The 61,002-nt window shown below is 55.7% G+C and overlaps 6 protein-coding genes across 7 annotated transcripts; 4 read left to right on the top strand and 2 right to left on the bottom strand.

Moving 5' to 3' along the window:
* The first annotated feature begins 681 nt into the window (after positions 1 to 681).
* Positions 682 to 2,924, top strand: LOC117437785 (protein shisa-7). The gene is made up of 3 exons (XM_034072418.1): positions 682 to 908; positions 1,596 to 1,661; positions 2,341 to 2,924. The coding sequence occupies exons 1-3, from the start codon at positions 710 to 712 to the stop codon at positions 2,472 to 2,474; spliced, it is 399 nt and encodes a 132-aa protein (XP_033928309.1). The 5' UTR covers positions 682 to 709; the 3' UTR covers positions 2,475 to 2,924.
* A 3,172-nt stretch (positions 2,925 to 6,096) lies between these two features.
* On the top strand, positions 6,097 to 14,413 carry UBE2S (ubiquitin conjugating enzyme E2 S). Of its 2 annotated transcripts, XM_034072405.1 has the most exons (5): positions 6,097 to 6,262; positions 7,299 to 7,322; positions 8,063 to 8,210; positions 10,641 to 10,831; positions 12,973 to 14,413. In XM_034072405.1, exons 1-5 carry the CDS (start codon positions 6,260 to 6,262, stop codon positions 13,282 to 13,284), a joined length of 678 nt encoding a protein of 225 aa, XP_033928296.1. In that variant the 5' UTR covers positions 6,097 to 6,259; the 3' UTR covers positions 13,285 to 14,413. The 2 variants fall into 2 exon arrangements, with proteins under 2 accessions (XP_033928296.1, XP_033928297.1); XM_034072406.1 differs by lacking the exons at positions 6,097 to 6,262; positions 7,299 to 7,322; positions 8,063 to 8,210 and adding an exon at positions 8,561 to 8,647.
* A 4,976-nt stretch (positions 14,414 to 19,389) lies between these two features.
* Positions 19,390 to 23,039, top strand: LOC117437781 (visinin-like). Its single transcript, XM_034072414.1, has 3 exons — positions 19,390 to 19,788; positions 21,747 to 21,858; positions 22,938 to 23,039. The coding sequence occupies exons 1-3, from the start codon at positions 19,408 to 19,410 to the stop codon at positions 23,021 to 23,023; spliced, it is 579 nt and encodes a 192-aa protein (XP_033928305.1). The 5' UTR covers positions 19,390 to 19,407; the 3' UTR covers positions 23,024 to 23,039.
* Positions 23,040 to 23,592: 553 nt separating this feature from the next.
* RPL28 (ribosomal protein L28) lies at positions 23,593 to 29,053 on the bottom strand. The gene is made up of 6 exons (XM_034072416.1): positions 28,976 to 29,053; positions 28,077 to 28,160; positions 27,273 to 27,396; positions 25,622 to 25,740; positions 23,716 to 23,831; positions 23,593 to 23,610 (listed from the first exon to the last, which is right to left on the bottom strand). Exons 2-5 carry the CDS (start codon positions 28,155 to 28,157, stop codon positions 23,742 to 23,744), a joined length of 414 nt encoding a protein of 137 aa, XP_033928307.1. The 5' UTR covers positions 28,158 to 28,160; positions 28,976 to 29,053; the 3' UTR covers positions 23,593 to 23,610; positions 23,716 to 23,741.
* An 18-nt stretch (positions 29,054 to 29,071) lies between these two features.
* Positions 29,072 to 35,290, top strand: IZUMO1 (izumo sperm-oocyte fusion 1). The gene is made up of 8 exons (XM_034072390.1): positions 29,072 to 29,152; positions 31,105 to 31,179; positions 32,343 to 32,429; positions 32,974 to 32,994; positions 33,419 to 33,499; positions 34,037 to 34,194; positions 34,815 to 34,958; positions 35,213 to 35,290. The coding sequence occupies exons 3-8, from the start codon at positions 32,408 to 32,410 to the stop codon at positions 35,288 to 35,290; spliced, it is 504 nt and encodes a 167-aa protein (XP_033928281.1). The 5' UTR covers positions 29,072 to 29,152; positions 31,105 to 31,179; positions 32,343 to 32,407.
* A 2,586-nt stretch (positions 35,291 to 37,876) lies between these two features.
* RASIP1 (Ras interacting protein 1) lies at positions 37,877 to 56,410 on the bottom strand. Its single transcript, XM_034072342.1, is given in 14 exon segments — positions 37,877 to 38,151; positions 39,110 to 39,257; positions 40,681 to 40,847; positions 43,723 to 43,969; positions 45,258 to 45,367; positions 46,024 to 46,148; positions 47,059 to 47,096; positions 48,742 to 49,401; positions 51,111 to 51,195; positions 51,197 to 51,449; positions 53,053 to 53,289; positions 53,605 to 53,969; positions 54,573 to 54,719; positions 56,228 to 56,410. Coding segments are annotated over 13 exon segments (2,847 nt in total). The 5' UTR covers positions 54,710 to 54,719; positions 56,228 to 56,410.
* Between the last annotated feature and the right edge of the window lie 4,592 nt (positions 56,411 to 61,002).

The following is a 61,002-nucleotide window of genomic DNA, read 5'->3' on the forward strand; positions in this document are numbered from 1 at the left end:
TTCTGCTGCGCGCAGCGGGGGCGGCGCCTGGAACAGCGCCGCTGCTCACGTGACCCCGCGCCTCCCTCCTCCCCCCGCCCCCCCCCCCCCGCGCGGAACAGCCGCCGCCTCCTCCTCCCTCCGCTCCCCGCCTCCCATTGGGGACAACGGGGGGGGGGGGGGGGGGGGGGGGGGGGGGGGGGGGGGGGGAGGGGAGACCCCGTATGTGGTGTGCGGGGTCCTCAGCCTCGTTCTGGCGGCGGCGGCGGCCAAGGCGGTGGTGGGGAGGGGGAGGGGAGGGGGGGGGGGGCAGGAGGGGGGGGGAAGGTGAGGATGGGGGGGGGGGAGGGGATGGGATGGGAATGGGAATGGGAATGGGATCAATGGGATCAATGGGATGGGAATGGGATCAATGGGATCAATGGGATGGGAATGGGATCAATGGGATGGGATGGGATCAATGGGATCAATGGGATGGGAATGGGATCAATGGGATGGGATGGGATGGGAATGGGATCAATGGGATCAATGGGATGGGAATGGGATCAATGGGATGGGAATGGGATCAATGGGATGGGATGGGAATGGGATCAATGGGATCAATGGGATGGGAATGGGATCAATGGGATCAATGGGATGGGATGGGAATGGGATCAATGGGATCAATGGGATCAATGGGATGGGGATGGGATCAATGGGATGGGATGGGGATGGGATATGATGGGATATTATGGGATGGATCCATCCCCATCACTGTTCCCATCCCAGGGCTCTCATGGACGTGCTCAGGCACCAGGCAGGGGGTGTCCGTCCCGAGCGCCGCAGCAGCAGTGGGGTCCTCGCCCCCCCCCCCACCGACAATGGACCCGTCCGCCCCCCCAAGAGCCTCTATGGCACCGTCCAGGGCAGCTGGGGGGGGGGCTTAGGGGGTAAATGGGGGGGTATTGGGGTCAATGGGGGATACCATTGGGTTCAATGGGGGGGGCATTGGGGTCAATGGGGGGGTACCATTGGTGTCAATGGGGGGGGCATTGGGGTCAATGGCGGGATACCATTGGTGTCAATGGGGGATACCATTGGGTTCAATGGGGGGGGCATTGGGGTCAATGGGGGGGTACCATTGGTGTCAATGGGGGGGGCATTGGGGTCAATGGGGGGATACCATTGGTGTCAATGGGGGATACCATTGGGTTCAATGGGGGGGGCATTGGGGTCAATGGGGTTGTACCTTTGGTGTCAATGGGGGATACCATTGGTGTTAATGGGGGGGTACCATTCGTGTCAATGGGGGTTACCATTGGGTTCAATGGGGAGGTACCATTGGGGTCGATGGGGGGGTTCCATTGGGTTCAATGGGGGATACCATTGGGTTCAATGGGGGGGTCCCATTGGGGTCAACGAGGGGGTCCTATTGGGGTCAATATTGGGGGTCCTATTGGGGTCAATGGGGGGGGTACCATTGATATCAATTGGGGGTATCCCATTGGGGTCAATAAGGGGGTCCTATTGGGGTCAATAGGGGGATCCCATTGGGGTCAATGGGGTGTCCGTTGGTGTCAACAGGGGGGGATCCCATTGGGGTCCATGTTAATGACCCCCCCCCCCCCCATTAACAGACCCAGGCCCCCACAACTACGTCCACCTGGGGATGGGGACCCCCGAGCACCGGGCGGCCACACTGGGTGAGCTATGGGGCTATGGGGGGTCTGTGGGGTGGTTATAGGGGGTTATGGGGCATTATAGGGGGGCTATGGGGGGTTATAGGGGAGTTATAGGGGGTTATGGGGGGCTATGGGGTGGTTATGTGGTGTTTATAGGGGGCTATGGGGCATTATAGGGGGGCTATGGGGGGGTTATAGGGGTGTTATGGGGCGCTATGGTGGGGCTATGTGGTGGTTATAGGGGGCTATGGGGGGCTATAGGGGTGTTATGGGGGGTTATGGGGGTGTATGGGGGCTATGTGGTTGCAATAAATGGGGTCTATGGGGCTCTATGGGGGGGTTTGGGGGGGTTCTATGGGGGGGGTCATTGGGTCTCTATGGGGTCTCTATGGGGTCTCTATGCGTCTCTATGGGTCTCTATGGGTTTATATGGGTCCCTATGGGTCTCTATGGTTCTCTATGGGGTCTCTATGGGGTCTCTATGGGTCTCTATGGTCTCTATGGGTCCCCATTGATCTCTATGGTCCCCATTGCTCTCTATGGGTCCCCATTGATCTCTATGGTGCCCATTGATCTCTATGGTCCCCATTGATCTCTATGGGTCCCCATTGATCTCTATGGTGCCCATTGATCTCTATGGTCCCCATTGATCTCTATGGGTCTCTATGGGGTCTCCATTGCTCTCTATGGCTGTTCCCAGACTGGCGCTCCCCCCGCCCGGGCTCCTTGGGCTGTTCCCGCTCTTTCCACAACCTCTCGCACCCCCCCCCGCCCTACGATGGCCCCGCCCCCCCCCGAGCTGGGGAGGTGCACGTCCCTGCGGCGCCTGGGTGAGCCCCGCCCCTCATTTGCATACCCACCTCATTTGCATATACACCCTCATTTGCATACCAACCCTCGTTTGCATAACACTCCTCATTTGCATGCCCTCCCTCGTTTGCATACCCATCCTCATTTGCATGTATACCATCATTTGCATGTCCACAATCATTTGCATAGCCATCCTCATTTGCATACACGTTCTCCTTTGCATACTGCCCATAATTTGCATACCCATCCTCATTTGCATACCCACCTCATTTGCATGTCCACCCTCATTTGCATGTCTACCCTCATTTGCGTGCAACTCCTCATTTGCATACCTGCCCTTATTTGTATACGTTGACCTTATTTGTACATGTGACCTTATTTGTACATGTGACCTTAGTTACCTGCCTGACCTTATTTGCATATGTGGCCTTACTTATGTATGTGCCCTCATTTGCATACATGCCCTGATTTGCATACGTGTTCTGATTTGCATACGTGTCCTTATGTACACAGGTGTCTCATGGACATACATGTCCCTATACACACACACATGTCCTATACACACACATGACCCTATACACATACAGGTCCCTATACACACACATGTCCCTATACACATACATGACCCTATACACATACATGTCCCTATACACATACATGACCCTATACACATACAGGTCCCTATACACATACATGACCCTATACACACACGTCCCTATACACATAAATGTCCCTATACACACACATGTCCCTATACACATATATGACCCTATACACATACATGTCCCTATACGCACACATGTCCCTATACACACACATGTCCCTATACACATACATGTCCCTATACACATACATGACCCTATACACACACATATGTGCCTATACACATACATGACCCTATACACACACATGTCCCTATACACATACATGACCCTATACACATACAGGTCCCTGTACACATACATGACCCTATACACATACATGTCCTATACACACATGTCCCTATACACATACGTGTCCCTATACACATACGTGTCCCTATACACATACATGTCCCTATATACATACACATCCCATATACATACATGTCCATATACACGTGTCCCATTCAGTCACGTGTCCCTATACATACATGTCCTATACACATACATGTCCCATGTCCATACACGTGTCAGTCACGTGACCCTATACCCCCCCCCCCCCCTCACGTGACCTTCTCCCCGCAGCCGACCGTGACCCGGACGACCCCTGGGGCAGCTACTGGGCCCCGTCCTGGGCCCCGCCCCCTGGCCCCGCCCTCCCGCTGGCCCCGCCCACCCCCCGCCTTGGCCCCGCCCCCCGGCGCGTGCTCTCCCAGGAGCTGCTGCTGGGCGGGGGTGGGGGGTGGGGCGGGACCATGCCCCGCGCGCGGGGGGGCGTGGCCAGGGAGCGGGCCCCGCCCCCTTCCCCCAGGCCACGCCCCTCCCTCCGCGGCGCCGCCTCCCACAGCAGCCTGGGGCCGGGGGGGGGGCGTGGCCAGGCCCGGAGGCTCCTCCCCCCCCTCGCCGCCGGCCCCGCCCCCCGGCCCGGCCCCGCCCCCTCCCCCCCTTGGCCACGCCCCCCGGCGTCTCGTGCGTCAGAGCACGGCCGAGCTCCAGCTCCTCCCCGGGGTGCCCCCCCCCGCCCCCCACGGGCAGCGCATGCGCACTGGGAGCAGGACCGAGGTCACCGTGTGAGGGGGGGGGGAGGGGAAACACCGACCCCTCCCCTCCCCCCCCCCCCATTGGGAACCGCATTGGGATCGTCCCATTGAACCCCCCCCATTGGGATCCACTTTGGGATCATCCAATGGGAACCCCCCCCCATTGGGATCCACTTTGGGATCATCCCATTGAACCCCCCTCATTGGGATCTGATGGGACGCCCCCCCCCATTGGGATCCACTTTGGGATCGTCCAATGGGACCCCCCCCCCCCATTGGAATCCAGTTTGGGATCGTCCCATTGAACCCCCCCTCCCCCATTGGGATCTGATTTGGGATCGTCCCATTGAACCCCCCCCCCCATTGGGATCCACTTTGGGATCATCCCATGGACACCCCCCCATTGGGATCTGATTTGGGATCGTCCAATGGGAACCCCCCCCCCATTAGGATCCACTTTGGGATCATCCAATGGGACCCCCCCCCCCCCATTGGGATCTGATATGGGATCGTCCCATGGGAAACCCCCCATTGGGATCTGAGTTGGGATCGTCCCATTGAACCCCCCACCCATTGGGGTCTGATTTGGAGTCATCCCATATGAACCCCCCCCCATTGGGATCCACTTTGGGATCGTCCAATGGGAGCCACCCCCCCCCCATTGGGATCTGATTTGGGATCATCCCATAAGAACCACCCCCATTGGGACCTGATGGGACCCCCCCCCTATGGGATTCACTTTGGGATCGTCCCATGGACCCTCCCCCCCCATTGGGATCCACTTTGGGATCATCCCATAGGAACCTCCCCCCATTGGGATCTGATTTGGGATCGTCCAATGGGAAACCCCCATCAGGCAGTGACGTCACAGCCCTCGGCAGCCAATGACAGGCCCCGACCGGCAGCAGCTGATGACGTCACGGTGACGTCACAACCTCGGGCTGAATGACGTCACCGCCTCCCCCTCCCCCACCCCCCCCCGTGCAGCCAATGATGATGTCACAGCCCCCCCCGCGCGGCAGCCAATGGCGTCGCTCGATGACGTCACACCCGGCGGCTGATGACGTCACAGCCGCCCGATGACGTCAGCACTGTGCACTCCCCGATGACGTCACCGCGATCTCACTGCCAGGGCCCCGCCCCCCCCGTCCGGATGACGTCACGGGGCGGGGCCTCTTTTGATGATGTCACATCTCTCTCCCCTCCCCCAACCCGGGGAGAGAGACTTCCTGTTTTAACCCCTCCCCCTTTATGACGTCACACCCCGACGATGACGTCACCCCTGTGCTCTGATGACGTAACCCCCCCGTTCCGTGACGTCACAGCCCCTCCCCCCCCCCCAGATCGAAGCCATACAATGGGGGAGGGGCGGTCCCCGTGACCCCCCCCGTGACCCCTGCGCGAGGCGGGGGGAGGGGCCACGTGCCTTAGAGCCCCGCCCCCCTCGAAGCCCCTCCCCCCTCCCCATCCCTCCCCTCCCCCCCCCCAGAGGGGGGAGGGGCGATGGGGGAGGGGAATAAAGTGACGTTTCTTGCCCACGTGACTCATTCGGGCGTGTCCAATGGGGGCGGGGCGATGGGGGGAGGGGGGGTCGCCTCCTGACGGCACCACCCGAATCTCGCGCTCTGATTGGCTGCTCGAGCCGCCCGTCATAGCCTAACCCCGCCTCCCAGCTCGCACCGGAAGTCCCTCCCCCCTCACGCACGTCCCCCTCTTCCCATTGGCCAACCCTTCCTTTTAAACCTTCAAGCCCCGCCCCTTCCGCCGACCGTTACAGCGCTCCCCCCTCCCCTTCCTCCCTCTCCGTCCAATCCCCGCTCAGCTCCCGCCCTCTTCCCCGCTCCCCATTGGCTCTCCCCTCAGCCCTCCGCCTCCCATTGGCTGCCGCCGGGGGGGCGTGGCCATGCGCCGCCGGAGGTGATAAAAGGGGGCGGAGCCTCCGCGCGGGGCTCAGAGCGGCGGGCGGGCGGCGGCAGCGCAGGTCCCTCCGCGCTCCCCGTTCAGGGCTCAGGGTCTTGGGGGTCCCGGGGGGGGGGGGGAAGGAACCGGAGCCCCCCCCGGGCCTCGGGGGTCACCCCCTGATCCCAACCGACCCCCCCGGGGGGAGAACCGAGTCCGGACGGCAGAGATGGTGAGAGAGGCCTTGGGGGGCGGGATGAGGGGGGTTGGGGGGGGTTGTGAGGTAAATTGGGGGGATTTGGGGTGATTTAGGAGGTTTTGAGGTGATTTGGGTTGTTTTGAGGTGATTTGGGGCGGTTATGAGGTAAATTGGGTGGATTTGGGGTGATTTAGTGGGTTTTGAGGTGTTTTGGGGCGGTTATGAGGTAATTTGGGGCAGTTATGAGGTAAATTGAGTTGATTTGGGGTGATTTAGGGGGTTTTGAGGTGATTTAGGCGGTTTTGAGGTAATTTCGGTTGTTTTGGGGCGGTTGTGAGGTAAATTGGGTTCATTTTGGGGTGATTTAGGGGTTTTGAGGTGATTTGGGGCGGTTATGAGGTAAATTTGATGGATTTTGGGTGATTTAGGGCGTTTTGAGGTGATTTAGGGTTGTTTGAGGTGATTTGGGGCAGTTATGAGGTAAATTGGGGCAGTTATGAGGTAAATTGATAGATTTTGGGTGATTTAGGGGGTTTTGAGGTAGTTTAGGGCAGTTATGAGGTAAATTCGGTTGATTTGGGGTAATTTAGGGGGTCTTGGGGTGATTTGTGTTGTTTTGAGGGCGTTTTAAGGGGTTTTGAGGTGATTTGGGGGGGTTCTGGGGGGATTTGGGCCTTTTTGGGGTGTTTTGGGTTGTTTTGAGGTGTTTTAGAGGGTTTTGAGGTTATTTGAGGGGGTTTTGGGGTGATTTTAGGGGTTTGGGTTCATTTGGGGATGATTTAAGGGGGTTTTGAGGTGGTTTTGGGGTGATTTGGGATGATTTAAGGGGGTAATAAGGAGAATTGGGGGAGTTTGGAGCGATTTGGGGGTTTTGGGGTGACTTGAGGGGGTTTTGGGGTGATTTGAGGGGGTTTTAGGGTGATTTCAGGTGTTTTTGGGGTGATTTGAGGCAGTTTTGGGGTGATTTCCGGTGGTTTTGGGATGATTTGAGGTGTTTTTGGGGTGATTTCCGGTGGTTTTGGGGTGTTTCTGGTATGATTTGTGTCTCACCCCTCATATCCCCCCCCAGGAGCCACGTGGTAGTGCCTGGCAGGTGAGTACTGGGGGGGTGTGGGTTGAACCATTCCAATGGGGGGGGAACCCTAACCCAGCCCCCCCTATGGCAGCAATGGGCTCCCCTGCTCATTGCCCATCATTGGGGGGGGATTTGTGATGCTGGGGGGGGTATTTGGGGTGCAGGAGGGGGTATTTGGGGTGCATGGGGGGTATTTGGGGTGCAGGAGGGGGTTTTTGGGGTGCAGGTGGGGTATTTGGGGTGCAGGAGGGGATATTTGGGGTGCATGGGGGGTATTTGGGGTGCAGGAGGGGGTTTTTGGGGTGCAGGTGGGGTATTTGTGGGGTATTTGGGGTGCAGGGGGGTATTTGTGGGGTATTTGGGGTGTTGGGTATTTGGGGTGTTGTGGGGGGTATTTGCGGTGTATTTGGGGTGCAGGGGGGTATTTGTGGGGTATTTATGGGTATTTATGGGGTATTTGGGGTGTATTTATGGGGTATCTGTGGGTATTTGGGGTGCTGTGGGTGTATTTGTGGGGCATTTGGGGGGTATTTGTGGGGTATTTGTGGTACAGGGGGGTATTTTGGGGGTATATATGGGGTATCTGTGGGTATTTGGGGTGCAGGGGGTATTTGGGTGTATTTATGGGGTATTTGGTGTGTATTTGTGGGGTATTTGGGGTGCAGGGGGGTATTTATGGGGTATTTATGGGTATTTGGGGTGTATTTGGGGTATTTATGGGGTATTTGGGGTGTCCCTGACCCCTCTGCCCCCCCCAGACATCCAACGCAGAGAACCTGCCCCCCCACATCCTGCGCCTGCTCTATCGGGAGCTGTCCCTGCTCAGCACTGACCCCCCCGATGGCATCAAACTGTGTCCCAATGAGGAGGATGTGACTGACGTGCAGGTCACCATCGAGGGGCCCGGTATGGACATCCCAGTACAGCCCAGTATGCCCCAGTACAGCCCAGTACACCCCAGTGAGCCCCAGTGTACCCCAATGTACCCTAATGAGCCCCAATGTGTCCCAATGAGGAGGATGTCACCGACGTGCAGGTCACCATCGAGGGGCCCGGTATGGACACACCAGTACAGCCCAGTATGCCCCAGTACAGCCCAGTATACCCCAACACACCCCAGTGAGCCCCAGTGTGCCCCAATGCACCCCAATGAGGAGGATGTCACTGACGTGCAGGTCACCATCGAGGGGCCCGGTATGGACACCCCAGTACACCCCAGTACACCCCAGTACAGCCCAGTGCATCCCAGTACACCCCAGTATGCCCCAATGTACCCTAATGAGCCCCAATGTATCCCAATGAGGAGGATGTCACTGACGTGCAGGTCACCATCGAGGGGCCCGGTATGGACACTCCAGTACAGCCCAGTACAACCCAGTGCATCCCAGTGCATCCCAGTGTACCCCAGTGAGCCCCAATGTACCCCCAATGCACACCAACGTGCAGGTCACCATCGAGGGGCCCGGTACGGACACCCCAGTACAGCCCAGTGCATCCCAGTATACCCCAGTGCATCCCAGTACACCCCAGTGAGCCCCAGTGTACCCCAGTGAGCCCCAATGTACCCCAATGAACACCGACATGCAGGTCACCATCGAGGGGCCCAGTACGGACACCCCAAAACCACCCCAGTGCACCCCAATACACCCCAGTGTACCCCAGTACCCACCAATGCACTCCAAAACACCCCCAATGCAACCCAATCCCATTGGATCCCCATAACTGCCATCCCATTGAATCCGCATCCCATTGGATCCCCATCCCATAGGATCCCTATGACCCATCCCATTGGATCCCATCCTATTGGATCCCCATCCCATTGGATCCCCATCCCATTGGATCCCTATAACCCCCATCCCATTGGATCCCATCCCATTGGACCCCTATAACCCCATCCCATTGGATCTCCATCCCATTGGATCCCTATGACCCATCCGATTGGGTCCCCATGATCCCCATCCTATTGAATCCCTATGAGCCCATCCCATTGGATCCCCATCCCATTGGATCCCTATGTCCCCATCCTATTGAATCCCTATGATCCCATCCCATTAGATCCCCGTATTCCCCACCCTATTGAATCCCTATGACCCCATACCATTGAATCCCCATGATCCCCATCCTATTGGATCCCATCCCATTGGATCCCTATGACCCATCCCATTGGATCCCCATAATCCCCATCCTATTGAATCCCTATGACCCCATCCCATTGGATCCCTATGACCCATACATTGGGCCCCATCCCATTGGATCCCTATAACCCATCTCATTGGATCCCCATCCTATTGAATCATTATGACCCATCCCATTGGATCCCTATGAGCCATCCCATTAGATCTTCATCCTATTGAATCCCGATAACTCCATCCCATTGGATCCTCATGACCCATCCCATTGGATCCCCATCACATAGGATCCCTATAACCCATCCCATTGGATCCCATCCTATTGAATCCCCATCCCATTGGATCCCCATCCCATTGGATCCCATCCCATTGGACCCCTATAACCCCATCCCATTGGATCTCCATCCCATTGGATCCCTATGACCCATCCCATTGGGTCCCCATGATCCCCATCCTATTGAATCCCTATGAGCCCATCCCATTGGATCCCCATCCCATTGGTTCCCATCCCATTGGATCTTCATGACCCCATCCCATAGAATCCCCATAACCCCCTTTGCATTGGATCCCCATCCCATTGGATCCCTATAACCCCATCCCATTGGATCCGCATCCCATTGAATCCCTATGACCCATCCCATAGGATTCCTATGACCCCATCCCCTTGGACCCCATCCTATTGAATCCCTGTGACCCATCCCATTGGATCCCCATTCCATTGGATCCCTATGTCCCCATCCTATTGAATCCCTATGATCCCATCCCATTAGATCCCCGTATTCCCCACCCTATTGAATCCCTATGACCCCATACCATTGAATCCCCATGATCCCCATCCTATTGGATCCCATCCCATTGGATCCCTATGACCCATCCCATTGGATCCCCATAATCCCCATCCTATTGAATCCCTATGACCCCATCCCATTGGATCCCTATGACCCATACATTGGGCCCCATCCCATTGGATCCCTATAACCCATCTCATTGGATCCCCATCCTATTGAATCATTATGACCCATCCCATTGGATCCCTATGAGCCATCCCATTAGATCTTCATCCTATTGAATCCCGATAACTCCATCCCATTGGATCCTCATGACCCATCCCATTGGATCCCCATCCCATAGGATCCCTATAACCCATCCCATAGGATCCCATCCCATAGGACCCCACCCCATCTGACCCCATACCCTCCCCCCCCAGAGGGCACCCCATACTCGGGGGGCCTGTTCCGGATGAAGCTGGTGCTGGGCAAGGAATTCCCGACGGCTCCTCCCAAAGGATTCTTCCTGACCAGGATCTTCCATCCCAATGTGGGGCCAGGGGGGGAGATCTGTGTCAATGTGCTCCGGAGGGACTGGAGAGCTGAACTGGGACTGCGCCATGTCCTACTGGTGTGTACTGGGATGTACTGGGATGGGAATGGGATGGGGATGGGATGGGGATGGGGATGGGGATGGGATGGGGATGGGATGGGGATGGGGGAGATCTGTGTCAATGTGCTGAGGAGGGACTGGAGAGCTGAACTGGGACTGCGCCATGTCCTACTGGTGTGTACTGGGATGTACTGGGATGGGAATGGGGTGGGAATGGGATGGGAATGGGATGGGGATGGGAATGGGATGGGGATGGGATGGGGATGGGGGAGATCTGTGTCAATGTGCTGCGGAGGGACTGGAGAGCTGAACTGGGACTGCGCCATGTCCTACTGGTGTGTACTGGGATGTACTGGGATGGGAATGGGATGGGAATGGGATGGGGATGGGAATGGGATGGGGATGGGATGGGGATGGGGGAGATCTGTGTCAATGTGCTGCGGAGGGACTGGAGAGCTGAACTGGGACTGCGCCATGTCCTACTGGTGTGTACTGGGATGTACTGGGATGTACTGGGATGGGAATGGGATGGGGATGGGGATGGGATGGGGATGGGATGGGGATGGGATGGGAATGGGATGGGAATGGGATGGGGATGGGATGGGAATGGGATGGGGATGGGGGAGATCTGTGTCAATGTACTGAGGAGGGACTGGAGAGCTGAACTGGGACTGCGCCATGTCCTACTGGTGTGTACTGGGATGTACTGGGATGGGAATGGGATGGGAATGGGATGGGGATGGAATGGGATGGGAATGGGATGGGGATGGGGATGGGATGGGGATGGGGGAGATCTGTGTCAATGTGCTCCGGAGGGACTGGAGAGCTGAACTGGGACTGCGCCATGTCCTACTGGTGTGTACTGGGATGTACTGGGATGGGGATGGGATGGGGATGGGAATGGGATGGGGATGGGGATGGGGGAGATCTGTGTCAATGTGCTCCGGAGGGACTGGAGAGCTGAACTGGGACTGCGCCATGTCCTACTGGTGTGTACTGGGATGTACTGGGATGTACTGGGATGGGGATGGGGATGGGGATGGGGATGGGATGGGGATGGGATGGGGATGGGATGGGGATGGGGGAGATCTGTGTCAATGTGCTCAGGAGGGACTGGAGAGCTGAACTGGGACTGCGCCATGTCCTACTGGTGTGTACTGGGATGTACTGGGATGGGAATGGGGATGGGATGGGGATGGGATGGGATGGCAGGCTTATATTGAAGGTAAGGAGTGTATTATGGGATGGGGGATGTATATTAAAGGTAAGGAGTATATTATGGAAAGGCAGGTTTATGTTAAGGGTAATGGGTGTATTATGGGATGCGCATGTGTATTGAAGGTAAGTGGTATATTATGGGATGGTGGGATGTGTATTAAGGGTAAGGGGTGTATTATGGGATGGTGGGCTTATATTAAGGATAAGGGGTATATCATGGGATGGGGTATGTATATTAAGGGTATGCAGTATATTATGGGATGGGGAATACATATTAAGGCTAAGGGGTATATTATGGGATGGGGGATATATATTAAGGGTAACAGGTGTATTATGGGATGTCAGGATGTGTATTATGGGATGGGGGATGTCTATTATGGGATGGGGGATGTATATTATGGGATGGGGGGATGTATATTATGGGATGGTGGGATGTATATTATGGGATGGGGGATGTATATTATGGGATGGGGATGTATATTATGGAATGAGGGATGTATATTATGGGATGGGGGTGTATATTATGGGATGTCAAGATGTATATTATGGGATGGGGGATATATATTAAGGGTGAGGGGTATATTATGGGATGGGGGATGTATATTATGGGATGGGGGGATGTATATTATGGGATGGGTTATGTATATTATGGGATGGGTTATGTATATTATGGGATGAGAAATGTATATTATGGGATGGGGTATGTATGTTATGGGATGTGGGATGTATATTATGGGATGGGGGATATATATTAAGGGTGAGGGGTATATTATGGGATGGGGATGTGTATTGAAGGTAAGGGGTATATTATGGGATGGTGGGATGTATATTATGGGATGGGGGATGTTTATTATGGGCTGTCAGGATGTATATTATGGGATGGGGTATGTATATTATGGGATGTGATGCTGTTATTTACCCCCCTTTCCCCCCCCCCCCAGACCATCAAGTGCCTCCTGATCCACCCCAACCCGGAGTCAGCCCTGAACGAGGAGGCCGGACGCCTCCTGCTGGAGAACTATGAGGAGTACGCGGCCCGAGCCCGGCTGCTGACCGAGATCCACGCCCGAGGCCCCGCCCCCTCCGCAAGCTCCGCCCCCTCCACCTCGGCCCCGCCCCCTAACCCCCCCCCCCCCCCCCCCCCCCCCCCCGACGGACCCCAGCCCAAGAAGCACGCGGGGGACAGGGAGAAGAAACCTGCCCCCCCCCCCAAGAAGAAGGTGGATAAGAAAAGGGCCCTAAGGAGGCTTTAAATAGGGGGGGGGGGCCATAAATGTACCCCCATTTGGGGTGTAAATACCCCCATTTGGGGTGTAAATACCCCCCCTTGGGGTTAAATACCCCCCTTGGGGTTTAAATGCCCCCACATGGGGTTTCAGTGCCCCCCCCCCCATTGGGGTTTAAACACCTCCCATTGGGATTTCAATGCCCCCCTTTGGGGTTTCAATGCCCCCCCCTTTGGGTGTAAATACCCCCCCCACTGGGGTTTAAATACCCCCCCATTGGGGTATCAGTGCCCCCCCATTGGGGTTTAAATACCCCCCCTTTGGGATTTAAATACCCTCCCCCATTGGGGTTTAAGTACCCCCCCATTGGGGTTTCAGTGCCCCCCCTTTGGGGTTTAAACACCCCCCCCATTTGGGGTTTAAGTACCCCCCTATGGGCAATGGGGGGGGGGAAATACCCCATGGAGAGCCTCAAATCCCCCCCCCATCAGTTTCCCTGTGGGGCTGTGGATACCCCCGGGGGGGGGAATCAAATACCCCCTTTGGTGTCTGAAATACCCCCCTGGAGGCTTTAATTGCCCCAAATATCCCCTTGGGGGCATTAAATACCCCATTGGGGCCCCAAATACCCCCTTGGGGGCATTAAATACCCCATTGGGACCCCAAATACCCCCTTGGGGGCATTAAATACCCCATTCAGGTCCCAAATACCCCCTTGGGGGCATGAAATACCCCATTGGGACCCCAAATACCCCCTTGGGGGCATTAAATACCCCATTGGGACCCCAAATACCCCCTTGGGGGCATTAAATACCCCATTCAGGTCCCAAATACCCCCTTGGGGGCATTAAATACCCCACTGGGGCCCCAAATACCCCCTTGGGGGCATTAAATACCCCATTGGGACCCCAAATACCCCCTTGGGGGCATTAAATACCCCATTCAGGTCCCAAATACCCCCTTGGGGGCATTAAATACCCCATTCAGGTCCCAAATACCCCCTTGGGGGCATCAAATACCCCCTTGGGGGCATCAAATACCCCATTGGGACCCCAAATACCCCATTGGGGGCAAATACCCCAAGGGGGGGACCCCAATATCCCTGTTTTTGGGGGGGGGGGTTGGAATAAATGGTCCCTATGAGCTCCCACCTCCAGCTTTGGCTTTTTGGGCTGTTTTTGGGGGGTTTTGGTTAATTTTGGGGGGGGAGACCCCTCCCCCCTTTCCTCTCGCTTTAAGTTATTTAAGTTATACAAACAGCCCCAAAAAAGGGGGAAATTGCCCCAAAATCTTCCCCCCCCCCCCCCATTAAAAGGCTTTGGGTTTTGTAGTCCCCGGATGTTGTCCTTCACCGCGGGGCATGATGGGAGTTGGAGTTCTCACACCCCTCCCCCATTGAGTTCAATGGGAGGTCACGTGGGGGGGAGGGGAGGGGGGGGATGGGTCCTGCCCCTCCCCCCCCCCCCATTGTGGTTAATTAACCCTGACGTTAATGCGTCTTAATGAACCAACCATCTGCTGCCCCCTCCCCCACCCGGGCACGTGACTGGGGGGGGGGGGGAGGGGTATTAAGGGGTGTTACTATGGGGGGGGATATTAGGGGTGTATTGGGATTAATTAGGGTGTATTTGGGGTCATTTGGGGTGTATTTGGGGTCTATTGGGGTGTATTTGGGGTGTATTGAAGGTATTGGGGTCAATTGGGGTGTATTTGGGGTGTATTTGGGTCAATTGGGGTGTATTTGGGGTGTATTTGGGGTCTATTGGGGTGTATTTGGGGGGATTTGGGTGTATTTAAGGTATTTGGGGTCAATTGGGGTGTATTTGGGGTCTATTGGGGTGTATTTGGGGGGATTTGGGTGTATTTAAGGTATTTGGGGTCAATTGGGGTGTATTTGAGGTGTATTTGGGGTGTATTTGAGGTCTCTTGGTGTATTTGGGGTCTGTTAGGGTGTGTTTGAGGTGTATTTGGGGTGTATTTAAGGCATTTGGGGTCAATTGGGGTGTATTTTAGGTATATTTGGGGTCTGTTAGCGTGTATTTGAGGTGTATTTGGGGTCTGTTAGGGTGTATTTGGGGTGTATTGGGGGGATTTGGGTGTATTTGGGGTGTATTTGAGGTCTCTTGGGGTGTATTTGAGGTCTCTTGGGGGTGTATTTGGGGTGTATTTAGGTGCTTTGGGGTGTATTTGGGTGTACCTGATGTCCATTGGGGTGTATTGAGGTGTGTTTGGGTGTATTTGAGCTGGTTTGGGCTGTATTTTGGGTCTATTTGGGTAGATTTAGGTGTATTTTGGGTCTATTAGGATAGATTTAGGTGCATTTGGGTGCATTTGAGCTGGTTTTGGGTGTATTTGAGCTGGTTTTGGGTGTATTTGGGTCTATTAGGGTGGATTTCAATGCATTTGGGTACATTTGAGCTGCTTTTGGGTGTATTTGGGTCTATTTGCCTGTATTTTGGGTCTATTTAGGTGTATTTTGGGTCTGTTGGGGTGGATTTAGGTGCATTTGGGTACATTTGAGCTGGGTTCGGGTGTATTTTGGGTCTGTTTGCCTGTATTTTGGGTCTCTGCCTGTATTTTGGGTCTATTTAGGTGTATTTTGGGTCTGTTTGGGTGGATTTCAGTGCATTTGGGTGCATTTGAGCTGGGTTTGGGTGTATTTGGTTCTGTTTGCCTGTATTTTGGGTCTATTGGGGTGGATTTAGGTGCATTTGAGTTGGGTTTGGGTGTATTTTGGGTCTATTTGCCTGTATTTTGGGTCTGTTTGGCTGTATTTTGGGTCTCTTTGCCTGTATTTTGGGTCTATTTAGGTGTATTTGGGTCTCTTGGGGTGGATTTAGGTGCATTTGAGCTGGTTTTGGGTGTATTTGACCTGTTTTCGGGTGTATTTCGGCTCTATTCGCCTGTATTTCAGGTGTATTTTCGGTGCCTTTGGGGGTTGTGTCCCCTTCATCCCTCCCCCCCCCTCCCCCCTCCCCCATTCCCACGTGTCCCCATTAATCCAGGATCACCCCCCCCTCCCCCCCCATTCCCAATCCCTATATAAGCTGCTCCCAAAGGGGGGGGCTCCATCCTCATCCTCATCCATTGGCTCCTGCACTTGGGGGGTCCCTGCTCTGCTCCCCCCTCCTCCTCCTCCTCCCATTGAGGTATTGGGGTTCCCCCCCCATTGCTCCCCATTACCCCCCATTGCCCTCCCATTACCCCCCATTGCTCCCCATTGCCCTCCCATTGCTCCCCATTACGCCCCATTACCCCCCATCACCCCCCATTGCCCTCTATTGCCCCCCATCAGCCCCCAATTCCCTCCTATTGACCCCTATCACCCCCCCATCCTTACTCTATTGCACCCCCCATTGATCCTATAACCCTATCGCCCCCTATAGCCCTTATACCCCCTATAACCCCCCTGTCCCCCTCTATTGCCCCCCATTGCCCTATATTGCCCCCTATAACCCCCCTTGTCACACACTATCACCACCTATTGCCCTCTACAGCCCCCTCTATTGCCCCCTATAGACCCCCATTGCCCCCTATAGCCCCCTCTATCGCCCTCCTATTGCCCCCATCACCTTCCTATTGCCCCCTATAGCCCCCCATTGCCCCCTATAGAACCCCATTGCTCCCTATAGCCCCTTCTATCACCCTCTTATCGCCCCCATCACCTTCCTGTTGCTTCCTATAGCCCCCCATTGCCCCCTATACCCCCACGTTGCCCCCTATAGCCCCCCTTGTTACCCCCTATCACCCCCTATTGAGCTCCTATCACCCCTTATCTCTCTTTATCGAGCTCCTATCGCTCTCTATCGCTATCCTATTGCTCCCTATTGCCCCTTATCTCTCTCTATCGATCTCCTATCACCCCCTATCGATCTCCTATCGCCCTCTATCGTCTTCTATCGCGTTCCTATCGCTCTCTATCGCCCCCTATTGCCGCTTATCTCTCTCCTATTGCCCTTTATCGCCCCCTATCTATCTCCTATCGCCCTCTATCTATCTCCTATCGCCCCCTATTGCCCCCTATACCCCCCATTGCCCTCTATTGTTCTCTATCTCTCTTCTATCCCCCACTATTGCCTGCTATTGCCCCCTATCTCTCCCCTATCTCTCCCGTATCTCCCCCTATCTCCCCCTATCCCCCTCTACCTTCCCCCATCTCCCCCATAGTCCCATAGCAGCAGCACCAGCACCAGCAGCACCAGTACCGGTACCACCACCAGCAGCACCAGTAGCACCAGCAGCAGCACCGGCAGCAGCACCGGTATCACCAGTACCACCAGCACCAGCAGCACCAGTACCGGTACTACCACCAGCAGCACCAGCACCAGCAGCACCAGTAGCACCAGCAGCAGCACCGGCAGCAGCACCGGTATCACCAGTACCACCAGCACCAGCAGTACCACCGGTACCAGCACCACTACCAGCAGCACCAGTACCACTGGTACCACCAGCAGTCACCAGTAGCACAACTAGCACCAGCACCACCGGCATCAACACCAGTACCACCAGCGCCAGTACCAGCACCACCAGCACCAGTACCAGAAGCACCAGCAGTCACTGGTAGCACCGGTATCGTCACCACCAGCACCAGTACCACCAGTACCACCAACAGCAGCACCACCACAACCAGCACTAGTACCAGTACCAGCAGCACCACCAGCAGCACCAGCACCACCAGCACCAGTACCACCAGCAGTCACCAGTACCACCAGCACCAGTAGCACCGGTACCTGCACCACCAGTACAACCAGCACCACCACCAGTGCCAGTACCACCAGTACAACCAGTACCACCACCAGGACCAGCACCAGCACTGGTACCACCGGCAGTCACTGGTAGCACCAGTACCACCAGCACCGGTACCCGCAGCACCAGTACCACCAGTACCACCAGTAGCAGCACCAGCAGTCATCAGTACCACCAGTACCACAAGTCCCACCAGTACCACCAGTACCACCAGCACCACCAGCGCCACCAGTACCACCAGCACCAGTACCACCAGCACCAGTGACACCAGTACCACCAGTACCAGCACCAGTACCACCACCACCAGTACCACCAGTACCACCGGTACCACCAACAGTCACCACCAGCACCAGTACCACCAGTGTCACCAGTACCACCAGTACCACCAGCACCAGTACCACCAGTACCACCAGCACCACCAGCAGTCACCAGCACCACCAGCAGTCACCAGTACCAGCACCAGTACAACCAGTACCACCAGTACCACCAGCACCAGCAGCACCACCAGTACCACCAGTGTCACCAGCACCAGCAGCACCAGTAACACCAGTACCAGCAGCACCAGCAGCACCAGTAACACCAGTACCACCAGCACCACCAGTACCACCAGTACTACCAGCAGCACCAGTACCAGCACCAGTACAACCAGTACCACCAGTACCACCGGTACCCACAGCACCAGTACCACCAGCACCAGCGGCACCAGTGACACCAGTACCAGGACCAGTGACACCAGTGACACCAGCAGCACCAGTACAACCAGTACCACCAGTACCACCGGTACCCACAGCACCAGTACCACCAGTGTCACCAGTACCACCAGTGTCAGCAGCACCACCAACAGTCACCAGTACCAGCACCAGTACAACCAGTACCACCAGTACTACCAGCACCACCAGCTCCAGCACCACCAGCACCAGTGTCACCAGCACCACCAACAGTCACCAGTACCAGCACCAGTGATACCAGTACAACCAGTACCACCAGCACCACTGGTACCCACAGCACCAGTACCACCAGCACCAGCGGCACCAGTGACACCAGTACCAGGACCAGTGACACCAGTGACACCAGCACCAGCAGCACCAGTACAACCAGTACAACCAGTACCACCAACAGTCACCAGCACCAGTACAACCAGTAGCACCAGTGACACCAGTACCAGGACCAGTGACACCAGTGACACCAGCACCAGCAGCACCAGTACAACCAGTACCACCAGTACTACCAGCACCACCAGCACCACCAGCACCAGTGTCACCAGCACCACCAACAGTCACCAGTACCAGCACCAGTGATACCAGTACAACCAGTACCACCAGCACCACTGGTACCCACAGCACCAGTACCACCGGCACCACCAGCACCAGTGACACCAGTACAACCAGTACAACCGGTATCACCATGGGCAGCGGCCGCAGCCGCTCCCTGTCCCCAGAGCTCCTCTCTGAGCTCCAGGCCTCAACCCCCTTCACTGAGGCCCAACTGCGCGAGTGGCACAACCGCTTCCTGCAGCAGCAGCCGGACGGGCGCGTGCGGCACCGCGACTTCCTGCGCCTCTACCGCCACTTCCTGCCGGGGTCAGAGGTCGCGGCCTACGCGGCCCACGTGTTCCGCAGCCTGGACTCGGACGGCGACGGGAGCCTGGACTTCCGCGAGTTCGTGCTGGCCATGAACCTGACGGCCCCGGGGAGGGCAAAGGTCAAACTGCGCTGGGCGTTCGCGCTGTTCGACGTGGATAGAGACGGGGAGGTCAGCAAGGGGGAGGTGCTGGAGATCGTCACGGTGAGATGTGGGGCTGGATGTGGGGCTGGGTATGGGGCAGCTATGGGGCTGGTGTGGGGCTGGGTATGGGGCTGGGTATGGGGTGTGAGAGAGGGGCTATGGGGAGGTCAGCAAGGGGGAGGTGCTGGAGATCGTCACGGTGAGATGGGGGGCAGCTGTGGGGCTGGTTATGGGGCAGATGTGGGGCTGGCTATGGGGTGGCTATGGGGCTGGGTATGGGGCAGCTATGGGGTGTGAGATGTGGGGCTGCCTATGGGGCAGATGTGGGGCTGGTTATGGGGCAGGTGTGGGGCAGCTATGGGGCAGATGTGGGGTGTGAGAGAGGGGCTATGGGGCAGCTATGGGGCGGATGTGGGGCTGGCTATGGGGCAGATGTGGGGCTAGTTATGGGGCAGATGGGCTGGTTATGGGGCAGATGTGGGGCAGCTATGGGGCAGATATGGGGTGTGAGAGAGAGGCTATGGGGCAGCTATGGGGTGTGAGAGAGGCTATGGGGCAGCTATGGGGTGTGAGAGAGGCTATGGGCGTTCGCGCTGTTCGATGTGGATAGAGACGGGGAGGTCAGCAAGGGGGAGGTGCTGGAGATTGTCACGGTGAGATGTGGGGCTGGATGTGGGGCTGCTATGGGGCAGATGTGGGGCAGGTGTGGGGCTGGCTATGGGGTGTGAGATGTGGGGCTGGTTATGGGGCAGATGTGGGGCTGGTTACAGGGCAGATGTGGGGCGGATGTGGGGTGTGAGAGAGGGGCTATGGGGCAGCTATGGGGCAGCTATGGGGTGTGAGAGAGGGGCTATGGGGAGGTCAGCAAGGGGGAGGTGCTGGAGATCGTCACGGTGAGATGTGGGGCTGGGTGTGGGGTGTGAGGCTATGGGGCGGCTATGGGGCAGATGTGGGGCTGGTTATGGGGTGGATGTGAGGCAGCTATGGGGCAGATGTGGGGCGGATGTGGGGCTGGGTGTGGGGCAGCTATGGGGCTGGCTATGGGGCAGGTGTGGGGCTGGTTATGGGGCAGATATGGGGCAGCTATGGGGCAGATATGGGGTGTGAGAGAGGGGCTATGGGGAGGATGTGGGGCGGATCTAGGGTGTGAGAGAGAGGCTATGGGGCAGCTATGGGGTGTGAGAGAGGCTATGGGGCAGCTATGGGGTGTGAGAGAGAGGCTATGGGGCAGCTATGGGGTGTGAGAGAGGAGCTATGGGGCTGGAACCCCTCATTGTGCAATGGGGCTCTATGGGGCTGCCCCACTTCTCAGGCACTGATTTGTGCCCCCCCCCCATTGGTTAAATCCCATTAAGCTCCATGGGGGGGGGGGGTTAAAGCTGCTTTGGGGGGGGATTAAATACCCCCCCCGGGGTCATTAAAGGACCCAGAGCCTGGGGGGGGGACATGGTGTTCTATGTGTCTCTATGTGTCTCTATGTGTCTCTATGGTCTCTATGTGTCTCTATGTGTCTCTATGTGTCTCTATGTGTCTCTATGTGTCTCTATGGTCTCTATGTGTCTCTATGTGTCTCTATGTGTCTCTATGGTCTCTATGGGTCTCTATGGTCTCTATGGGTCTCTATGGGTCTCTATGTGTCTCTATGTGTCTCTATGTGTCTCTATGGTCTCTATGTGTCTCTATGGTCTCTATGGGTCTCTATGGTCTCTATGGGTCTCTATGGGTCTCTATGTGTCTCTATGTGTTTCTATGTGTCTCTATGTGTCTCTATGGTCTCTATGTGTCTCTATGTGTCTCTATGGTCTCTATGTGTCTCTATGTGTCTCTATGGTCTCTATGTGTCTCTATGTGTCTCTATGTGTCTCTATGGTCTCTATGGTCTCTATGGGTCTCTATGTGTCTCTATGTGTCTCTATGTGTCTCTATGTGTCTCTATGGGTCTCTATGTGTCTCTATCTGTCTCTATCTGTCTCTATGGGTCTCTATGTGTCTCTATGTCTCTCTATGGGTCCCCCCAGGCTGTTTTCCAGCTCATCCCCCCCAAGGAACGAGAGTCTCTGCCCGAGGACGAGAACACACCCGAGAAACGTGCAGAGAAACTCTGGGCTCATTTCAACAAGGGGGAGAATGGTACCAAAAACACCCAAAATCACCCCAAAAACACCCAAAAACACCCAAAATCACCCCAAAAACACCCAAAATCACCCCAAAAACACCCAAAAACACCCAAAAACACCCCAAAAACACCCAAAATCACCCCAAAAACACCTGAAACTGACCCAAAATCACCTGAAACTGACCCAAAAACACCTGAAACTGACCCAAAAACACCTGAAACTGACCCAAAAACACCTGAAACTGACCCAAAATGAGCCAAAAACACCTGAAACTGACCCAAAATCACCTGAAACTGACCCAAAATCACCTGAAACTGACCCAAAAACACCTGAAACTGACCCAAAAACACCTGAAACTGACCCAAAAACACCTGAAACTGACCCAAAATCACCTGAAACTGACCCAAAAACACCCAAAATCACCCCAAAAACACCTGAAACTGACCCAAAAACACCCAAAATCACCCCAAAAACACCCAAAAACACCCAAAATCACCCCAAAAACACCCAAAAACACCCAAAATCACCCCAAAAACACCTGAAACTGACCCAAAATCACCTGAAACTGACCCAAAAACACCTGAAACTGACCCAAAAACACCTGAAACTGACCCAAAAACACCTGAAACTGACCCAAAATCACCTGAAACTGACCCAAAATCACCTGAAACTGACCCAAAAACACCTGAAACTGACCCAAAATCACCTGAAACTGACCCAAAATCACCTGAAACTGACTCAAAAACACCTGAAACTGACCCAAAAACACCTGAAACTGACCCAAAACCCCCTTAAACCTCCCCAGTGCCAACTGGACCCCCCCATTGACCCCCATTGTTCTGCCCCCCCCCCATTGCCCCCCATTGTTCTGCCCCCCATTGACCCCCATTGTCCCCCATTGTTCTGCCCCCCCATATGGTGCCCGCCCCCCATTGACCCCCATTGTTCTGCCCCCATATTGTGCCCCCCATTGTTCTGCCCCCCCCATTGCTCCCCATTGTTCTGCCCCCCATTGCCCCCCATATGGTGCCCCCCCCATTGCTCCCCATTGTTCTGCCCCATTGACCCCATTGCCCCTGTTGTGCCCCACAGATAAGCTGGCCGAGGCTGAGTTCATCGATGGGGTCTTGGACAACGATGACATCATGAGACTCATCCAATACGAGCCCAAGAAATAGGGGGGGCCCAAAACCAATGGGGGGGACCCAAATCCTATGGGGGGGGACCCCAAAATCAATGGGGGGGACCCAAAATCTATGGGGGGGACCCACATCCTATGGGGGGACCCCAAAACCAATGGGGGGGATCCCAAATCCAATGGGGGGGACCCCAAATCCTATGGGGGGGACCCAAATCCAATGGGGGGGACCCCAAAATCAATGGGGGGGACCCAAAATCTATGGGGGGGACCCACATCCTATGGGGGGACCCCAAAACCAATGGGGGGGAATCCCAAATCCATGGGGGGACCCACATCCAATGGGGGGGACCCTAAATCCAATGGGGGGACCCACATCCTATGGGGGGGGACCCCAACCCATGTAACCCGCCCCCCCCCCCAGCCCCATATGGACCCCCCCCCAATAAACACAACTGGACTCAATGGGGGCACTGTTGAGACCCCTTTATTATGGGGGGTAATGGGGGGGTAATGGGGGGGTAATGGGAATCAATGGGGGGATAATGGGGGACAATGGGGATCAATGGGGGGGCTAATGGGGAGGTAATGGGGGGGCAATGGGAGGGTAATGGGAATCAATGGGGGGTAATGGGGGGGCAATGGGGTGGTAATGGGGATCAATGGGGGGGTAATTGGGGTCAATGAGGGGTAATGGGGGTGAATGGGGGGGTAATGGGGGGTTAATGGGGGTCAATGGGGGGGGGTCAATGGGGTGTTCACGGAGCCTTCGCCGCCCGGACCCTCTTCTTCTTCATCACCACTGGCTTCTGGCTGCGCAGGATGGCACTGGCACGACGCAGGGCAGCCTATGGGGCGAGGACCCAAAACAGGGGGAGATGGACCCAAAACAGGGGGAAATGGACCCAAAATAGGGAGAAATGGACCCAAAATAGGGGGAAATGGACCCAAAATAGGGGGAGATGGACCCAAAATAGGGGAAATGGACCCAAAATAGGGGAAATGGACCCACCTGTGGCTCACCCCCCAAGTGTGGGTCCTGCCCCCCAAGTGTGGCTCTGCCCCCCAAGTGTGTGTCTGCCCCCCAAGTGTGTGTCACCCCCCAAGTGTGGCTCTGCCCCCAAGTGTGGCTCTGCCCCATAAGTGTGTGTCTGCCCCCCAAGTGTGTGTCTGCCCCCCAAGTGTAGGTCTGCCCCATAAGTGTGTGTCTGCCCCATAAGTGTGGCTCTGCCCCCCAAGTGTGGCTCTGCCCCATAAGTGTGTGTCTGCCCCATAAGTGTGGGTCACCTCCCAAGTGTGGGTCTGCCCCCCAAGTGTGTTCCTGCCCCCCAAGTGTGGGTCTGCCCCCCAAGTGTGGGTCTGCCCCCCAAGTGTGTGTCTGTCCCCAAGTGTGTGTCCCCCCCAAGTGTGGGTCTGCCCCCCAAGTGTGGCTCTGCCCCATAAGTGTGTGTCTGCCCCCCAAGTGTGTGTCTGCCCCCCAAGTGTAGGTCTGCCCCATAAGTGTGTGTCTGCCCCCCAAGTGTGTGTCTGCCCCCCAAGTGTGTGTCACCCCCCAAGTGTGGCTCTGCCCCCAAGTGTGGGTCTGCCCCCCAAGTGTGGGTCACCCCCCAAGTGTGTGTCTGCCCCATAAGTGTGGGTCTGCCCCCCAAGTGTGTGTCTGCCCCCCAAGTGTGGCTCTGCCCCATAAGTGTGTGTCACCCCCCAAGTGTGTGTCTGCCCCATAAGTGTGTGTCTGCCCCCCAAGTGTGTGTCTGCCCCATAAGTGTGTGTCTGCCCCATAAGTGTGTGTCTGCCCCCCAAGTGTGTGTCTGCCCCATAAGTGTGGCTCTGCCCCCCAAGTGTGGGTCACCCCCCAAGTGTGTTTCTGCCCCATAAGTGTGGGTCACCTCCCAAGTGTGGGTCTGCCCCCCAAGTGTGTTCCTGCCCCCCAAGTGTGGGTCTGCCCCCAAGTGTGGGTCCCCCCCCAAGTGTGGCTCTGCCCCCCAAGTGTGGCTCTGCCCCATAAGTGTGGCTCTGCCCCCCAAGTGTGTGTCTGCCCCCCAAGTGTGTGTCTGCCCCCCAAGTGTGGGTCTGCCCAAGTGTGGGTCACCCCCCAAGTGTGGCTCTGCCCCCCAAGTGTGGCTCTGCCCCATAAGTGTGGCTCTGCCCCCCAAGTGTGTGCCTGCCCCCCAAGTGTGTGTCTGCCCCATAAGTGTGTGTCTGCCCCCCAAGTGTGTGCCTGCCCCCCAAGTGTGTGTCTGCCCCATAAGTGTGGGTCTGCCCCCCAAGTGTGGCTCTGCCCCATAAGTGTGTGTCTGACCCCCAAGTGTGGCTCTGCCCCCCAAGTGTGGGTCTGCCCCCCAAGTGTGGGTCCCCCCCCAAGTGTGGCTCTGCCCCATAAGTGTGTGTCTGCCCCATAAGTGTGGCTCTGCCCCCCAAGTGTGGGTCTGCCCCCCAAGTGTGGGTCCCCCCCCAAGTGTGGCTCTGCCCCATAAGTGTGTGTCTGCCCCCTAAGTGTGGGTCTGCCCCCCAAGTGTGTGTCACCCCCCAAGTGTGGCTCTGCCCCATAAGTGTGTGTCTGCCCCCCAAGTGTGGCTCTGCCCCATAAGTGTGTTCCTGCCCCCCAAGTGTGACTCTGCCCCATAAGTGTGGGTCTGACCATGCGCAGGTCCCGGCGGTAGCGGTTCTTGCGGATGATGTTCCGCAGGCTCCGGAGTGTGGCTCGAGCGTCGCGATGGATGGAGATGCGCGAGGAGGAGGAGGAGGGTTTGCGCTGGCCTGGGGGGGGACATGGGGGGGGGTAAATGGGGGGGGACATGGGGGTAAATGGGGGGGCAATGGGGGTAAATGGGGGGGCAATGGGGGTAAATGGGGGGGCAATGGGGGCAATGGGGGTAAATGGGGGGGCAATGGGGGTAAATGGGGGTAAATGGGGGGGCAATGGGGGTAAATGGGGGGGTAAATGGGGGTAAATGGGGGGGCAATGGGGGTAAATGGGGGGGTAAATGGGGGTAAATGGGGGGGTAAATGGGGGGGGTAAAGGGGCAATAGGGATAATGGGGGGGCAATGGGGGGGTTATAATAGGGGGTAAATGGGGGGGGTAAGGGGGTAAAGGGGCAATAGGGATAATGGGGGGGCAATGGGGTTATAATAGGGGGTAAATGGGGGGGTAAGGGGGCAATAGGGATAATGGGGGGGCAATGGGGACACGGGGGGGCAGCAATGGGGGGCAATGGGGCCAAGGGGGGGTAAAGGGGCAGTTAAAGGGGGGGTAAAGGGGAGATATAGAGGGTTAAATGTGGGGTAATGGGGGTGAAAGGAGGGTTAAGGGGGGATAAAGGGGGAATAAGGGGGGTAATGGGGTTTAAAGGGGGGTTAAAGGGGGGTAAAGGGGGTGTAAAGGGGGGATAAGGGGGTGTAAAGGGGGGTAAATGGGGTTAAAGGGGGGGATAAGGGGGGGTTAATGGGGAGGTAAATGGGGGGGTAAAGGGAGGGGAATGGGGGTAACAGGGGTTAAGGGGGGGATAAAGGGGGTCAAAGGGGGGTAAGGGGGGTTACGGGGGGTAAAGGGGATAAATGGGGGGGTAAATGGGGGGGTTAAGGGGGGAATAAGGGGGGGTAAGAGGGGGTTAATAGGGGTAAAGAGATTAAAGGGGGGTAAAGGGGATTAAAGGGGGATAGAAAGGGGGGGGTTAAGAGGGGATAAAGGGGGGATAAAGGGGGGGTAAAAGGGGGGGTAAAAGGGGGGTAAATGGGGGGCAAAGAGGGTAATGGGGGGGCTAAGGGGGGTAAAGGGGGGTGAAGAGGGGGTAAATGGGGGGGTAAAAGGGAGTAAAGGGGGTTCAAGGGGGGTTAAGGGGGATAAAGGGTGGGTTTAAAGGGTAGGTAAGGGGGGGTAACAGGGGTTAAGGGGGGATAAAGGGGGTAAAAGGGGGGATGAAGGGGGGTAAAGGGGATAAATGGGGGGGTAAATGGGGGGGTTAAGGGGGGAATAAGGGGGGGTAAGGGGGGGTTAAGAGGGGGTTAAGAGGGGATAAAGGGGGGATAAAGGGGGGGTAAAAGGGGGGGTAAATGGGGGGCCAAAGGGGGTAATGGGGGGGTTATGGGGGGTTATGGGGGGTAAATGGGGGGTAAATGGGGGGATAATGGGGGGGTTAATGGGGGGTTAATGGGGGTAAAGGGGGGGTTCAAAGAGGGTTCAAGGGGGGGTAAAGGGGGAGCAATGTATGTTAAAGGGGGTAAATGGGGGGGTTCAAGGGGGGTCAAGGGGGGGTCATGGGGGGGTCATGGGGGGGTCAGAGGTCCTGACCCGTGCGCTTCTTGAGCACCACGACGATGCCTTTGGCGTCCGGAGCTGGTTCCACCCCCACAGACTTGCGATGGATGAGTCCATTATAGCGGAAGGAGTGACGGGACTTGAGATTGTGGGGTTCCTATGGGGGAGATGAGCCAAAAACAGCTGAATCTGACCCAAAATCATCTGAATCTGACCCAAAATCATCTGAAACTGACCCAAAACTGAGCCAAAAACACCTGAAACTGACCCAAAACTGAGCCAAAAACACCTGAAACTGACCCAAAAACACCTGAAACTGACCCAAACTGAGCCAAAAACACACCTAAAATGGGGCTAAATCACCCGAAATGAGCCAAAATCACCGGAAATGAGCCCAAAATCACCCAAAATGGACCCAAAAATCACCCGAAATGAGCCAAAATCAACCGGAATGGACCCAAAATAGGGAAAATGGACCCAAAATAGGGGGAAATGGACCCAAAATAAGGTTTTTAGAGATCCCTATGGGGTTATGTGGTCTCTATGGGGTTATGGGGTCCCTATGGGGTCCTTATCAGGTCTCTATGGGGTTATGGGGTCTCTATGGGGTTATGGGTTCCCCTATGGGGTTATGGGGTCTCTATGGGGTTATGGGGTCTCTATGGGGTCTCTATGGGGTTATGGGGTCTCTATGGGGTTATGGGGTCCCTATGGGGTTATGAGGTCCCTATGGGGTTATGAGGTCCCTATGGGGTTATGGGGTCTCTATGGGGTTATGAGGTCCCTATGGGGTTATGAGGTCCCTATAGGGTTATGGGGTCTCTATGGGGTCCTGACCGTGCTGTAGGTCTGGTTGTTCCTCTTGAGCAGGAAGCTGGAGCAGTTCCTCAGCACCATCCACTGCAGGTGGGACGACATCGTCTGTGGGGCAATGGGGTTAGGGGCTGCGGGGGGCTATGGACCCCTATAGATCCTTATGGATACCCTATAGATCCCTATGGACACCCTATAGATCCCTATGGACACCCTATAGATCCCTATGGACCCCTATAGATCCTTATGGATACCCTATAGATCCCTATGGACACCCTATAGATCCCTATGGATACCCTATAGATCCCTATGGACCCCTATAGATCCCTATGGATACCCTATAGATCCCTATGGGCACCCTATAGACACCCTGTGGACACCCTATAGATCCCTATGGACATCCTATAGATCCCTATGGATCCCCTATAGATCCCTATGGACACCCTATAGACCCCTATAGACCCCTATGGGCACCTTATAGACACCTATGGACCCCTATAGATCCCTATTGACACCCTATAGACCCCTATGGACACCCCATAGACCCCTACGGACACCCTATAGATCCCTATGGACCCCCTAAAGGCCCCTATAGAACCCTATGGATCCCCTATAGACCCCCTATAGATCCCTATCGACCCCTACAGACCACCTATAGACCCCTATCGACACCCTATAGAACCCTATGGATCCCCGAAAGGCCTCTATAGACCCCCTATAAACCCCCATGCACCCCCCAAAGGCCTCTATAGACCCCTATAGGCCCCTATGCACCCCTACACACACCCATACACCCCATAGACCCCTATAGACCCCCATAGATCCCCCATAGCCCCCTATAGATGCCCTATAGATCCCTATAGACCCCTATAGATCCCCATATATCCCCCATAGGCCCCAATGTCCGCAGCCCCACGCGGCACCTCCGCTCGCTGCCGCCGCCGGAAGCGGAAAGAGCGTCAGAGCCGAGGGGCGGCGAGACCCCGCCCCCGGCTGAGGCAACTTCCGGTTCCCTCCGGCAAGCTCCGCCCACCCCTTCGGCAACTTCCGGCTCTCGTCGGCAATCTCCGGCAGCGGAGGGGGCGGAGCTTCAGGCCTCGGTGGGCGTGGCCTATAGACCACGTGGGGGGCGGAGCTTAAGGTCTCGGTGGGCGTGGCCTGGAGACCACGTGGGGGGGGGGGGGGGGGGGGGGGCCGAGCCCGTTCCCTTCTATGGAGGTTCGGGACTCGTTGTGGGCGTGGCCTATGTAGGGGGCGTGGCCTCGAGTTGGTGGGCGTGGTCTCGTGTGGGGGGGCGTGGTCTGTAGACCACGTGGGATGGGGGCGGATCCCTTTTCCTTCTATGGAAGGCTCGGCGCTCGTTATGGGCGTGGCCTCTGGTGGGGGCGTGGCCTCCTATTGGTGGGTGTGGCTTAGGGTCGATGGGCGTGGCCTCATGTCGGGGGGGGCGTGGCCTCATGTGGGGGCGTGGCCTTATATTGGTGGGTGCGGGTTAGTGATTGTGGGCGTGGCCTCTGGTTGGTGGGCGTGGCCTCGTGTTCGTGCTCTCTGATTGGTGGGCGTGGCCTTAGGTGGGGGGCGTGGCCTCCTATTGGTGGGTGCGGCTTCTTGTTGGTGGGCGTGGCCTCAGATGTGTGGGCGTGGCCTCGTGATAGAGTTCTCTGGTTGGTGGGCGTGTCCTCCTGCCCGTGGGCGTGGCCACACGTTGGTGGGCGTGGCCTCGTGTTTGTGGGCGTGGCCTAGGGGTTCCAGCCACCGCAGGGATGCAGCTGCTCGGGCTCCTATGGGGCTCTCTATGGGGTTCTCTATGGAGCTCTCTATGGAGCTCTCTATGGAGCTCTCTATGGGGCTCTCTATGGGGCTCTCTATGGGGCTCTCTATGGGGCTCTCTATGGGTCCCTCTATGGGGCTCTCTATGGGGCTCTCTATGGGTCCCTCTATGGGGCTCTCTATGGGGCTCTCTATGGGTCCCTCTATGGGGCTCTCTATGGAGCTCTCTATGGGTCCCTCTATGGGGCTCTCTATGGGGCTCTCTATGGGTCTCCCTATGGGTCGCCCCCCAGGGGGTCTCCGCCTGCCTCCTGTGCTCCCCCCCTGCGGCCGAGGCCTTGGGGTCGGTGCTGGGCCCGTTCCTGACCCGCTCCATGCCCCATAGTCCGGCCATGCGGGACCGGGTCCGGTCCATTGTGCTGGGGGGGGTGCAGGGGCTGAGCCGGCTGCCCAGGCACCCGCAGAGCTTCATGGGGGTCATCGGTCAGGGACACCCCATAAACCCCCTCATTATACCCCTATAAACCCCTATAACCCCTCCCATTATCCCCCTATAACCCCCCCATAACCCCCCCTATAACCCCCCTATATCCCCCCATTATCCCCCTATAACCCTCCCTATTATCCCCCTATAACCCTCCCATTATCCCCCTATAATAACCCCATTATTCCCCACATAACCCCCTATATCCCCCCCTATAACCCCCTATAACCCCCATTATACCCCCCATAACCCCCCTATAACCCCCCATTATCCCCCCCATTATCCCCCTATAACCCCCATACAATCCCCCTATAACCCCCCCATTATCCCCCCTATAACCCCCCCCACTATCCCCCCATTATCCCCCTTTAAACCCCCATTATCCCCTTATAACACCCCCTATAACCTCCCTATAAGCCCCCCATTATCCCCCTATAGCCCCCCCATTATCCCCCTATAACCCCCCCATAAACACCCCTATTATCCCCCTATAACCCACCTATAACCCCCCCCATTATCTCCTATAACCCCCCTATAACCGCATTATCCCCCTATAACCCCCCTATAACCCTTCCCATTATCCCCCTATAACCCCCCATTTTCCCCTATAACCCCCCTATAACGCCCCAATTATCCCCCTATATCCCCCCCATTATCCCCCTATAACCCCCTTATAACCCCCCCATTACCCACCTATACCCCCCCCTATAACCCCCCATAACCCCCCATAACCCCCTATAACCCCCATACCCCAATACCCCCTTGCCCCCCAACCCCCATCTCTTTGTCCCCCCCCAGATGAACCCACATTGGAAGAGGCCACAACCCAGTTCAGGAGGACCCTGGGGCGGCTCATAGAGCAGAACGTGAGAGGTGACCCCAATATAGGGGGTCTATAGGGGGGGGTCCTATAGGGGTGTTAACACTGGAACCTAATGGGGGTCCTATAGGGGGGTTAACACTGGAACCTAATGGGGTCCCTATAGGGGGTTAACACTGGAACCTAATGGGGAGGGTCCCTATAGGGGGGTTAACACTGGAACCTAATGGGGGTCCCTATAGGGGTGTTAACACTGGAACCTAATGGGATCCCTATAGGGGGGTTAACACTGGAACCTAATGGGGGTCCCTATAGGGGGTTAACACTGGAACCTAATGGGGTCCCTATAGGGGTGTTAACACTGGAACCTAATGGGGGTCCCTATAGGGGGTTAACACTGGAACCTAATGGGGGTCCCTATAGGGGGGTTAACACTGGAACCTAATGGGGGTCCCTATAGGGGGGTTAACACTGGAACCTAATGGGGGTCCCTATAGGGGGTTAACACTGGAACCTAATGGGGGTCCCTATAGGGGGGTTAACACTGGAACCTAATGGGGTCCCTATAGGGGTGTTAACACTGGAACCTAATGGGGGTCCTATAGGGGGGTTAACACTGGAACCTAATGGGGGTCCTATAGGGGGGTTAACACTGGAACCTAATGGGGGTCCCTATAGGGGTGTTAACACTGGAACCTAATGGGGGTCCTATAGGGGGGTTAACACTTGAACCTAATGGGGTCCCTATAGGGGGGTTAACACTGGAACCTAATGGGGGTTCCTATAGGGGGGTTAACACTTGAACCTAATGGGGTCCCTATAGGGGGTTAACACTGGAACCTAATGGGGGTCCCTATAGGGATGTTAACACTGGAACCTAATGGGGGTCCCTATAGGGGTGTTAACACTGGAACCTAATGGGGGTTCCTATAGGGTGTTAACACTGGAACCTAATGGGGGTCCCTATAGGGTGTTAACACTGGAACCTAATGGGGAGGGTCCCTATAGGGGTGTTAACACTGGAACCTAATGGGGGTCCCTATAGGGGGGTTAACACTGGAACCTAATGGGGTCCCTATAGGGGTGTTAACACTGGAACCTAATGGGGATCCTATAGGGGGGTTAACACTGAAACCTAATGGGGGTCCCTATAGGGGGGTTAACACTGGAACCTAATGGGGGTCCCTATAGGGGGTTAACACCTGATCCCCCCCAGACCAGAAGCTCTATGCTGAGCTCCATTGGGCCCTACAAGAGATCAAGGATGACTTCGAGAGGCTCATGAGGCGCTTCCAGAAGCGAGGTGGGACCCATAGGACCCTATAGACCCCATAGATCCCCATATATCCCTATGGACCCCTATAGACCCCCATAGAACCCTATGGAGCCCTATAGACCCCCATAGACCCCTATAGACCCCCTATAGACCTCCTATAGACCTCTTATATACCCCTATAGACTCCTATAGACCCCCTATAGACCCCCCATAGACCTGCTATAGGCCCCCCTTAGACCTCCTATAGACCCCCCCTATAGACCCCCTATAGACTCCCTATAGACCCCCCATAGACCCCTATAGACCCCCATAGACCCCTGTTAGACCACCTATAGAACTCTTACAGACCCCCCCATAGACCCCATAGACCCCCTATAGACCCCTCCTATAGACCCCCCATGGACCCCATAGACCCCCCCATAGACCCCCTATGGACAGCCCCATAGACCCCCCATAGACCCCCTATGGACAGCCCCATAGACCCCCCATAGACCCCCCATAGACCCCCCATAGACCCCCCATAGACCCCCTATGGACAGCCCCATAGATTCCCCCTTTTCTCCCCTCACAGCCTTTTGCATCAACCCCTGTGGTGAGTTGGGGGTCAGGGGTGGGGGGGAGGTTATTATGGGATGGAGGGGGGGGTTATTATGGGATGGGGGGTTATTATGGGATGGGGGGTTATTATGGGGTGGGTTATTATGGGATGGGGGGTTATTATGGGGTGGGTTATTATGGGATGGGGGGTTATTATGGAGTGGGTTATTATGGGATGGGGGGGTTATCATGGGATGGAGGGGGGTTATTATGGGGTCGAGGGGGGATTATTATGGGGTGGAGGGGAGTTTATTATGGGGTGGGTTACTATGGGATGGAGGGGGGGTTATTATGGGATGGAGGGGGGGTTATTATGGAGTGGGTTATTATGGGATGGGGGGGTTATTATGGGGTGGGTTATTATGGGATGGATTGGGGGGTCCTGCCCCCCCCCCCCCATGCCCCCCCCCCCCCCATAGGGCGGATGGAGGTTGTGTGGATCGAGTGCATCTCCTGCAATGTCACCTTGTTCATGTGTGACCGGGGGGTGAAGTGTGGGGGTGAGTGTGGGGGGGATGGGGGGGGGTCCCTATGCTATGGGGGGTCCAATATAAGGGGGTCCTGGGGGGGGTCCCCAACGGAATGGGGGGGGTCCAATATAAGGGGGGTCGGGGGTGTCCCCAATGCAATAGGGGGGTCCTCAATGCAATGGGAGGGTCCAATATAAGGGGGGTCTTTGGGGGGGTCCCAATGTAATGGGGGGGTCCAATATAAGGGGGGTCCTGGGGGGGGACTCAATGTAATGGGGGGGTGCAATATAAGGGGGGTCCCCAATGCAATGGGGGGGTGCAATATAAGGGGGGTCCCCAGTGCAATTGGGGGGGTCCAATATAAGGGGGGTCTTTGGGGGGGTCCCCAATGTAATGGGTGGGTCTGAGGGGGGGGTCCTAATGTAATGGGAGGGTCCAATATAAGGGGGGTCCTGGGGGGGGTCCCCAATGCAATGGGGGGGTCCGGGGGGGTCCCCAATGCAATGGGAGGGTCCATGGGGTGTCCCCAATGTAACGGGGGGTCCATGGGGTCTCCCCCCCCCCCAGAGCGCTCCCTGCTGGTGCCGCAGGGGGAGCAGCTGCTCCTGGACTGTGGCCTCAGCTGGCACCGAACATCCTATGGGAGCAAGAGATACAGATTGTACCGGATACTGGGATCGGGAATGGGAGTTACTGGTAACAGTGGGATCCGGGATTGGGATCAGGTCTGGGAATGGGATTAGGGTTAGGGTCGGGATCGGGATCCGGGATCGGGATTGGGATCAGGATCAGGTCTGGGAATGGGATTAGGGTTAGGGTCGGGATCGGGATCCGGGATCGGGATCAGGTCTGGGATTGGGATCAGGTCTGGGATTGGGATCAGGTTTGGGATCAGGATCAGGACCAGGATTGGGATCAAGTTTGGGATTGGGACCAGGATCGGGACCAGGATCGGAGCCGGGATTGGGATCCGGGAATCACTGGGATCCGGGAGTTACCGGTAACAGTGGGATCTGGGACCGGGATCAGGATCAGGACCAGGATTGGGATTGGTATCAGGTCTGGGATTGGGATCTGGGAATCATCGGGATCAGGGAGTTACCGGTAACAGTGGGATCTGGGATTGGGATTGGGATCGGGTCTGGGATTGGGACCAAGATCGGGACTGGGATCAGGATTGGGATCCAGGAATCATTGGGATCCAGGATCAGGATGGGGATCAGAGCCAGGATCGGGATCAGGTTTGGGAATGGGAATGGGAGTTACTGGTAACAGTGGGATCTGGGATCGGGATTGGGATCAGGTCTGGGATCAGGATTGGGTTTGGTATCGGGATTGGGTCCAGGATCAGAGCTGGGATCAGAACCGGGATCGGAGCCGGGATCGGGAATGGGATCCGGGAGTTACTGGTAACAGTGGGATCTGGGATCGGGATCAGGATCAGGTCTGGGATTGGGATCCAGGAATCATTGGGATCCGGGAGTTACCGGTAACAGTGGGATCTGGGATTGGGACCAGGATTGGGATTGGGATCAGGATTGGAGCTGGGATCAGGATCAGGTCTGGGATCAGGATCGGGATCAGGATCCGGGAGTTACTGGTAACAGTGGGATCTGAGACTGGGATCGGGATTGGGATCAGGATCAGGACCTGGATCAGGATTGGGATCGGGACTAGGATTGGGTCCAGGATCAGGACTGGGATTGGGATCAGGATCAGGACTGGGATTGGGATCATTTCCAGGACCAGGACCAGGACCAGGATCAGGATCAGGACTGGGACCAGGACCAGGATCAGGTCCAGGACCAGGATCAGGTCTAGGACCAGGATCAGGTCTAGGACCAGTTCCAGGTCCCAGGGACCAGCTCCTGCTCTCCAGCTCTCAGCCCCTCATCCTCCTGGGGGCAGCAGAGGCCTCAGGTCACTACAGGTGTGAGATGTGGAACCCGAGGGGGGAGCTGGGATCTGAGCTCAGCTTCAATGTCACCGGTAAGAGAGACCCTCCCCCATCCTGATCCCATTCATCCCATCCAGATCCCATTCATCCCATAATGATCCCATTCATCCCATCCCCATCCCATTAACCCCATCCCCATCCCATTCATCCCATAATGATCCCATTCATCCCATCCCTGTCCCATTCATCCCATAATGATCCCATTCATCCCATCCCCATCCCATTCATCCCATTCCGATCCCATTCATCCCCATCCTGATCCCATTCATCCCATTCACATCCCATTCATCCCATAATGATCCCATTCATCCCATCCCCATCCCATTCATCCCATTCCGATCCCATTCATCCCCATCCTGATCCCATTCATCCCCATCCCCATCCCGTTCATCCCATCCCGATCCCATTCATCCCATCCCAATCCCATTCATCCCATTCCGATCCCATTCATCCCCATCCTGATCCCATTCATCCCATTCACATCCCATTCATCCCATAATGATCCCATTCATCCCATCCCCATCCCATTCATCCCATCCCGATCCCATTCATCCCCATCCCGGTCCCATTCATCCCCATCCCGATCCCATTCATCCCATTCCGGTCCCATTCATCCCCATCCTGATCCCATTCATCCCATCCCGATCCCATTCATCCCATCCCATTCCCATTCATCCCCATCCCGATCCCATTCATCCCATTCCGGTCCCATTCATCCCATCCCGATCCCATTCATCCCATTCAGATCCCATTCATCCCATCCCAATCCCATTCATCCCATTCAGATCCCATTCATCCCCATCCCAGTCCCATTCATCCCATTCAGATCCCATTATCCCATCCCAATCCCATTCATCCCATCCCAATCCCATTCATCCCATCCCGATCCCATTCATCCCATCCCGATCCCATTCTTCCCATTCAGATCCCATTCATACCATCCCATCCCATTCATCCCATTCATATCCCATTATCCCATTCAGATCCCATTCATCCCATTCACATCCCATTCATCCCATCCCGTTCCCATTCATCCCATCCCGATCCCATTCATCCCATTCAGATCCCGTTATCCCATTATCCCATACCCATCCCTATGTACCTCCCCCCCCCGCAGTGATCCCTCGGACCTCTCCCCCCTGGCTCCCCCCGTCCCCATTGGTTCCTCCCACCTTCATCCGGGTCCTTCCCGTTCTCGCCGTTGCCGTCGCCGCTGCCGTCGCCATTGCCGCATGGTAATGAATGGGAGGGGGCGTGGCCTGGTGGGAACCACGCCCACAAAGGGGCGTGGCCACGGGTGGGAGCCTATGATTGGTCGGTGGGCGGGGCCTAGGGATGAGCCACCTCCCCCCATGGGGCGGGGCTTATATTACCTTATATGGTTGGTTTAGTGGGCGTGGTTTGTTGAAGCCACGCCCCCAAGGGGCGGGGCTTGTGCCGCTCAATGCGTGGGCGTGGTCTAGCGCTAAACCACGCCCAATAGAGGCGTGTTCCTATTGGTGATCCCATATGGGGGGCGTGGCCTAAAGGATAAGCCCTGCCCAATGGGGGCGGGGCTTAAGACACCCCCTATATAATAGCATAATGGGGACGCAGTGGGCGTGGCCATCGCCCTGAAGCCCCGCCCCCCTCCCCCCCAGGTGCTGCCTCCGGCTCCGCCCCCTCCGTCGAGGCCCTGCCCCTCCCAGCCAATAAAGGCCCAGCAGCGCATGAATGGGAATGACGTCACGCGAAGGGGGCGGGGCTTCCCGAAGCCACGCCCACAGAGAACTCATTCATCTCGGTTCGGGTTACACACGCAGCACCCACGTGGGTGCGCACTTTAATGTGATTGGTCGAGGGGGTCCCACTGTTCTTTAGGTCCGCCCTGTGGATCTATAGGGTCCTGGGGGGGGGGGGTCTCCTGTTCTTTAGGTCCCCCTATGGATCTATAGGGTCCCGGGGGGGGTCCCCCCGTTCTTTAGGTCCCCCCTATGGATCTATAAGGTCCCGGGGGGGTCCCCTGTTCTTTAGGTCCCCCCTATGGATCTATAGGGTCCGGGGGGTTTCCCCCTATGGATATATAGGGTCCTGGAGGGGGTTCCCCTGTTCTTTAGGTCCCCCCTATGGATCTATAAGGTCTCGGGGGGGGTTTCCCCTATGGATCTATAGGGTCCGGGGGGGGTTCCCCTATGGATCTATAGGGTCCGGGGGGGGTTCCCCTATGGATCTATAGGGTCCGGGGGGGGGTTCCCCCTGTGGATCTATAGGGTCCGGGGGGGGTTTCCCCTATGGATCTATAGGGCCCGGGGGGGGGTTCCCCTATGGATCTATAGGGTCTGGGGGGGGTTCCCCCTATGGATCTATAGGGTCCCGGGGGGGATTCCCCTGTTCTTTAGGTCCCCCCTATGGATCTATAGGGTCCGGGGGGGTTTCCCCTATGGATCTATAGGTCCCGGGGGGGGTTCCCCCTATGGATCTATAGGCTCCCTATGGAGCCCCCTCTGATTGGCTGGGAGCTCCTCGTTCTCCAGGTCCCGGAGCAGTCGGCGCATGCGGTTCAGGGCCTCCATTAGCCCCGCCCCCTCCCCTTCGACGTCATCGGGGACCCCCCCCTTGTCCTGGGGGTCCCCCCCACCCCCCCCGCTGTTCTCGGGGTCCGCGACCCCCCCCCCCGGGCGCAGGAGGAAACCACGTGTGGGCAGCAGCAGGGGGGGGTGGTCGGAAAAGCTCTCGAAGATGTCACCTATGGGGGGGAGAACATGGGGGTATAGAGCCTATAGGGTCTATAGGGAGTGTGATGGGGGTAATGGGGGGCAATGGGGGGCAATGGGGGGGGTAATGGGGGTAATGGGGGGGGTAATGGGGACACAAAGGGGGGCAATGGGGGGGTAATGGGGGGCAGCAATGGGGGGCAAGGGGGGGGCAATGTGGGGGGCAATGGGGGGGTGATGGGGGGGCAATGGGAGGCAATGGGGGTAATGGGGGGGCAATGGGGATATGGGGGTCAATGGGGGGGCAGCAGCGGGGGGGGTGGTCGGAAAAGCTCTCGAAGATGTCACCTATGGGGGGGAGAACATGGGGGTATAGAGGCTATAGGGTCTATAGGGAGTGTGATGGGGGTAATGGGGGGGTAATGGGGGGCAATGGGGGGCAGCAATAGGGGGCAATGGGGAGGGGGCAATGGGGATAATGGGGGGGCAATGGGGGTAATGGGGGGGCAATAGGGATAATGGGGGGCAGAAATGGGGGGGTAATGGGGGTAATGGGGGGTAATGGGGACAATGAGGGGCAGCAATGGGGGGCAATGGGGGAGTGATGGGGGGGTAATGGGGGGCAATGGGGGGGTGATGGGGGGGCAATAGGGACAATGGGGGGGCAGGAATGGGGGACAATGGGGGGCAACAATGGGGGGCAATGGGGTGGCCATTGGGGGGGTAATGGGGACAATGGGGGGGAATGGGGAGGCAATGGGGGGGTAATGGGGTCAATGGTAGGGCAATGGGGACACAAGGGGGGGCAATGGGGGGCAATGGGAACAAAGGGGGGCAATGGGGGGGCCATGGGGGGGTGATGGGGGGGTAATGGGGACAATGGGGACACAAAGAGGGGCAATGGGGGGGCCATGGGGGGCAATGGGGTCAATGGGGGGGCAATGGGGACACAAAGGGGGGGTGATGGGGGTCAATGGGGGGGTCACTGACCTGCCGTGACCTGGTCGCGCTCCTCGGGGGGGGGGCTCCAGGCTGGGGGAGGGGCCTGACCCCCCCCCAGCTGATAGTGGCTGAGGATGTGATGGAGCTGAGCTGGGCTTAGAGCTGGGAACTCAGCCCTGAGCCGGGACCAGGACATCTGGGGGGGGGAGAGAGAGACCCCATTGAACCCCATTGATAACCATTGATACCCATTGATAACCATTGATACCCATTGATAACCATTGACACCATTGAACCCCATTGATACCCATTGATACCCATTGATAACCATTGACACCATTGAACCCCATTGATAACCATTGATACCCATTGATACCCATTGATAACCATTGATACCCATTGATAACCATTGAACCCCATTGATACCCATTGATACCCATTGATACCCATTGAATCCCATTGATACCCATTGATAACCATTGATAACCATTGATAACCATTGATACCCATTGACACCCATTGATACCCAATGATAACCATTGATACCCATTGACACCATTGATACCCACTGACACCATTGACACCCATTGACACCATTGATACCCATTGACACCCACTGACACCATTGATACCCATTGATACCCATTGAACCCCATTGACCCCATTGACACCATTGATACCCATTGACACCCACTGACACCATTGATACCCATTGATACCCATTGAACCCCATTGACCCCATTGACACCATTGATACCCATTGACACCATTGATCCCATTGATAACCATTGACACCATTGATAACCATTGATACCCATTGACACCATTGATACCCATTGACACCATTGATACCCATTGATACCCATTGACACCATTGATACCCATTGACACCATTGATAACCATTGATACCCATTGACACCATTGATACCCATTGACACCATTGATAACCATTGATACCCATTGAACAGCACTGAGCCCCACTGATACCCATTGATATCCGTTGACACCACTGAACCCCAATGAATCCCATTGACACCATTGATACCCATTGAACCCCATTGACACCCATTGTATCCCATGTCATTCCCAGTGTATCCCAGTGTATCCCAGTGTATCCCATATCATTCCCAGTATATCCCAGTGACTCCCAGTATCCCCACCTTGGCCAGGCAGCCCCTGGGGGTGCAGAGCAGGTTGGAGGCTGCCTCCCATTGACTCTATCCCAGTGTATCCCACCCCATTCCCATTGACTCCCATTGACTCCCAGTATATCCCAGTATACCCCAGTCCACCCACCTTGGCCAGGCAGCCCCTGGGGGTGCAGAGCAGGTTGGAGGCTGCCTCCCATTGACTCTATCCCAGTGTATCCCAGTGTATCCCACCCCATTCCCATTGACTCCCATTGACTCCCATTGACTCCCAGTCTATCCCAGTATACCCCAGTACACCCACCTTGGCCAGGCAGCCCCTGGGGGTGCAGAGCAGGTTGGAGGCTGCCTCCCATTGACTCTATCCCAGTGTATCCCAGTGTATCCCACCCCATTCCCATTGACTCCCATTGACTCCCATTGACTCCCATTGACTCCCAGTATATCCCAGTATACCCCAGTACACCCACCTTGGCCAGGCAGCCCCTGGGGGTGCAGAGCAGGTTGGAGGCTGCCGACAGCTTCTGGAAGAACTGAGCTGCCACATCCCCCAGCCCCATAGAGGACAACGAGTCCAGCACCAGGTCCAGAGTGGTGCGGAGCCGCACGGCGCGGCCCCACTGGAACAGGGTGCCCCCTGCAGGCGGGAGGACGCAGTTACTCACTATAGACCCTATAGGCTCCATAAACCCTATAGACCCTACAGACCCTATAGACCCTACAGACCCTATAGACCCTACAGACACTATAGACCCAATAGCCCCTATAGACCCTATAGACACTATAGCTCATACACACCCTATAGCCCCTATAGCTCATTTACCCCCTATAGACCCTATAGACCATATAGCCCCTATAGACTCTATAGCTCACACACACCCTATAGCCCCTTCAGTTCATGTACCCACTATAGCCTCTATAGGCTCTATACACCCTATAGCTCATTTACCCCCTATAGCCCCTATAGACCCTATAGCTCATACACACCCTATGGGCACTATAGCTCATATACCCCCTATAGCCCTATAGACAGTATAGCTCATATATCCCCTATAGCCACTATAGACACTATAGACCCTACAGCCCCTATAGACCCTACAGACCCTATAGACACTATAGATCCTATAGACACTATAGACCCTATAGACACTATAGATCCTATAGACACTATAGACCTTATAGACACTATAGACTCTATAGACCCTATAGCCCCTATAGACACTATAGACACTATAGACTCTATAGACCCTATAGCCCCTATAGACACTATAGACACTATAGATCCTATAGACCCTATAGCCCCTATAGACCCTATAGTTCATATACCCCCTATAGACCATATAGCTCATATACCCCCTATAGATCCTATAGACACTATAGACCCTATAGACCCTATAGACACTATAGACCCTACAGACCCTATAGCTCATACACACTCTATAGACCCTATAGCTCATATACCCCCTATAGCCCCCATATGCCCCATACCTCTCTCCATCAGTGTGTTAAACAAGGACGCATTGCAGAAGAAGAACCACATCCCTCACCCCATATCCCCCCATATCACCCCCTATACACCCCATAGACACCCCATAGACACCCTATACACCCTATATACACCCCATACACCCTATAGACCCCATATATCCCCTATACCTCTCTCCATCAGTGTATTGAACAGGGACGCGTTGCAGAAGAACAGGAGGTAGCCGCAGGTCTGGGACAGCAGCTGCGCATGCAGCATATCCCCCCATACACCCCATAGACACCCCATAGACACCCTATACACCCCATAGACCCCATAGATCCTATATACACCCCATAGACACCCTATACACCCTATACACCCCATAGACCCCATAGATCCTATATACACCCCATAGACACCCTATACACCCCATAGACACCCCATAGACCCCATAGATCCTATATACACCCCATAGACACCCTATACACCCTATACACCCCATAGACCCTATAGATCCTATATACACCCTATAGAAACCCTATACACCCTATAGACCCCCTATACACCCCATATACACCCCATAGATCCTATATCACCCCATAGACACCCCATAGACACCCTATACACCCTATATACACCCCATAGACCCTATACACCCTATACACCCCATAGACCCTATAGATCCTATATACACCCCATAGACACCCTATACACCCTATATACACCCTATATACACCCCATAGACACCCTATACACCCTATACACCCCATAGACCCCATAGATCCTATATACACCCCATAGACACCCTATACACCCTATACACCCCATAGACCCCATAGATCCTATATACACCCCATAGACACCCTATACACCCTATACACCCCATAGACCCTATACACCCTATACACCCCATAGACCCCATAGATCCTATATACACCCCATAGACACCCTAGACACCCTATACACCCCATAGACACCCCATAGACCCCATAGATCCTATATCACCCCATAGACACCCCATAGACACCCTATACACCCTATATACACCCCATAGATCCTATACACCCTATACACCCCATAGACCCCATAGATCCTATATACACCCCATAGACACCCTATACACCCTATACACCCCATAGACACCCCATAGACCCCATAGATCCTATATCACCCCATAGACACCCTATACACCCCATAGACCCCATAGATCCTATATACACCCCATAGACACCCTATACACCCTATATACACCCCATAGACCCTATACACCCTATACACCCCATAGACACCCTATATACACCCTATATACCCTATAGCATCCATACCTCTCTCCATAAGGGTGTTAAATAGGGACGCGTTGCAGAAGAACAGGAGGTATCCGCAGGTCTGGGACAGCAGCTGCGCATGCAGCATATCCCCCATACACCCCATAGACACCCCATAGACACCCTATACACCCCATAGACACCCTATAGACCCTATACACCCTATACACCCCATAGACACCCTATAGACCCCATATATCCCCTATAGCATCCATACCTCTCTCCATAAGGCTATTGAATAGGGACGCGTTGCAGAAGAACAGGAGGTAGCCGCAGGTCTGGGACAGCAGCTGCGCATGCAGCATATCCCCCATACACCCCATAGACACCCTATACACCCCATAGACCCCATAGATCCTATATACACCCCATAGACACCCTAGACACCCTATACACCCCATAGACCCCATAGATCCTATATACACCCCATAGACACCCTATACACCCTATACACCCCATAGACCCCATAGATCCTATATACACCCTATAGACCCCATAGATCCTATATACACCCCATAGACACCCTATACACCCCATAGACCCCATAGATCCTATATACACCCCATAGACACCCTATACACCCCATAGACCCCATAGATCCTATATACACCCCATAGACACCCTATATACACCCCATAGATCCTATATACACCCCATAGACACCCTATACACCCCATATACACCCTATATACACCCTATACACCCTATAGCATCCATACCTCTCTCCATAAGGGTGTTAAATAGAGATGCATTGCAGAAGAACAGGAGGTAGCCGCAGGTCTGGGACAGCAGCTGCGCATGCGCGCGGCAGCCCCGGCCCAGCTCCAGCGCGTGCTCGAACACGCGCAGGGTGGGGCCGACGGCGTCGGGGGCGCGCGCGGGCTCCGCGCATGCGCAGGGCGGGGGGGAGGGAGGGGCCGCGAACGGGTTGGCCTCCAGCAGGGACGGGAGGGTCGTGTAGAGGCGCTGGGGGAGGGGCAATAGGGTCATATAGGGGATATATAGGGTTATATAGGGGATATAGGGGTAATAGGGACCTATAGGGGTAATAGGGTTATATAGGGGGGGCTATAGGGGATATATAGGGGATATATAGGGTTATATAGGGGATATATAGGGACCTATAGGGGGTAATGGGGGTATGGGGGGTATAGGGGATATAGGGGACAATGGGGGGTATAGGGGATATAGGGGGTAATAGGGACCTATAGGGGGTAATAGGGTTATATAGGGGGGGCTATAGGGGACAATGGGGACCTATAGGGGCTATAGGGGGTAATGGGGGCAATGGGGGGTATAGGGGGTATAGGGGTGATAGGGGGTATAGGAGTTATGGGGGGTATAGGGGGTATAGGGGGTAATAGGGGGTATAGGGGGTATAGGGGGTATAGGGGGTGATAGGGACAATGGGGGGCAATAGGGGCTATAGGGTTGATAGGGGGTGATAGGGGGTTATAGGGGCGATAGAGAGCAGTGGGGGGGGAATAGAGAGCTATAGGGGCTATAGGGGTGATTATAGGGGGCAATAGAGGGCAATGGGGGGCAATAGGGGGTATAGGGGGTATAGGGGGTAATGGGGGTATAGGGGGTAATAGAGAGCTATAGGGGGGCTATAGGGGGTATAGGGGCTATAGGGGGCAATAGAGTGAGATAGGGGGCGATAGAGAGTGATGGGGGGCAATAGGGGGCAAGAGGGGGGCGATAGGGGCCGATAAGGGGCAATAGGGGGGTGATAGGGTGATTTTGGGTGGGTTTTGGGTGATTTTGGGTGTTTTTGGGTCAGTTTCGGGTGTTTTTGGCTCATTTTGGGTCAGTTTCAGGTGTTTTTGGCTCAGTTTTGGGTGTTTTTGGCTCATTTTGGGTCAGTTTCAGGTGATTTTGGCTCAGTTTTGGGTCAGTTTCAGGTGTTTTTGGCTCATTTTGGGTCAGTTTCAGGTGTTTTTGGGTCAGTTTCAGGTGTTTTTGGGTCAGTTTCAGGTGTTTTTGGCTCATTTTGGGTCAGTTTCGGGTGTTTTTGGGTCAGTTTCAGGTGTTTTTGGGTCAGTTTCAGGTGATTTTGGGTCAGTTTCAGGTGATTTTGGGTCAGTTTCAGGTGATTTTGGGTCAGTTTTAGGTGATTTTGGGTCAGTTTCAGGTGTTTTTGGGTCAGTTTCAGGTGATTTTGGGTCAGTTTCAGGTGATTTTGGGTCAGTTTCAGGTGATTTTGGGTCAGTTTCAGGTGATTTTGGGTCAGTTTTGGGTGTTTTTGGCTCACCTTGGTCAGGTAATAGACTGTCTGCTGGAAGGTTGACATGATGACCTCATCCAGGACCCCAAGGGCCTCATCACACATCTCCAGGTCCTTGCTGAGCTCCGGGCAGGGCCCTATGGAGGCAGCCAATCAGAGCCCGAGCTCAACGGATGCAGCCAATCAGAGCCCGAGCTCTATGGATGCAGCCAATCAGAGCCCGAGCTCAACGGATGCAGCCAATCAGAGCCCGAGCTCAACAGATGCAGCCAATCAGAGCCTGAGCTCTATGGATGCAGCCAATCAGAGCCTGAGCTCTATGGATGCAGCCAATCAGAGCCTGAGCTCTATGGATGCAGCCAATCAGAGCCCGAGATCCATGGATGCAGCCAATCAGAGCCTGAGCTCCAGGGATGCAGCCAATCAGAGCCTGAGCTCTATGGATGCAGCCAATCAGAGCCCGAGCTACATGGATGCAGCCAATCAGAGCCCGAGCTCCATGGATGCAGCCAATAAGGATGCAGCCAATCAGCCCCCAGCCAATCAGAGCCCACACTCCACAGCTGCAGCCAATCAGAGCTCACGCTATGGGGCAGGGCTCCCATCGCCCCACACGTGTGGGGCAGGACTCACCCTCCAGCTCCAGCTCCTGCTCCAGCTCCTGCACTCAGCCAATCAGCATCCACACTCCATGGATGCAGCCAATCAGCACCCAGCCAATCAGCCCCCAGCCAATCAGCACTCGCTATGGGGCAGGGCTCCCATTGCCCCACACGTGTGGGGCAGGACTCACCCTCCAGCTCCAGCTCCTGCTCCAGCTCCTGCACTCGAGCCTGGCTCAGGTTCAGCAGTTCTGTTGCATTCGCCAACCACAGAGTGAGCGGACGCAGGTCTGGAACCAGCAGCTGGTCCCCATCGCTGTGGGGCAGCCCCATAGGGTCAGTGTGGGGCAGCCCCATAGGGTCAGTGTGGGGTGACCCATAGGGGCAGTGTGGGACACCAGCAGCTGGTCCCCATCGCTGTGGGGCAGCCCCATAGGGTCAGTGTGGGGTGACCCATAGGGTCAGTGTGGGGCAGCCCCATAGGGTCAGTGTGGGGCAGCCCCATAGGGGTCAGTGTGGGGCAGCCCCATAGGGTCAGTGTGGGGCAGCCCCATAGGGTCAGTGTGGGGCACCAGCAGCTGGTCCCCATCGCTGTGGGGCAGCCCCATAGGGTCAGTGTGGGGCAGCCCCATAGGGTCAGTGTGGGGTGACCCATAGGGTCAGTGTGGGGCAGCCCCATAGGGTCAGTGTGGGGCAGCCCCATAGGGGTCAGTGTGGGGCAGCCCCATAGGGTCAGTGTGGGGCAGCCCCATAGGGGTCAGTGTGGGGCAGCCCCATAGGGGTCAGTGTGGGGTGACCCATAGGGGTCAGTGTGGGGCAGCCCCATAGGGGTCAGTGTGGGGCAGCCCCATAGGGGCAGTGTGGGGCAGCCCCATAGGGTATGGGGGTACCCCATAGGGGTCAGTGTGGGGCAGCCTCATAGCATCAGTGTGGGGCAGCCCCATAGGGTATGGGGGTAACCCCATAGGGTCAGTGTGGGGCAGCCCCATAGGGGCAGTGTGGGGCAGCCCCATAGGGTATGGGGGTCCCCATCGCTGCGAGACAGAGGCAGTGTGGGGCAGCCCCATAGATGGGGATGAGGACACCCCATAGGGTATGAAGGTACCACATAGGGGTCAGTGTGGGGCAGCCCCATAGGGGTCAGTGTGGGGTGACCCATAGGGTATGGGGGTAACCCCATAGGGTCAGTATGGGGGACCCCATAGATGGGGTTTGGGGTCACTCACTTCTCCGGCTGCCTGTCCCCAATCTCCTTGATCTTCTCCTGCAGGAACATCACAAGGTGACCCCAAAGGTCCCATCCCCATATCCCATATCCCATCCCCATCCCCCTCCCATCCCATTCCCATCCCATATTCCATATCCCATACCCTATATCCCATACCCTATATCGCATCCCCATCCCATCCCCATCCCCATCCCATCCCATCCCCATCCCATCCCATATCCCATACCCCATATCCCACACCCCATACCCTATATCCCATCCCCATCCCCATCCCATCCCCATATCCCATATCCTATATCCCATTCCCATCCCATCCCCATCCCATACCCAATATCCCATATCCCATACCCCATACCCCACACCCCATACCCCATACCCCCTATCCCATATCCCATATCCCATACCCCACACCCCATACCCCATACCCCCTATCCCATATCCCATATCCCATATCCCATACCCCATACCCCACACCCCACACCCCATATCCCATATCCCATACCCCATACCCCACACCCCACACCCCATACCCCATACCCCCTATCCCATATCCCCTATCCCATATCCCATACCCCATACCCCACACCCCATACCCCACACCCTATACCCCATATCCCATACCCCATACCCCACACCCCATACCCCATACCCCCTATCCCATATCCCATACCCCATACCCCATACCCCATACCCCCTATCCCATATCCCCTATCCCATACCCCATACCCCATACCCCACACCCCATACCCCATACCCCCTATCCCATATCCCATACCCCATACCCCACACCCCATACCCCACACCCCACACCCCATACCCCATACCCCCTATCCCATATCCCCTATCCCATACCCCATACCCCATACCCCACACCCCATACCCCATACCCCCTATCCCATATCCCATACCCCATACCCCACACCCCATACCCCATACCCCATATCCCATACCCCATACCCCATACCCCATATCCCATACCCCATACCCCACACCCCATACCCCATATCCCATACCCCATACCCCACACCCCATACCCCCTATCCCATACCCCCTATCCCATATCCCATATCCCATATCCCATACCCCATATCCCATACCCCACACCCCATACCCTATATCCCATACCCCACACCCCATACCCCATATCCCATACCCTATATCCCATACCCCACACCCCATACCCCATATCCCATACCCCATACCCCATATCCCATACCCCATATCCCATACCCCATATCCCATACCCCATACCCCATATCCCATCCCCATCCCATCCCCATCCCATATCCCACATCCCATACCCCATCCCCTATACCCTATATCCCATTCCCATCCCATATCCCATACCCCATATCCCATACCCCATACCCCATATCCCATACCCCATATCCCATACCCCATATCCCATACCCCATACCCCATATCCCATACCCCATATCCCATACCCCATATCCCATACCCCATACCCCATATCCCATCCCCATCCCATCCCCATCCCATATCCCACATCCCATACCCCATCCCCTACACCCTATATCCCATTCCCATCCCATACCCCATATCCCATATCCCATACCCCATACCCTATACCCCATACCCTATACCCCATATCCCACACCCCATACCCCACACTCCATACCCCACACCCTATACCCCATCCCCTATATCCTATATCCCCTACCCAAACCTCCTCCTTCACAGCCATCGCGATCCTCCTCATGAGCAGGGGCAGGTGCTGTGGGGGGAACGCTCCCCACGCATGCTCCATGCACAGCCCCATAAGGAAAGCGGGTGCCAGGACCCCCAGATTCTGTGGGGCCAGCCCCACATCCCTCGAGTACCGGATGATCTCCCTTAGCAGCCTCTCCTCGTCCCTAGCCCTATAGGGCAGCAGCGCTCGGTGCTGCCCCCGGCGGCCGCCAATGGTACTGCAGCCCTCGCAGCGCCCCATAGGGAGCCATGGGGGGGGGCGCTGCCCTAAACCCCCCCCCCCACATCGGGGGTCCTTATAGAGCAGCAGGAAGTGCTCCCCCAGCCCCAATAGGTCCCCAGGCATCAATGGGGCCCGGCGGAACAAGGGGGTCCCATTGAGGGTCATGGGGGCTCCCCTATAGGGGCGCACGGAGGGGGGGGCACCCGGGGGGGCCCATACGAGGCAATGGCGAGGGAGGATATCGGGGGCGTCCAGGAAGGTGTCGATGGGGGGGGGAGGGGGTTGGGGGGTGGGGGGGGGGCAGTGGGGGGGGGTGGGGGGTACTTGGGGGGCAGGGGGGGGGTCAATGGGACCCCCCCGACGGCCGAAGATGTGCTGGGAACCAGTCATGGTGTAGAGCACGAAGTCCTGGGGGGGGATAGGGGGGTTAGTGGGGGGCAATGGGGGTCAATGGGGGGCAATGGGGGGCAATGGGGGGGTGGGGGGGATGGCGGGGGTGGGAATAGGGGTCAGTGGGGGGGATATGGGGGAGAATGGGAATGGGAATGGGGGGGGAAGAGGGGGCAATGGGGGGGGTGTGGGGGGGATGGGAATGGGGGGGGAATAGGGGTCAATGGGGGGGTATGGGGGGGGTGGGGATGGGAATGGGATTGGGAATGGGGGTCAATGGGGGGGGTATGGGGGGGTGGGAATGGGGATGGGGGGATGGGAATAGGGGTCAATGGGGGGGGTGTGGGGGTGGGAATGGGAATGGGAATGGGGATGGGATGGGAATGGGGGGCAATGGGGGGGGTGGGGGGGGTGGGATGGGGGTGGGAATGGGAATTGGAATGGGGGGGAATAGGGTCAATGGGGGCGTGGGAATAGGGTCAATGGGGGGCGTGGGAATGGGGTCAATGGGAGGGCATGGGAATGGGGTCAATGGGAGGGCATGGGAATGGGGTCAATGGGAGGGCATGGGAATGGGGTCAATGGGGGGGTGGGAATAGGGGTCAATGGGGGGGTGGGAATAGGGGTCAATGGGGGCGTGGGAATAGGGGTCAATGGGGGGACGTGGGAATGGGGTCAATGGGGGGCGTGGGAATAGGGGTCAATGGGGGGACGTGGGAATGGGGTCAATGGGGGGCGTGGGAATAGGGGTCAATGGGGGGACGTGGGAATGGGGTCAATGGGGGGCATGGGAATAGGGGTCAATGGGGGGATGGGAATAGGGGTCAATGGGGGGGATGGGAATAGGGGTCAATGGGGGGATGGGAATAGGGGTCAATGGGGTCATGGGAATGGGGGTCAATGGGGGGCGTGGGAATAGGGGTCAATGGGGGGATGGGAATAGGGGTCAATGGGGGGCGTGGGAATAGGGGTCAATGGGGGGATGGGAATAGGGGTCAATGGGGGGATGGGAATAGGGGTCAATGGGGGGGATGGGAATAGGGGTCAATGGGGGGATGGGAATAGGGGTCAATGGGGTCATGGGAATGGGGGTCAATGGGGGGCGTGGGAATAGGGGTCAATGGGGGGATGGGAATAGGGGTCAATGGGGGCGTGGGAATGGGGTCAATGGGGGCGTGGGAATGGGGTCAATGGGGGGGTGGGAATAGGGGTCAATGGGGGGGGTGGGAATAGGGGTCAATGGGGGGGTGGGAATAGGGGTCAATGGGGGGGGATGGGAATGGGGGTCAATGGGGGGATGGGAATAGGGGTCAATGGGGGGGATGGGAATAGGGGTCAATGGGGGAGCATGGGAATAGGGGTCAATGGGGGGCGTGGGAATGGGGTCAATGGGGGGGTGGGAATAGGGGTCAATGGGGGGCGTGGGAATAGGGGTCAATGGGGGAGCATGGGAATGGGGTCAATGAGGGGGGGGGTGAGGAAAGGAAGTGATTGGGATGCCATGAATGGGAATGGGCACACTTGGGGGGGGGGGGGTCATGACCATCACAAAGGGGGGGGGGTCATGACCATGATAAGAGGGGGGGGGTCATGACCATCACAAAGGGGGGGGGGTCATGACCATGATAAGAGGGGGGGGGTCATGACCATGATAAAGGGGGGGGGGTCATGACCATGACAATGGGGTGGGTGTGGGGCAGGGGGGTGCCCCCCCCCCCCCCCCTTACCTGCTTCCCATAGCCCTGCAGCACCAGGAAGTATGGCTGGTGCTGGGGGGGCTGAATGAGTCCCTGCGAGAGCTGTTCCAAGCTGCTGCCTTCCCCCCCCCCCCCCGTCGGGGGCTGTGTTTGGGGGGGTCCTCGGGGGGGGGGGGGGCTCAGAGGGGGGGTCCCCCCCCGCCCCCCCCACCACACTGAGCACAGCTTTGCGGTCCCGGCGCCTGCGGGTGCTCAGGTTCATGTCACTGATGCTGCGGCGCAATGAGGGGGGGTCCTGGGGGGGGGGGGGACCCCCCGAGGCTGCGCGGCAGCGGCTGCGCTGCAGGCGGCGGAGGTGGGGGGGGGCACCTGCCAACAGAGGGACATAGAGATGTATAGAGACACTATGGACATAGATAGAGTCCCTATAGACATAGAGGCCCTATGGCCATAGACATGTATAGAGGTCCTATGGGCATAGATATGTATAGAAACCCTATGGCCATAGACATGTATAGAGGACCTATGGACATAGATACATATAGAAACCCTATGGACATAGATGTGTATAGAGGTCTTATGGACATAGACACAGCATCCCTATGGCCATAGATACCTACAGAAACCCTATAGCCATAGACACTGATAGAGTCCCTATGGATATAGATACGTATAGAGGTCCTATGGCCATAGACACATATAGAGGACCTATGGACATAGATATGTATAGAGGTCCTATGGCCATAGATACGTATAGAAACCCTATGGACATAGATACGTATAGAGGTCCTATGGACATAGATATGCATAGAGGTCCTATGGACATAGACACAGCATCCCTATAGCCATAGACACTGATAGAGGTCTGATGGATATAGATACATATAGAGTCCCTATGGCCATAGATGTGTATAGAGGACCTATGGACATAGACATGCATAGAGGCCCTATGGCCATAGACATGTATAGAGGTCCTATGGACATAGATACGTATAGAGGCCCTATGGCCATAGACATGTATAGAGATCCTATGGACATAGATACGTATAGAGGCCCTATGGCCATAGACATGTATAGAGGTCCTATGGACATAGATACGTATAGAGGCCCTATGGCCATAGACATGTATAGAGGTCCTATGGACATAGATACGTATAGAGGTCCTATGGCCATAGACACTGATAGAGGTCCTATGGATATAGATACATATAGAGTCCCTATGGCCATAGATGTGTATAGAGGACCTATGGACATAGACGTGTAGAGGACCTATGGACATAGGCATGTATAGAGGACCTATAGACATAGACATGCATAGAGGTCCTATGGCCATAAACATATATAGAGGACCTATGGACATAGACATGTATAGAGGACCTATGGACATAGACATGCATAGAGCTGCTATGGCCATAGACATGTATAGAGGTCCTATGGCCATAGACATGTATAGAGTCCCTATGGACATGTATAGAGGCCCTACAGCCATAGACACATGTACCATTCCTATGGCCATAGACACCTATAACACCCCTATATGCTTAAACATACATCACCCTCCCAGCATCCATATGGCACAAGGTGGTGATGATGATGATGATGATGGATGATTGATAATGATGATGATGATGGATGATGGATGGTGATGATGATGATGATGATGATGATGGATGATGATGATGACAATGGATGATGATGATGATGATGATGATGATGATGATGGATGATTGATAATGATGATGATGGATGATGGATGGTGATGATGCCAATGATGATGATGATGATTGATAATGATGACAATGATGATGATGATGATTGATGATGATGATGATGATGATGATGATGATGATGATGATGATGATGACAATGATGATGATGATGGATGATGATGATGATGATGACAATGATTGATGACAATGATGATGGATGATGGATGATGATGCTGATGATGATGATGATGGATGATGATGATGATGGGTGATGATGTCCTCACCTCCTCCTCCCCCTCCATCCTCCACCATCCTCTCCACCTCCTCCCTGGTGTGGATCTCGAACCTCCTCATGCATCCACTCTTGGGCTTCCACACGTCCTGCAGCACCAGTGGCCGCTCAGCATCTCCCAGTGCCCGAATGTGCTCCACATACCACGTCCCAGTACCACCAGTCCTGCCCACCACGTCACACAGCACGTACTGGTGCACACCAGTATGACCAGTAGCACCAGTATCACTGGTATCACCAGTGTCACCAGTATGACCAGTATCACCAGTATGACCAGTAGCACCAGTACCACTGGTATCACCAGTACCACCAGTATAACCAGTAAGACCAGTATGACCAGTGTCACCAGTATGACCAGTAGCACCAGTACCACTGGTATCACCAGTACCACCAGTACCACCAGTATGACCAGTCTGACCAGTATAACCAGTATGACCAGTGTCACCAGTATAACCAGTATGACCAGTCTGACCAGTGTCACCAGTCTGACCAGTATGACCAGTATGACCAGTCTGACCATCCCCAGTGATCCCATAGCGCTCCAGTGCCTCCCGCACCAGCTCCTGTGCTGTGGACTGGGCTGTGGCCAACACGCTCTTGTAGTTGGCCCCATGGCAAAGGCTCCCAGCAAAGATCTTCAGGATACTGGGAAGCTGGGGGGGGGATCCCAGTGGGTCCAGTGACCCCAATGGATCCGGAGCTGATCCCAATGGATCCGGAGCTGATCCCAATGGATCCGGAGCCTCATCCGGCTTCTTGTCGGGGGGGAAGCGGATTCCGGAGCGATGGAAGAGGTGGGACAGGCGCTTGTGGCGAGAGGCTTTGGGTTTGGTACTGGGACGAGGGTCAGGGTCACTGGTGCGACTGGGGGTGTCCGAGGAGATGGAGCTGGGAGGGGAGTAATGGGGTTAATGGGATCAATGGGAGCAATGGGGGCAATGGGGTAATGGGAGCAATGGGGGTAATGGGGGTAATGGGAGCAATGGGGGTAATGGGGGTAATGGGGGTAATGGGAGCAATGGGGGCAATGGGGTAATGGGAGCAATGGGGGTAATGGGAGCAATGGGGGTAATGGGAGCAATGGGGGTAATGGGATAATGGGAGCAATGGGGGTCAATGGAATTAATGGGGGTAATGGGGGTAATGGGATCAATGGGATCAATGGAATCAATGGGGATCAATGGGATCAATGGGATATGGGATCAATGGGGATCAATGGGGATCAATGGGATCAATAGGGATCAATGGGGATCAATGGGATCAATGGGGATCAATGGGGATCAATGGGGATCAATGGGATCAATGGGATCAATGGGGATCAATGGGATCAATGGGATCAATGGGATCAATGGGATCAATGGGATCAATAGGATCAATGGGATCAATGGGATCAATGGGGATCAATGGGATCAATGGGATCAATGGTTATCAATGGGATCAATGGGGATCAATGGGGATCAATAGGGTCAATAGGATCAATGGGATCCTCACCGCACAGAGCCCACACTAGGCCAGCGTCGGTTCCTCTTGGCCGTTCGCTTCTTGGGAGCCCAGTTGATCCAGAGCCCAACTGGGAAGTGAAGCTTCCCAAAGCGAGGACTGGAGTCCTTGTGCTCTGAGGGCAGCATCCTGGTGTTCCTGGGGATGGGAATACCGGGATCATGTGACACCATCCCCATCCCATTCATCCCATCCCATCCCATCCCATTCATCCCATCCCATCCCATCCCATCCCATTCATCCCATTGATCCCATTCATCCCATCCCATTCATCCCATCCCATCCCATCCCATTCATCCCATCCCATTCATCCCATCCCATCCCATCCCATTCATCCCATTGATCCCATTCATCCCATCCCATTCATCCCATTCATCCCATCCCATCCCATCCCATCCCATCCCATTCATCCCATTGATCCCATTCATCCCATCCCATTCATCCCATTCATCCCATCCCATCCCATCCCATCCCATCCCATTCATCCCATTGATCCCATTCATCCCATCCCATTCATCCCATTCATCCCATCCCATCCCATCCCATCCCATCCCATTCATCCCATCCCATTCATCCCATCCCATTCATCCCATCCCATTCATCCCATTCATCCCATCCCATCCCATTCATCCCATCCCATTCACCCCATCCCATTCATCCCATCCCATTCATCCCATCCCATTCATCCCATTCATCCCATCCCATCCCATCCCATCCCATTCATCCCATCCCATTCATCCCATCCCAGTCATCCCATCCCATCCCATCCCATTCATCCCAGCTCCCAATGGGACTCAGTGCCACAGACCCAGTGCCCCATCCTGACCCCCCATTCCCATTGGGATCATGGAATTCCTACCTGGAATACTGCACTCACAGGGATCCAACCCTTCCCAATCCCATCCCATTGATCCCATTGATCCCATTCAGCCCCAACCCTTCCCAATCCCATCCCATTGATCCCATTCAGCCCCAACCCTTCCCAATCCCATCCCATTGATCCCATTGATCCCATTCAGCCCCAACCCTTCCCAGTCCCATCCCATTGATCCCATTGATCCCATTCAGCCCCAACCCTTCCCAATCCCATCCCATTGATCCCATTGATCCCATTCAGCCCCGACCCTTCCCAGTCCCATCCCATTGATCCCATTGATCCCATTCAGCCCCAACCCTTCCCAGTCCCATCCCATTGATCCCATTGATCCCATTCAGCCCCAACCCTTCCCAGTCCCATCCCATTGATCCCATTGATCCCATTGATCCCATTCAGCCCCAACCCTTCCCAATCCCATCCCATTGATCCCATTGATCCCATTCAGCCCCAACCCTTCCCAGTCCCATCCCATTGATCCCATTCAGCCCCAGCCCTTCCCAATTAATCCCATTGATCCCATTGATCCCAGTACAGACCCAGTGCCCCATCCTGACCCCCCCATTCCCATTGGGATCATGGAATTCCTACATCCCATTGATCCCATTGATCCCATTGAGCCCCAACCCTTCCCAGTCCCATCCCATTGATCCCATTGATCCCATTCAGCCCCAACCCTTCCCAGTCCCATCCCATTGATCCCATTGATCCCAGTACAGACCCAGTGCCCCATCCTGACCCCCCATTCCCATTGGGATCATGGAATTCCTACCGGGATCACGGAGCTCACTGGGATCCAACTGTTCCCAGTCCCATCCCAGTTCCCAGTACAGGACTGGGGCCTCATCCTGCCCCTCCCCCCCCCCCATTCCCAACCCATTGTTCTCTGCTCCCATCCGGATATAGGGACAGGAAAAGGGAGAGGCAGGAAAGGGAATGGGAATGGGGGTTGGGATGGGGAATGGGGGGGGGGGGGCTATAGGGGGTTATGGGGCTATGGGGCTATAGGGGGTTATGGGGCTATGGGGCTATAGGGGGTTATGGGGCTATAGGGGGGTTATGGGGCTGGGGGGCATTATGGGGCTATAGGGGGGGTTATGGGGCTATGGGGCTATAGGGGGGTTATGGGGGGGTTATGGGGCTATAGGGCTGGGGGGGGTTATGGGGCTATGGGGGATAGGGGGGTTATAGGGCTATGGGGCAGTTATGGGGCTATGGAGGGGTTATGGGGCTATAAGGGGGATTATGGGGTTATAGGGGGTTATGGGGCCATAGGGGGTTATGGGGCTATAGGGGGTTATGGGGCTATGGGGCTGGGGGGGGTTATGGGGTTATAGGTGGGTTATGGGGCTATGGGGCTATGGCACAGTTATGGGGCTATGGAGGGGTTATGGGGCTATAGGGGGGTTATGGGGCTATGGGGCTGGGGGGGTTATGGGGTTATAGGTGGGTTATGGGGCTATGGGGCTGGGGGGGTTATGGGGCTATAGGGGGGTATGGGGCCATAGAGGGGTTATGAGGCTATGGGGCCGGGGGGGTTATGGGGCTATAGGGGGTTATGGGGCTATAGGGGGGTTATGGGGCTATAGGGCTGGGGGGGGTTATGGGGCTATAAGGGGGTTATGGGGCTATGGGGCTGGGGGGGGGTTATGGGGCTATGTGGAGGTTATGGGGCTATGGGGGGGTTATGGGGCTGGGGGGGCTTATGGAGCTATGGGGCTATGGGGGGGTTATGGGGCTATAGGGGGTTATGGGGCTATGGGGGGTTATGGGGCTATAGGGGGTTATGGGGCTATGGGAGGTTATGGGGCTATAGGGGGGTTATGGGGCTGGGGGGGTTATGGGGGGTTATGGGGCTGGGGGGGGGTTATGGGGCCATAGGGGGGTTATGGGGCTGGGGGGTTATGGGGCTATGGGAGGTTATGGGGCTATAGGGGGGTTATGGGGCTGGGGGGGTTATGGGGGGTTATGGGGCTGGGGGGGGGTTATGGGGCCATAGGGGGGTTATGGGGCTGGGGGGTTATGGGGCTATGGGAGGTTATGGGGCTGGGGGGGTTATGGGGCTGGGGGGGTTATGGGGCTATAGGGGGTTATGGGGCTATAGGGACGGTTATGGGGCTATGGGGTGTTATGGGGCTGGGAGGGTATGGGGCTATAGGGGGATTATGGGGCTATGGGGCTGGGGGAGGTTATGGGGCTATAGGGGCGGTTATGGGGCTATAAGGGGGGTTATGGGGCCATAGAGGGGTTATGGGGCTATGGGGCTATAGGGGGGTTATGGGGCTATAGGGGCGGTTATGAGTCTATGGAGGGGGTTATGGGGCTGGAGGGGGCTATGGGGGGCTTTGGGAGGTGGTTATGGGGCTATGGGGGGTGGTTATGGGGCTATAGAGGGGTTATCGGGCTAATGGGGTGGGTTATGGGGGTATAGGAGGCTATGGGGCTATAGGATTGTGTGGGGCCAAGGAGGCCTCTAGGGCACAGCCCCATAGCGTCAATGGGTCCCTATGGTTCTCTATGGGTCTCTCTGGGTCTCTATGGGTCCCTATGGGTCTCTATGGGTCCCTATGGTTCTCTATAGGTCCCTATAGCTCTCTATGGGTCTCTATGAATCTCTATGGGTCCTTATGGGTCTCGTCTCTATGGGTCCCTATGGGTCCCTATGGGTCTCTATGGGTCCCTATGGGTCTCCATAGGTCCCTATAGGTCCCTATAGGTCTCTATAGGCTCCCCCCCCCCCCCCTCACCTCCGCGGCCGCCATTGCCCCTTCCTTCCATCCTTCCTTCCCCTCACGCCTGGCCCCGCCCACCCCGCCCAATCCCTGGGCTCCCATTGGCCGAGAGCTGCCCCCCCCTCGGCGAGCTCAGCCAATGAGAGAGCGGCGTTGTGCGAGGGGGCGGAGACAGGGGCGGGTCGGCGGGAAGAGAACGGACCAATCGGAAGGCGGCGGTGGGAGGCCACGCCCACTCTCCCTGCAGGCCACGCCCCCCAGACGCACGTGTGTGTGCGCATGCGTGTACATACGTGCGGCCATGCATGTATAGGCACATATAGATGCTATAGGCTCCTATGGGGCACATATATGTTACATACATGTTACATACGTGTTACATACATGCATCCATGTACATATATATGCTCATATAGACATATAGACGTGTATATGTATGCATGTATGTACACATATGGGCACATACATGTTACATACGTGCATCCATATACATATATATGCCCATGCAGACATATAGACATGTATATGTATGCATGTATGTACACATATGGGCACATACATGTTACATACGTGCATCCATATACATATATATGCCCATGCAGACATATAGACATGTATATGTATGCATGTATGTACACATATGGGCACATACATGTTACATACGTGCATCCATATACATATATATGCCCATGCAGACATATAGACATGTATATGTATGCATGTATGTACACATATGTGCACTTACATGTACATATGGACTCATATAGCCCTATAGAAGCCCATACATGTGCACATACATGTCCATATGGACACATATTGCCCTATAGAAGCCCATACATGTGCACATACATGTCCATATGGACACATACAGCCCTATAGAAGCCCATACATGTGCACATACATGTCCATATGGACACATATTGCCCTATAGACACCCATACATGTGCACATACATGTCTATAGGGGCCCATATAGCACTATAGAAGCCCATACATGTCCATATGGACACATATAGCCCTATAGAAGCCCATACAGCCCTATAGAAGCCCATACATGTACCCATACATGTCCATAGGGGCCCATATAGCCCTATAGAAGCCCATCTAGCCCTATAGAAGCCCATACATGTGGCCATACATGTCCATATGGACACGTATAGCCCTATACAAGCCCATATAGCCCTACAGAAGCCATACATGTGCACATACATGTCCATATAGACACATATAGCCCTATAGAAGCCCATACATGCGCCCATACATGTCCATATGGACACATATAGCCCTATACAAGCCCATATAGCCCTATAGAAGCCCATACATGTGCCCATACATGTCCCTATGGACACTTATAGCCCCATAGAAGCCCATACATCCCTATAGAAGCCCATACATGTGCCCATACATGTCCCTATGGACACATACAGCCGTATAGAAGCCCATACATGTCCATAGGGGCCCATATAGCCCTATAGAAGCCCATACATGTCCACATACATGTCCATATGGACACATACAGCCCTATAGAAGCCCATACATGTCCATAGGGGCCCATTTACCCCTATAGAAGCCCATACATGTGCACATACATGTCCATATGGACACATATAGCCCTATAGAAGCCCATACATGTACCCATACATGTCCATAGGGTCCCATACACCCCTATAGAAGCCCATACATGCCCATAGGGCCTCATTTACCCCTATAGAACCCCCCCCATCCCCCCAACCCCCCCCCCCATGGGTCCGGCCGCCCCTCCCCCCCCTGCGGTCAGCCCCAACATGCCCCAACCGGAGCTCATGCGTCACCAGACCCACGGACAACGGGGGGAGGGGCGGGGGGGGCATGGGGGCTATGGGGTATAGGGGGTATAGGGAGTATAGGGGGTATAGGGGCTATAGGGGATATAGGCGGGTCTATAGAGGCTATAGAGGCTATAGGGTCTATGGGGCTATAGGGGATATAGGGGGTATAGAGGCTATAGAGGCTACTAGGGTCTATGGGGCTATAGGGGGTATAGGGCTATAGGGTCTATAGGGGTTTATAGGGGCTATAGGGGGTATAGGGGCTATAGGGGCTCTAGGGGGTATAGGGGCTATAGGGTCTATGGGGGTCTATAGGGGCTATGGGGGGGTATAGGGGGTATAGGGGGTATAGGTTCTATAGGGGCTATAGGGGCTATAGGGGTATAGGGGGCTACAGGGAGTACAGAGGGCTATAGGTGTTATTGGGGGCTATAGGGTCTATAGAGTCTATGGGGGGCTATAGGGGCTATAAGGTCTATAGGGACTATAGGGTCTTACAGGGTGCTATAGGGGCTATAGAGGCTATAGGGGCTATAGGGTCTATAGGGGGCTAGAGGGGTTATAGGGGCTATGGGGGCTATAGAGGACTATTGGGTTTATAGGGGCTATAGGGTCTATAGGGGGCTATAAGGGGCTATAAGGTCTAAAGGGTCTATAAGGTCTATAGGGGCTATAGGGTCCTACAGGGGGCTATAGGGGCTATAGAGGCTATAGGGGCGGTATAAGGTCTATAGGTGCGTAGGGGGACTATAGCTTATATAGGGTCTATAGTGGGCTATAAGGACTTTAGGAGGCCATAGAGTATATAGGGGCTATAGGGTGCTAGGGGTCTATAGGGGCTATAGGAGACTATAGGGTCTATAGGGGGGATATAGGGCTATAGAGGCTGATAGATGTATGGGGGCTTATACGGGGCATAAGGGGTCTATAAGTGTATAGTGTTCTATAGTGGGTCTTATAGGGCCCGATATGAGGCTGTGCCCCACACTGCCCCACCCCCCAACCTGG

This window comes from Melopsittacus undulatus, chromosome 27 (assembly GCF_012275295.1).
Source record: "Melopsittacus undulatus isolate bMelUnd1 chromosome 27, bMelUnd1.mat.Z, whole genome shotgun sequence".
NCBI lineage: Eukaryota > Metazoa > Chordata > Aves > Psittaciformes > Psittaculidae > Melopsittacus > Melopsittacus undulatus.

Excerpts from the sequence above, each read along its gene's own strand:
- LOC117437785 (XM_034072418.1), top strand. The coding sequence starts at position 710 with ATGGGATGGATCCATCCCCATCACTGTTCCCATCCCAGGGCTCTCATG. Across the intron at positions 909-1,595 it reads CTGGGGGGGGGGCTTAGGGG|ACCCAGGCCCCCACAACTAC; the intron begins GTAAATGGGGGG and ends CCCCATTAACAG. Across the intron at positions 1,662-2,340 it reads GCACCGGGCGGCCACACTGG|ACTGGCGCTCCCCCCGCCCG; the intron begins GTGAGCTATGGG and ends GGCTGTTCCCAG.
- UBE2S (XM_034072405.1), top strand. Across the intron at positions 8,211-10,640 it reads GGTCACCATCGAGGGGCCCG|AGGGCACCCCATACTCGGGG; the intron begins GTATGGACATCC and ends CTCCCCCCCCAG. Across the intron at positions 10,832-12,972 it reads GACTGCGCCATGTCCTACTG|ACCATCAAGTGCCTCCTGAT; the intron begins GTGTGTACTGGG and ends CCCCCCCCCCAG.
- LOC117437781 (XM_034072414.1), top strand. The coding sequence starts at position 19,408 with ATGGGCAGCGGCCGCAGCCGCTCCCTGTCCCCAGAGCTCCTCTCTGAG. Across the intron at positions 19,789-21,746 it reads AGGTGCTGGAGATCGTCACG|GCTGTTTTCCAGCTCATCCC; the intron begins GTGAGATGTGGG and ends GGGTCCCCCCAG. Across the intron at positions 21,859-22,937 it reads TTTCAACAAGGGGGAGAATG|ATAAGCTGGCCGAGGCTGAG; the intron begins GTACCAAAAACA and ends TGTGCCCCACAG.
- RPL28 (XM_034072416.1), bottom strand. The coding sequence starts at position 28,157 with ATGTCGTCCCACCTGCAGTGGATGGTGCTGAGGAACTGCTCCAGCTTC. Across the intron at positions 27,397-28,076 it reads ACAACCAGACCTACAGCACG|GAACCCCACAATCTCAAGTC; the intron begins GTCAGGACCCCA and ends TCTCCCCCATAG. Across the intron at positions 25,741-27,272 it reads GGTGCTCAAGAAGCGCACGG|GCCAGCGCAAACCCTCCTCC; the intron begins GTCAGGACCTCT and ends GTCCCCCCCCAG.
- IZUMO1 (XM_034072390.1), top strand. The coding sequence starts at position 32,408 with ATGAGGCGCTTCCAGAAGCGAG. Across the intron at positions 32,995-33,418 it reads CTTTTGCATCAACCCCTGTG|GGCGGATGGAGGTTGTGTGG; the intron begins GTGAGTTGGGGG and ends CCCCCCCCATAG. Across the intron at positions 34,959-35,212 it reads TTGGGATCCGGGAGTTACCG|GACCAGGACCAGGACCAGGA; the intron begins GTAACAGTGGGA and ends GATCATTTCCAG.